At 51.7% G+C, this 65,115-nt stretch overlaps 3 pseudogenes; all 3 read right to left on the bottom strand.

The window, feature by feature from the left end:
• Positions 1 to 15,220: 15,220 nt before the first annotated feature.
• Positions 15,221 to 33,316, bottom strand: LOC125621611 (class I histocompatibility antigen, F10 alpha chain-like; annotated as a pseudogene).
• On the bottom strand, positions 32,262 to 42,993 carry LOC142069244 (uncharacterized; annotated as a pseudogene).
• Positions 42,994 to 54,114: 11,121 nt separating this feature from the next.
• LOC142069245 (uncharacterized) lies at positions 54,115 to 56,738 on the bottom strand (annotated as a pseudogene).
• Between the last annotated feature and the right edge of the window lie 8,377 nt (positions 56,739 to 65,115).

Below are 65,115 nucleotides of genomic sequence, written 5' to 3'. Positions count from 1 at the left end.
CCCCAACTTAATCGACCCAGGACCCAAGTAACAGTTCAACCCTTCAAGTCAAACTTTTTTGACTTGCCTACAGCCAAGTTGCCTGTCCAGTACAAGGGCTGGTCAGGAATGTGGACTTTTGCAGTCTATGATGATTATCCCATTCTCATGCTGCTGGGGGAAGACTTGGCCAGTCATGTGAAGCTAGCCAAGAGGGTGGGAATGGTCATCCACAGCCAGGCTAAGCAAGCTGTCACACCTAGCTCTGTTCCTCAGACTTCTACAAGGGCCCAGTCCGTGTTACCAAAGACCCAAACGGAGCCAGTCCCAGAACTGGAACCCGCAAAGCCAACCGCACCAGAACCATTGCCAGCACTGAGTCCAGCACTTGCAACCCCAACACCAGAGGGCACCACCAAGCCTGCACTGGCAGCGGAAGCAGGTAACCCTACACAAGAGGCTCAGCCAGAGCCTGAACACCAACATAGTGCACAAGCAGAGAGCGGTCCACAGTCAGTGGAAACAGCCCCATCACCTGCATCACTTCCAGAGAGACCAAGCCCAAATCCACAATCTAGTGAGGAACTGATGTCTCCAGCATCAAGGGAACAGTTCCAGGCCGAACAGGAAGCAGATGAAAGCCTCCAGGGAGCCAGGATGGCAGCACGGAGCAACCCACTGCCTCTCAGCTCTTCTAATCAATCCCGGTTTGTTGTAGAAAAAGGACTTTTATACCATAAAACTCTTTCTGGTGGACACCAGGAAAACTGGCATCCTCAAAGACAGTTGGTAGTTCCAACTAAGTACCAGGTAAAGCTCTTGAGCTTAGCCCACAATCATCCTAGTGGCCATGTTGGGGTGAACAGAACCAAAGACCGTTTGGGAAAGTCCTTCCACTGGGAGGGAATGAGCAAGAATGTTTCTGCCTATGTCTGGTCTTGTGAGGTATGCCAAAGAGTGGAAAAACCTCAAGACCAGGTCAAAGCCCCTCTCCAGCCACTCCCCATAATTAAGGTTCTTTTTCAGCAAGTAGCTGTGGATATTCTGGGTCCTTTCCCAAAAAAGACACCCAGAGGAAAGCAGTACATACTGGCTTTCATGAATTTTGCCACTCGATGGCCGGAAGCAGTAGCTCTAAGCAACACCACAGCTAAAAGTGTGTGCCAGGCACTAGCAGACATCTTTGCCAGGGTAGGTTGGCCCTCCAACATCCTTACAGATTCGGGAACTAATTTTCTGGCAGGAACCATGAAAAACCTTTGGGAAGCTCATGCGGTGAGCCACTTGGTTGCCATCCCTTACCACCATCAAACGAATGGCCTGATGGAGAAGTTTAGTGAAACTTTGGGGGCCATAATACGTACATTTGTAAATAAGCACTCCAATGATTGGGACCTAGTGTTGCAACAGTTGCTCTTTGCCTACAGAGCTGTACCACATCGCAGTTTAGGGTTTTCACCAGTTAAACTTGTATATGGCCGCAAGGTTAAGGGGCCATTACAGTTGGTAAAGCAGCAAAATGGGAGGGGTTTACGCCTTCTCCAGGACCTAACATTCTGAACTTTGTAACCAACCTACAAAACACCCTCTGAACCTCTTTAGCCCTTGCTAAAGAAAACCTAAAAGTTGCTCAAAAAGAGCAAAAAGCCTGGTATAATACACGTGCCAAAAAGCATTCCTTCAAAGTAGGGGACCAGGTCATGGTCTTAAAGGCGCTCCAGGCTCATAAAATGGAAGCGTCGTGGGAAGGGCCATTCATGGTCCAAGAGTGCCTGGGAGCTGTTAATTATCTCATAGCCTTCCCCACCTCCAACCGAAAGCCTACGGTGTACCATATTAATTCTCTAAAGCCTTTTATTCCCAGAGCATTAAAGGTTTGTCAGTCTACAGTCCAGGGAGGAGATGACGCTGAGTGGCCTGAAGGTGTCTACTGCAAAGGGAAAAGTGATGGTGGCGTGGAAGAGATGAACCTCTCCATGACCCTTGGGCATATGCAGCAACAGCAGGTCCAGGAGCTGTGCGCTAGCTATGCGCCGACGTTCTCAGCCACCCCAGGACTGACTGAACGGGCATACCACTCCATTGACTCAGGTAATGCTCACCCAATTAAAGTCCAACCTTTCCGGGTGTTTCCTCAAGCTAAAACTGCTATAGAACGGGAGATCCAGGATATGCTACAGATGGGTGTAATCCGCCCCTCTGACAGTGCATGGGCATCTCCAGTGGTTCTAGTTCCCAAACTAGATGGGGAGATATGTTTTTGCGTGGACTACCGGAAGCTAAATGCTGTAACTCGCCCCGACAACTATCCAATGCCACGGACAAGTGAACTACTTGGAGAAATTGGGATGGGCCCAGTTCATCTCTATGTTAAATTTAACCAAGGGGTACTGGCAGGTACCGCTAGATGAATCCGCCAAGGAAAGGTCAGCCTTCACCACCCGTGTCGGGCTGTATACATGCAATGTGCTCCGTTTCAGGCTGCAAAATGCACCCTCCGCCTCCCAAAGACTTGTAGAGGGTCTCCTAGTGGAATTGGGAGAATATGCAGTTGCCTATCTGGACAATGTGGCCATATTTTCTGATTTGTGGGCAGAACACCTGGAGCGTCTACAACAAGTTTTCAAGCGCATAAGGGAGGCAGAACTAACTGTTAAGGCTAAGAAGTGTCAAATAGGCTTAAACAGAGTGACTTACCTTGAACACCAGGTGGGTCAAGAAACTACCAACCCCCTACAGGCCAAGGTGGATGCTATTCCAAAAGTGGCCTGTCCCAAAGTCAAAGAAACAGGTCCAATCCTTCTTAGGCTTGGCTGGATATTACAGGCAATTTGTATCACAATACAGCCGAATCGCCGCTCCACTGACAAACCTAACCAAAAAGAAACAGCTAAATGCGGTTCAGTGGATTGATGCGTGTCAAAAGGCCTTTAACCAGCTTAAAGCAACACTTATGTCTGACCCTGTGCTAAGGGCCCCAGACTTTGACAAACTGTTCCTAGTAACCACAGATGCGTCCGAGCGTGGTGTGGCAATAGTCTTAATGCAGAAAGAACCAGATCAGAAATTCCATCCTGTCATGTTTCTCAACAAGAAGCTGTCTGAGAGGGAAAGCTACTGGTCAATCAGCAAAAAGGAATGTTACGCCATTGTCTACACTCTGGAAAACCTACGCCCATACGTTTCCGAACGGTGTTTCCACCTGCAAACTGACCATGCTCTGCTAACGTGGCTTCATACCGCCAAGGGAAATAACAAAAAACGTCTTCGGTAAAGTTTAGCTCTCCAAGATTTTAATTTTAAAATACAACACATTTCAGAAGCTTCTAACAAAGTGGCTAATGCACTCTCCCATAAAAGTTTCCCAGAAACAAGTGGTTAAAATCGTCCTTAAAATGTAAAATATATTGTTAGTCTTTATATTGTCAAGTAGTATATCTACAAATGCATGTGTCTTATTAATTCTGTTTTCTCCTAGAGCTCCAGGAAGAAATCACAGCCAGTGTTTCACACTCTCTGTGATTTGGGGGGGCGTGTCATAACCATACAGCTAAGGGTAGCCTAGAATTCCTCCTTACCTGTAAGGGGTTAAAAAGTTTAGGTAACCTGGCTGGCACCTGACCAAAAAAAAACAATAAGGGGAGAAGATACTTTCAAATCTGAGGGGAAGAAGGCTTTTTTGTCTGTCTGTCTATCTGTGTGATGCCTCTGCCGGAGACAGCTCAAGGAAGCAAGCAATCCAACTCCTATAGAGTTTGTAAGTAATCGAGCTAGAAAATGCGTTCGATTTTCTTTTGTTTTTGGCTTGTGAAATTCTCTGTGCTGGAGGGAATGTATATTCCTGTTTTTGTTTCTTTTTGTAACTTTAAGGTTTTGCCCAGAGTGGGATTCTCTATGTTTTGAAGCTAATTGCCTGTGAGATTATCTTCCATCCTAATCTTACAAGGCTAGTTCTTTTATCTTTTTTGTTCTTCTAATAAAGTTCTGTGTTTTTTTTTAAAATCGGATTGGGGATTTTAGGGTCCTAAAAACCCAAGGCTGGTCAGTGCTCATCTTGTTTATTCTCAAGTCTCCCCAGGAAAGGGGGTGTAAGGCTTGGGGGGATATTTTGGGGGAACAGGAACTCCAAGTGGTCCTTTCCCTGATCCTTTGTTAAATCACTCGGTGGTGGCAGCGTACCGAATCCCAAACACACACACAAAATTTGTGCTTGGGAAAGTTTAACCTACGCTGGTAGAAATAAGCTTATGGGGTCTTTCATGCAGGTCCCCACATCTGTACCCCAGAGTTCAGAGTGGGGAAGAAACCCTAACAAGGACACTTGGGCCAGGCCCCACCTTCACTCTACACACCTGTCCCCACCCCACATCTTCCACCAGCCTCTGGGCTGGGCTCCCCCACTTACCTGGAGCTGTCCCTGCAGGGGGAGTGTCCCTGGGGTCTGGTAACTCCTCACTTCCCCGAATCCCCCAGGGCACTGGGCTATGGGGGATCAAATGTTAAGAGACCAGGCCGATGAGTTCTGGGAAGGACACTGGGCATTGAATGGTTGGGGCTGGTGGAGCTGGGAAGCAGGGGGAGCTGGGTCCTGGGGTATCGAGTGTTTGGGGATGATGGGATAAGAGGCGAGGGAGAGCACAGGGGTAGAGAGGTGCTGCCTCTCCTCACTCACCCTCTCTGCCCCTTCTCCGTGCCCCCTCTGCATTCAGACAGCACCACTGAGAAGGGCTGATCCCACAGGACCCTTTGTGGGAGACTGAGAGATCCCACCTCTGCCTTTGAGCGTCTGTCTATGGTAGGAAATATGGTCGGGATTAGCCAGCGCATCTCTGTGACCCTCCACCAGGTTTCCTAGTGTAACCTAACCCTGAGCATCTTATGTGTAAGGCTAAGATTTTGTCATGGATATGTTTAGTAAAAGTCATGGACAAGTCACTGGCTCAATGATCAAGGGGGCAGCTCTCAGCCACCGTGGGCTGTGTGGGTACTCCACAGCTCCGAACCAAAACGGGGTGAAGTCACGGAGGTCTCTGGAACTCACAGATTCTGTGACTTCCATAACACAATTGTAGCCTTACTTATGTGTTCTGACGCCCTACCAATTAACAGAGTGATTGTTAGTCCCTAAATTCCCCCTTTGGGGCTGGATTGTCTCGTTCCCAGATAGTCTCAGATTACTCCAGGCCCCGCTAAAAAGCATTTAGTGTTTGTACATTTTCTGCCTTAGGGAGCAGAATTAACTAGATGCTAAATAAATGGGGAGCAGGGACAGTAAAATGTGGTGTTTTAGCTTCTGTGCTATTTGAGGATGATGGGGTGAGTCCGAGGGATTCCCTCCTTCCCCCATCACCATCATGCTCCACACTCAACACGGTAACGTCTGTCCCAGCAATGGACAGTTTTACCTTCTCCTCATTCTACCCCTCCACCTCTCAAGGTGTCACTTACCACCGTGACCCTGGCTCTCCATGCTTAGGAATCACAGTTTTGATGTCTATGGTCTTAGTCAGACTCGGGAGGGCTGGAGAAGGAAGTGTCACAGACCTGGGAGTGGGTGGGGAAATCCCAATGAACCTCAAAGCAGAATCTGACATTTCACATCTTATAGCCTTGTTTCCACCTATTGGTAAAATTGCTTCCCGGCTTTTTCTAGGCTTAGTCCAGATCATATGTAGATGGGAAGAGGTTTTTTTGTCTTTCTTTCTCTTGTAGTATACTGCTGCTAAAACTTTTGCAACTAATACAACCGAAAAATGAGGCGAGAAGTGAAGCCAGTTTTGCCACTAAAGGTATATTTATTTTCTAGGTTTTTAATTTTAAAGAATTATCTGAGAACATGAATGTGTTTTATAGCCCACCCTGGGCTATAGGTTTTTCCCTCTTTGTGAAGGCCGTTTGGTCACATGCATTGATATCAGTTGAGTTTGACAGCATGTAACTCAGATTTATTGAGGATTTCACGAGACAAATGATCATTTGCCAGAATCGTCTTTTTATAGATTTTATTTTATTTTAATCTTTATTTAACCTTTCGTCATGAGATTTTTGTGTGTGTGGTTTTAACAATGAGAGTGATCAGTATCTCTCAGCACAAACACTGATGGTGCAGACTAGATCCAGACGCCGAGGGGCAGAGACTGAAATGGGGAATGAAGTTATTTCCTGCTCCCTGCAGAGATGTGAGATACGTTGGGAGGGGGACAAGGTGGGGGGAACAGAGCTGGGAAACTGCTGGGCTTGCTCCTCGGAGCCAAGTGGCTGAGACTGCGAACTGTGAACTCGCTGCATCAGAGCCAGAGAGCGACTAAACGGGGCCAGTGAGTGTCATGTGAAGCTGCCCCTGAAATCTAAAGGACCAAAGAAGGATAGGGGACGTGGGCAGCATTTCCATATTGCTGAGATGCTGAGATTGGGCACAGGGAAGAAGGGATCCGGGGATGTCAACACACTTGGGCAGCCTTGAAGCCAGGCTGACCTCCATCACTGTGGTCAGAGGAGGATGAGAAACCTGACAGCCCACCTGGTCTCCGCCTCCCACTCACCACAGTGTCCTGTGTCGGGATGACAGAGATTTTCTTTGCCCCACTCACCCCACACTGCATGCCTCTTGTTACTAACCCCCTGTGCCCTATGTTCCCCACTTGCATATGGTTCTGATATATTGTGTACAATGTGTGCCTGGTGAGGGATCTTTGGAAAACTCATGGTCTGCTGAATGTTGTGCCATTGAAATGCGTGTGACACCCAGTGCATATAGAACGGTGAGATTTGCCTGTATGTTTGTTGCTAGGGTGACCATATTCCAGGTGCCCAAAAAGAGCACACTGATGGGGGAGGCAGCTGTGGTGGGGAATCTGGGGGTAAAATTAGGGGGTACTGTAGGGGGTGCAGTGGGGGTACTCATGAGGTGAGTGTGATGGGTTGGATCACAGAAAACCCCTTCGGAACTGCCAACTGATATGCCGAGACTACCTTGAAGCCCATTTTCCCTGGCAGCTTGAGACTTCAGAACCCTGCCTGGTTGTGCCAGACACGCTTGCCTGCTACAAACACAGCCCCAGGTCTGAACCACATACCTCAAAAGCTGCAGGCTTAACTGAAAAGAGCTTAAGAAGTGTTCCTGTCTCCAACGCTCAGGTACCCAGCTCCCAATGGGGTCCAAATCCCAAATAAATCCACGTTACCTTGTATAAAGCTTATAAAGGATAAACTCATAAATTGTTTGCCCTCTATAACACTGTTAGAGATCTGCACAGATGTTCCCCCCCCCCAGATATTAATACATGCTCTAGGTTAATTAATAAGTAAAAAGTGATTTTATTAAATACAAAAAGTAGGATTTAAGTGGATCTAAGTAATAACAGACAGAACAAAGTAAATTACCAAACAAAATAAAATAAAACAGGCAAGTCTAAGCCTAATACAGTAAGAAAGTGATTACAGATGAAATCTCACCATCAGAGATGTTTCAACAAGTTTCTTTTACAGACTAGCCTCCTTCTAGTCTGGGTCCAGCAATCACTCACACCCCCTGTAGTTACTGTCCTTTGTTCCAGTTTCTTTCATGTATCTTTTGGGGGTGGCGAGGTGATCTCTTGAGCCAGCTGAAGACAAAATGGAGGGGGTCTCCCAGGGGCTTAAATAGACTTTCTCTTGTGGGTGGAGCCCCCCCTCCTCTCTTCTATGCAGAAGCCAGCTGCAAGCTGGAGTTTTGGAGTCACATGGGCAAGTCACATTTCCATGCATGACTCAGAACTTTATAGGTGGCAGCCATTGCTCACATGCTACCTTGAAAGTCCCCAGGTAAACTTCTTATGTGGATTGGAGTCTTCCAAGGTTCCATTGTCTGTTAAGTTTCAGAGTAGCAGCCGTGTTAGTCTGTATCCGTAAAAAGAAAAGGAGGACTTGTGGCGTCTTAGAGACTAACAAATTTATTAGAGCGTAAGCTTTCATGAGCTACAGCTCACTTCATCAGATGCAACATCTGATGAAGTGAGCTGTAGCTCACGAAAGCTTACGCTCTAATAAATTTGTTAGTCTCTAAGGTGCCACAAGTCCTCCTTTTCTTTTTATTGTCTGTTAAGTGTTTCTTGAGTTGGCACTTACCTTACAAATTCCTTTCTTAAGAAGCTGACCAAATGCCTTACTAAGGCTACTTAAAATCAAACAAATACGCAGCCAATATTCATCGCTTCAAATACAAAAATGATACATGCATACAAATAGGATGAATATATTCAGTAGATCATAACCTTTACAGAGGCATGTTACATGGCATACATAGCATAAAATATATTCTAGTTATGTCATATATACATTCATAAGCATATGTCCGTAAAGCGTTATGGGGGTGCAACGTCACAGTGAGGGCAGTGTTAGTTGCTGTCATAGTGACAGGGCACTGGCAGAAGCCCAGAATGCAGCAACAGCCGTCAGTCAGCACCTAGGTGCGTGGGTGGGCAGGGCCTGGGTGGGCAGGGAGCTGGCAGCAATCGGCTGCAGATGCAAGGGAATGGACCAATCAGCTGCGGGTGCAGGGGAATGGACCAATTGGAAAGCTGACCAATCAGAGCTGTTTCTGAGCTGCAGCCCCTCTGCTCGGCAAAACCCCTGGATATTTGCTGTGATAGGAAAACCCCACTCGGCAGGCTCAAAAGTGAGGCTCTGTCCAGGAAAATCCAGATATATGGTAACCCTATTTGTTACTGAAATATGTCATAGTTCTGGGGAACACCCACGGACTAGTTCCTCAGAGACAACAAAGGACTGACTGTTGGTGTTAAAACTATTATCTGGCCGTCCACCAATAGGAAGAAGGGGGGAAAATGAAATGTTCAGTTCATCTGTAGGACAGTTGGGAGCTCATGTATGCCACACCTGACAGAGTCTGGTCAGATCTACTGACTGGACACCCAAAGTCTAGTTACTGCGGGCGGGGAGGCATTGGGTCATCACCCTCACCAGCCCCTACTCAGCCGGGGCAGCCTCCTACCTGCATTGGGTGGCAGCAGCTCCCAGCCCCAGCTCCATAGGCAAGTCCCCCTTGACAGGGCGTGGACGGGAGCAGAGCCTCGGGGGAAGAGGCAAGGCAGGGATGGGGCCTCAGGGGAAGAGGTGGGGCAGGCGTGGGACCTTGGGGGAAAAGGCAGGGCAGGGGAGATTCTGGCACTCCTGCTGGACTACCTAGTTCTTAAAAATTACCAAGTTGGCAACCCAAGTCACTGGCTGAAAGGCTGTGAAAAATATTATCACTTTTCACAGCAGCAGACCTACTAGATAAAAATCAATAAATCACCACGATTTTGATGTGTCTATGGGTCAGGGGACTGTTGGCCCCTTACTGAACCTTAGTGGGGTGTTGGGAGGGGCTTTGGTTGGCCAATGAGAAATAAAGACCCTGAGACTCGTCCCCAGGGCCAATGGGGAGAGGCTAACACTGTAAGTCAGCCTCATTGACAGCACAGGCTGGCCAATGAGGGAGTCAGGAGTCCGTCCTCTGTGTGAGCTGGAGCTGCCTACCAGAGAAGGGCAGAGCTAAGGGGAGAGTAGCAGCCTGAGCTGGGTTTTCACTGGGTGAAAGCAGCAGGTTTTCACTGGGTCCTCCAAACACACGTGTGCAATTTAGGGGGCTAAGGGCCAGTTGTATTTCCAGCCCCCCTCGGTGCCTAACCCCGGTGATTTCACAGGGAGTCAGGCGCCTCCCTTTGGAAATCCCAGCAGGCCCCTCTCTGCATCCTCGGGCACTTCAATCCCGCTGCCACACTGCCCCGAGTCCCTGGCCCTTTCCACGCCTCTGCCCTCGACTGAGGAGGTGCTAGCACTGGGCAAAAGAAGCTCAAGGCAAGTGTTTTTTCTTTGTCGAATGACAAAATGCATCCCCCCGCCCCATTCCCAGTCTGCTGCCTTCACACGCACAGACGGCTGGGCCTTTTCCGGCTCAAACTTGCCAAAATTAATCAACTCACAACCCAGGGCTGAAACGGTTCAGCCCAAAAAGGAGACGTTGGAGGGAGCTGGAAGCCAACAGGAAAGGGCTTGCAGAATGGAGGTGCCCAGGCAGCCAGAACTGCTAGCACCAGCTAATAATCTGTCTGCACCCGCAGCTCTCGTCTAGCGCTTGTCATTGCTCAGGGGACAAGAGGGTCACCCAGTGGGGACCAGGAGACTTCCCATGCCCAGCCACGTCCCCCTGCCCTCAACCCCATCCTGGGCGAGGGAGAAGCTGGGATCCATCAGTAACTCACACGGCACTGTGCCGAGGGGGAATCAGGAAGGATGATCTCTCAGCCTGCGCCTCTGAAAGTCATTGGCTTGATTAGGGGAATCAATTGGCGGGGGGGCTAACTGCCCCCTGTAGAGCTCCCCACATGGGCAAATGCCCTGAGGATGGGAGGGGCGGATGGGCAAACTGCTTACAGCGGAACCTGGGGTGTCTGTGGCCCGTGTGCATGGCTGTGGTGTGCATGTAGGGCGTTATTTGGTTTTTACCGATTTTCACCCAATTTTGGCTCACTCAGGTACACAGAAGTACTGATTAGGGCAAGAAAATCCTGCCATGACAGTAGGTCGATGTGTTTCTGTTAATAATAAATTAGTGTAAGTGTAAATGCGAGGCTGTCTGTTAACGTCCGGCAATGGACAGGCAGATACAAACACACGCGCACAGAAACCTGGGCCAGCCTTAGGGGTGGGCCACCTGGGTGACTGTCCAGGGGCGCTGGTGGTCCAGAGGATGCTGTGCAGCAGGCTGCTGGTGTAGTCAGAAACTTCTCCCAGCTGGCAGGGGAGCGCTGAGGGGGGCGCCCAGATTTTTCCCTGCTCCCTCCCCTCGGAGAACATGGGGCGGGGGGGCATGAGTGGTGATGCACAGATACTGCTCCCCCCCAAAAAAATGTTCCTCCATGCCCCTAGAGGGCTGTGAGCGGGGGAGGAAGGAGCAATACCAAGTGCTCCATGCATCCAGGTCACTTTCCCCCAAGCCTGTGCTGTGATGCATCAACTGATGGTTTCTCTTCACCTAGAGCAGTGGTTCTCAAACCATGGGTCGCGACCCAGAACTCAGTCGTGGAATGCAAAGGACTGGGTCACGATGGCTCTGGTCAGAATCGCCAACCGGGCTGTTAAAAGTCCCATCGGCGGTGCTGCCCGGCTAAGGCAGGCTAGTTCCTACCTGTTCCGACACCGTCCTGGTAGCGGCCAGCAGCAGGTCCGGCTCCTATGCGGGGGGCGGGGGCTCTGTGCGCTGCCCTGCCCTGAGGACCAGCTCCGCACTCCCGGCCAATGGGAGCTGGGGGGCAGGCGGTGCCTGTGGGCAAGAGCAACACGAAGCCGCGTGCATGCTTCCTCCTAGGAGCTGGACCTGCTGCTGGCTGCTTCTGGGGGGCAGCATGGTTCACGGTCCCAGGACAGGCGGGAAGCCTGCCTCTGCACCCCAGCTGCGCTGCTGACCACAAGCCGCCGGAGGTAAACCTGAGGCGCGCCCCAACCCCCTGCCCCAGCCCTAAGCCTCCCCTAACCCGGAGCCCCCTCCTGCACCCCAAACCCCTCAGCCCCGGCCCCACCCCAGAGCCTGAACCCTCAGCCCAGAGCCCTGACCCCCCACACACACTCCAATGCACTGCCCCAGCCCAGACCCCCTCCCAGACCCTGAACCCCTCACCCCTGTACCCCAACCCTCTGCCCCAGCCCTGAGCCCCTCCGACACCTCAAACCCCTCATCCCCAGCTCCGTTGGGTCATGGGCATCAACAATTTTCTTCAACTGGGTCGCCAGAAAAAATGTTTGAAAACCACCGACCTAGAGTAGCGTGTACAATACTGGTCACACCATTTGAAAAAGGCTATTGCAATATTAGAGAGGGTTCAGAGAAGGGCAATGAGAATGATGAAGGGCTTGGAAAGACTCTTTTGGTAAGAAAGATTCAAAAGAATGGGATAGTTTACCTTAGAAAGTAGATGAATAGGAGGGAATAGGATAAAATAATGAATGGGACAGAGAAGACTGGAAACGTCTTTTCTGCCTGTCTCAGAACACAAGAACAATAGGACAGTCAATGAAATGGAAAGGGATCAAATTCAAAATCAATAAGAAATACTTTCACACAACATGTAATTAAACTGTGGAACTCATTGCTACATGGAGTTTTTGAGGCCAGTAATTTAGCAAGATTCAAAAAAGGGATTGGATATTGAGGATATGAATAACTAGAAACCCCAGAGTTATAATAGTTAAGTTAATGCAAATAAAATTTTTTGGAAGGAATAAATTGGTCAAGGCTTAAAATGATCTCTAACTATTAGGGATTAGTAACACTCTTATATAGTGTCAGGTTTCAGAGGAACAGCCGTGTTAGTCTGTATTCGCAAAAAGAAAAGGAGGACTTGTGGTTAGTCTCTAAGGTGCCACAAGTACTCCTTTTCTTATATAGTGTTTTCCCTCAAAGCGCTTTACAAAGGAGGTACAGGAAGGGTCTTGACCTTAAACCTGAATCTGAGCCTGGTTTTATTATGTGGTGTAGAAGGAAAGCTGCCAAGCCTGCTCCCAGCAAGTCTCTATTGGCTTCTTTGTGTATGTAATTGCTTCATTTCTTTAAGTAGCATGTTGCTTGTTTGGGGGCTTTTCTGGGGGGTGGGAGTATGTGGCTTCTGGTGTGTTGTGTGTTTGTTGATGGGTTTGTTTGTTTGTTTTAATTTCCCGCCAGAGAGTGTGGCTGGCTCCCAGTTGGGCAATCTGCTTTACAAGGCTGCTTGCTGGGTCTGGCAGGAAATGAAACTTACACTGTCTGCAAAGAGCCATGGCTGCAGCCGTGAATCCTTTGAAGAGCCTCCGAGATGAAGCTACTTGCTCCATCTGTCTGAGTTTTTTTAAGAATCCAGTGTCTTTAGATTGCGGGCACAATTTCTGCCAAGCCTGCATCGCCCAGTGCTGGAAGGGACCAAATACAGACATCTCCTGCCCTCAGTGCAGAGAGACCTTTCTCCAGAAGACCCTAAGGCCGAACAGACAACTGGGGAACTTTGTAGATATAGCCAAGCAGCTGAATGTCCCAGCAGCGGCAGGAGGAGAAGGAGGAGATTTGTGCAACGTGCACCAGGAGCCTTTCAAATTCTTCTGTAACCAGGACCAAATGCTCACCTGTGTGATCTGCAGGGAGTCCCAGGCTCACTGCGCTCACAGGGTGGTCCCTCTAGAGGAGGCTGCCCGGGAGTATAAGGTAGGCCACAGCTAGGCACATGCCGGGAGCGGGGCCCAGGCCACAGCAGATGTGGATGCAGTGGTGCTGGAAAACTTTTTGGAGTGGTTTCAGTGGTAGCCGTGTTAGTCTGTATCAGCAAAAAAAAAAAAACACGAGGAGTCCTTGTGGCACCTTAGAGACTAAGGGTATGTCTACACTATGAAATTAGGTCGAATTTATAGAAGTCGGTTTTGCAGAAATCGTTTTTAAATAGTCGATTGTGTGTGTCCCCACACAAAATGCTCTAAGTGCATTAAGTGCATTAACGCGGTGGAGTGCTTCCACAGTACCGAGGCAAGCATCGACTTCCGGAGTGTTGCACTGTGGGTAGCTATCCCACAGTTCCCACAGTCTCCACTGCCCATTGGAATTCTGGGTTGAGATCCCAATGCCTGATGGAGCAGAAAACATTGTTGCGGGTGGTTCTGGGTATATGTCATCAGGCCCTCCTTCCCTCCTTCCCTCTGTGAAAGCAACGGCAGACAATCATTTTGCACCTTTTTTCCTGAGTTACCTGTGCAGACGCCATACCACGGCAAGCATGGAGCCCACTCAGCTCACTTTGGCAATTAGGAGCACATTAAACACCACACGCATTATCCAGCAGTATATGCTGCACCAGAACCTGGCAAAGCAATACCGAGCGAGTAGGCGAAGTCAGCGCGGTGACGAGAGTGATGAGGACATGGACACAGACTTCTCTCAAAGCACCGGCCCTGGCAATGCGGGCATCATGGTGCTAATGGGGCAGGTTCATGCAGTGGAACGCCGATTCTGGGCCCGCAAAACAAGCACAGACTGGTGGGACCGCATAGTGTTGCAGTTCTGGGACGATTCCCAGTGGCTGCGAAACTTTTGCATGCGTAAGGGCACTTTCATGGAACTTTATGACTTGCTTTCCCCTGCCCTGAAGCGCATGAATACCAAGATGAGAGCAGCCCTCACAGTTGAGAAGCGAGTGGCAATAGCACTGTGGAAGCTTGCAACGCCAGACAGCTACCGGTCAGTTGGGAACCAATTTGGAGTGGGCAAATCTACTGTGGGGGCTGCTGTGATGCAAGTAGCCAACACAATCAAAGATCTGCTGATATCAAGGGTAATGATCCTGGGAAATGTGCAGGTCATAGTGGATGGCTTTGCTGCAATGGGATTCCCTAACTGTGGTGGGGCCATAGACAGAACCCATATCCCTATCTTGGCACTGAAGCACCAAGCCGGCGAGTACATAAACCACAAGGGGTACTTTTCAGTAGTGCTGCAAGCACTGGTGGATCACAAGGGACATTTCACCAACATCAATGTGGGATGGCCGGGAAAGGTACATGACGCTCGCATCTTCAGGAACTCTGGCTATTTCAAAAGCTGCAGGAAGGGACTTTATTCCCAGACCAGAAAATAACCATTGGGGATGTTGAAATGCCTATAGTTATCCTTGGGGACCCAGCCTATCCCTTAATGCCGTGGCTCATGAAGCCGTACACAGGCAGCCTGGACAGTAGTCAGGAGCTGTTCAACTACAGGCTGAGCAAGTGCAGAATGGTGGTAGAATGTGCACTTGGACGTTTAAAAGTGCGCTGGCGCAGTTTACTGACTCGCTTAGACCTCAGCGAAACCAATATTCCCACTGTTATTACTGCTTGCTGTGCACTCCACAATATCTGTAAGAGTAAGGGGGAGACGTTTATGGCGGGGTGGGAGGTTGAGGCAAATCGCCTGGCCGCTGGTTACATGCAGCCCAACACCAGGGCAGTTAGAAGAGCACAGGAGGGCGTGGTGCGCATCAGAGAAGCTTTGAAGACCAGTTTCATGACTGGCCAGGCCACGGTGTGAAAGTTCTGTTTGTTTCTCCTTGACAAAACCCCCGCCCCTTGGTTCACTCTACTTCCCTGTAAGCTAAGCACCCTCTCCTCCTCCCTTTGATCACCGCTTGCAGAGGCAATGAAGTCATTGTTGCTTCACATTCATGCATTCTTTATTAATTCATCACACAAATAGGGGGATAACTGCCAAGGTAGCCTGGGAGGGGTGGTGGAGGAGGGAAGGACAAGGACAGACAGAACTTTAAAAGTTTAAAAGTTTAAAACTTATTGAATGCCAGCCTTTTGTTGCTTGGGCAATCCTCTGGGGTGGAGTTGCTGGGTGTCCGGAGGCCCCCCCACCGCGTTCTTGGGCGTCTGGGTGAGGAGGCTATGGAACTTGGGGAGGAGGGCGATTGGTTACACAGGGGCTGTAGCGGCAATCTGTGCTCCTGCTGCCTTTCCTGCAGCTCAACCATACACTGGAGCGCATTAGTTTGATCCTCCAGCAGCCTCAGCATTGAATCCTGCCTCTTCTCATCACGCTGCCACCACCTTTCAGCTTCAGCCCTCTCTTCGGCCTGCCACTTACTCTCCTCAGCCCGCCACCTCTCCTCCCGGTCATTTTGTGCCTTCCTGCACTCTGACATTGTCTGCCTCTATGCATTCGTCTGTGCTCTGTCAGTGTGGGAGGACAGCATGAGCTCAGAGAACATTTCATCATGAGTGTGTTTTTTTCGCCTTCTAATCTTCACTAGTCTCTGGGAAGGAGGAGATCCTGTGATCCTTGAAACGCATGCAGCTGGTGGAGAAAATAAAAGGGACAGTGGTATTTAAAAAGACACATTTTATAGAATGTGTGGGTCCAAATCGAGCTACAAACAGTGATTTGAGGGAAGATTTTTTCAAAGGCACATATGGTGATTAGGTGTCTAATTCACATTGACAGTCAATAGCTCACGAAAGCTCATGCTCAAATAAATTGGTTAGTCTCTAAGGTGCCACAAGTACTCCTTTTCTTTTTGCAAAGACAGACTAACATGGCTGTTACTCTGAAAACAGCCACTGGGTACCTATCTCTGAAATCCTCCCCCTGAATCTCCATCTATAACCATTAGACACGACTGGTTTCATCTGGGACAATGTAATTAACAAAATGCCAGATGAACCATGTTAGAGCTAGAGAAAAAGCATTTTTGACAGTATATATTGTAACTGGCATTTTGTGTGGATAACCAGCAGAACTTTCATAGATTCATAGATATTAAGGTCAGAAGAGACCATTATGATCATCTAGTCCAACCTCCTGCACAACGCAGGCCACAGAATCTCACCCACCCACTCCTGCGAAAAACCTCTCACCTATGTCTGAGCTATTGAAGTCCTCAAATCGTGGTTTAAAGACTTCAAGGAGCAGAGAATCCTCCAGCAAGTGACCCGTGCCCCATGCTACAGAGGAAGGCAAAAAACCTCCCGGGCCTCTTCCAATCTGCCCTGGAGGAAAATTCCTTCCCAACCCCAAATATGGCGATCAGCTGAACCCTGAGCATATGGGCAAGATTCACCAGCCAGATACTACAGAAAATTCTTCCCTGGGTAACTCAGATCCCACCCCATCTAACATCCCATCACAGGCTATTAGGCCTATTTACCATGAATATTTAATTACCAAAATCATGTTATCCCATCATACCATCTCCTCCATAAACTTATCGAGTTTAATCTTAAAGCCAGATAGATCTTTTGCCCCCACTGCTTCCCTTGGAAGGCTATTCCAAAACGTCACTCCTCTGATGGTTAGAAACCTTCGTCTAATTTCAAATCTAAACTTCCTGGTGGCCAGTTTATATCCATTTGTTCTTGTGTCCACATTGGTACTGAGCTTAAATAATTCCTCTCCCTCTCCGGTATTTATCCCTCTGATATATTTATAGAGAGCAATCATATCTCCCCTCACCCTTCTTTTAGTTAGGCTAAACAAGCCAAGCTCCTTGAGTCTCCTTTTATAAGACAAGTTTTCCATTCCTCAGATCATCCTAGTAGCCCTTCTCTGTACCTGTTCCAGTTTGAATTCATCCTTCTTGAACATGGGAGACCAGAACTGCACACAGTATTCCAGGTGAGGTCTCACCAGTGCCTTGTATAATGGTTCTAAAACCTCCTTATCCCTACTGGAAATACCTTTCCTGATGCATCCCAAGACCGCATTAGCTTTTTTCACAGCCATATCACATTGGCGGCTCATAGTCATCCTATGATCAACCAATGCTCCAAGGTCCTTCTCCTCCTCCGTTACTTCTAATTGATGCGTCCCCAGCTTATAACTAAAATTTTTGTTATTAATCCCTAAATGCATGACCTTGCACTTCTCACTATTAAATTTCATCCTATTACTATTACTCCAGTTTACAAGGTCATCCAGATCCTCCTGTATGATATCCATGTCCTTCTCTAAATTGGCAAAACCTCCCAGCTTTGTATCATCCGCAAACTTAATTAGCACACTCCCACTTTTTGTGCCGAGGTCAGTAATAAAAAGATTAAATAAGATTGGTCCCAAACAGATCCTTGAGGAACTCCACTGGTAACCTCCCTCCAGCCTGACAGTTCACCTTTCAGTAGGACCCATTGTAGTCTCCCCTTTAACCAATTCCTTATCCACCTTTCAATTTTCATCTTGATCCCCATCTTTTCCAATTTAACTAATAATTCCACATGTGGCACCGTATAAAACGCCTTACTGAAATCTAGGTAAATTAGATCCACTGCGTTTCCTTTGTCTAAAAAATCTGTTACTTTCTCAAAGAAGGAGATCAGGTTGGTTTGGCACGATCTACCTTTTGTAAAACCATGTTGTATTTTGTCCCATTTACCATTGACTTCAATGTCCTTAACTACCTCTCCTTCAAAATTTTTTCCAAGACCTTGCAGATGTCAAACTAACAGGCCTGTAGTTACCCGGATCACTTTTTTTCCCTTTCTTAAAAATAGGAACTATGTTAGCAATTCTCCAATCATACGGTACAACCCCTGAGTTTACAGATTCATTAAAAATTCTTGCTAATGGGCTTGCAATTTCATGTGCCAGTTCCTTTAATATTCTTGGATAATGATTATCTGGGCCCCCTGATTTAGTAGCATTAAGCTATTTGAGTTTCGCTTCTACCTCAGATATGGTAATATTTACCTCCATATCCTCATTCCCATTTTCATGCTACCATTATCCCTAAGATCCTCTTTAGCCTTATTAAAGACTGAGGCAAAATATTTGTTTAGATATTGGGCCATGCCTAGATTATCCTTGACCTCCACTCCATCCTCAGTGTTTAGCGGTCCCACTTCTTCTTTCTTTGTTTTCTTCTTATTTATATGGCTATAGAACCTTTTACTATTGGTTTTAATTTCCTTTGCAAGGTCCAACTCTACTTGACGTTTAGCCTGTCTCACTTTATCCCTACATGTTCTGACCTCAATAAGGTAGCTTTCCTTGCTGATCCCTCCCATCTTCCACTCCGTGTATGCTTTCTGCTTTTTCTTAATCACCTCTCTGAGATGCTTGCTCATCCAGCTTGGTCTACAATTCCTGCCTATGAATTTTTCCCCTTTCTTGGGATGCAGGCTTCTGATAGCTTCTGCAGCTTTGATTTAAAATAATCCCTGGCCTCCTCTACCTTTAGATTCATAAATTCTTCAGTGCAATCCACTTCCCTAACTAATTTCCTTAATTTTTGAAAGTCAGCCCTTTTGAAATCAAAAACCCTAGTCACAGATTTATTTTTGTTAATCCTTCCGTTCAGTTTGAACTGAATTAGCTCATGATCACTTGAACCAAGATTGTCCCCTACAACCATTTCTTCTATGAGGTCCTCACTACTCACCAAAACCAAATCTAAAATGGCATCCCCTCTTGTTGGTTCAGCAACTACTTGATGAAGGAATTCATCAGTTATCGCATCTAGGAAAATTGTTTGTTTAAAACTTATAGAGTGTGTGTGTGTAGTCTTTTGTCTGGTGAAAAAAAATTCCCTGGAACCTCACCCCCCCCCCATTTACATTCATTCTTATGGGGAAACTGGAGTCACTTAACATCATTTCGCTTAAAGTCGCATTTTTCAGGAACATAACTACAACGTTAAGCAAGGAGTTACTACACTCGCCCCGAGGTTCAATGCTGTAGAACACATTTCCCAATCACAAAGGTACTTTATTTGTGTCCAAATTTAAAATAGAAATGTCACACTCGTAGCAAATGGTGACAGGAATGCCCCCGTCTGTCATAACGCGCTGCCCCTGGACCAGAGCATGAGGAAAGGGAGAGGTAGCACTACTGTGATAGGGGAACCCCCATCATCACACTTTGTTACCCAAAAATCCACACAGTCCGCAGGTCTGTAGGTATCTGAGACATTGGAGGTCGTGTGTCAGCCCCCAGAAATCATTTCTTAAAAATGAAAAGCCAGCAAAAAGTTGGAACTGGAAAAGAAATAGGGAAAAAACCTGTTCCACATCCCCTCAGCCGCAGCCAGAGAAGGACAGATCCTCATCTTTCCGCAAGTCCTGCTCCACACAGAGGCTCCAAACACAAGGCTCCCCGTGACCCTGACTGCACCTCGCCGAGGCCAGCCCTACCCCAGTGACCCCCCCACAATAAGATGCCCAGTCAAAGACAGAGCCCACTCTGCCCCCAGCAGGACCAGGCTACTGTGATTAGCGCTGCCCCACCTCTCCTTGGGGGTGGGAGGACCCATTCACCCTTGGGCTGGCTGGGCTGCCCCATTCCCGAGCCCTCCCCCCGCATACATCCCAGCTCCACAGGGACCAGCTGTTACCTGCTGATTTTCTCCTCCACAGGGTAACGCTGGCTCCTACAGCTCCAGCCAGAACCAGCGCAGCCAGGGCAATGGAGGCCAGGACCCAGAGGGGCAGGGAGCCCTTCTTCCCAGGGGCTGTGGGACGGAGAAGGACTCAGGTCAGCGAGGGGAGCACCCACTGAACCATCCTCCTGGGTCAGCCACAGGCCTTTGCCTTGAACCTCTCCCCAAGGGCCTATCCCTGGCCAGAGGAGAGGAAAGTCCGAGGCAGGAGGTGGACAGGGATGGGGCACAAGACCGGGCACTCTGCTGGGCACTGCCAGCCATACACGCCACACAGTAGCTGGGCCTTTCACTTGTAATAACATCAGCCTGTGGAACTCACCGTCACTGGATGCCACCATGGCCAGAAAATCAGATTCTCTGAGGGATCGGCCATTTCTGTGGGTCACACAAATCCCCAGACTAGAAGAGTTCACACTGATGATGGGCAGGGATATTGACCCTTCTGCTACAGGGGCTCACCCCATCTCTGAAACTCCAAGAGGGCTGTGCCCCCTCCCCCCGCCATTCGCCCCACCCTTACCCCAGACAAGCGCAGGCTCTGCCAGGCTGCTGTGCTCTACCCGGCAGGCATAGCAGTGCCTGTCCTCCTCCTGCAGGGAGATCTCAAGAGACGATTGCATGTAGTAGGTGCCGTCAGCGTTGGGCAGGATCCCGCTGGACTCTTTCTCCACCAGGATGTCTTTTCCATCCCGCATCCAGGAGATGTGGATGGGACGTGGGTAAGAACCCCTGGTGTAGCAGGAGAGGGTGATGGAGCCATCGGGGGCATCTCTGCGGGAAACTGAGACCTTGGGGGGCACTGGGAGGAGACACAGGGCGTTACCCAGATGCCGGGGGCTGGGACCATGTAACAGAACAGGTAAAGGCCCTGCAGCATGTCTGATAGACTAAGGTCAGAAGAGACCATTGTGGTCATCTAGTCTGACCTCCTGCACATTGCAGGCCACAGAACCTCACCCACCTGCTCCTGCAACAGACCCTAACCTCTGCCTGAGCGACTGGAGTCCTCAAATCATGATTTAAAGATTTCAAGTTACAGAGAATTCACCATTGACACTAGTTTAAAGCAGCAGTGACTCGTGCCCCATGCTGCAGAGGAAGGCAACAACCCCACCCCCCAAGGTCTCTGCCAGTCTCTCCTGGCGGAAAATTCCTTCCTGACCCCAAATCTGGTGATCAATTAGACACTGAGTATGTGGGTGAGACCCACCAGCCAGATACCTGGGAAAGAATTCTCTGTAGCAACTCATAGCCCTCCCCATCTAATGTCCTGTCTCTGGTCATTGGGGATTTTTGCTACTGGCAGTCACCAATGGGCCTCACACCATTGTAGGTGGACCCATCATATGCTCCTTGTTTAGGCTAAATAAGCCAACCTCTTTGAGTCTCCTCTCCATTCCTCAGATCATCCTAGTAGCCCTTCTCTGCACCTGTTCCAGTTTGAATTTGAGTAGTACTCACATGTGAGAGAGACCTGGTCTGCACCCATTTACACTGCTTCGTAAATGGAGTTAGTTAATCTGGTGTCAATCCCCTCTGTTCTAATCCTTTCTCATATTGGTGTAGCTGAACTGGGTAGGTACCAGCAGAAGCCTGGGCCCAGGTCTCCTTCACTGCGCATGCTCCTGCACCGTAACCCAGCTACATCCAGGCAGGTTTTCACTGGACCCTCCAAACACGCATGTGTGATTTAGGGGGCTAAGGGCCAGTTGGATTTCCAGCCCCCCTCAGTGCCTAACCCCGGTGATTTCACAGGGAGTCAGGCGCCTCCCTTTGGAAATCCCAGCAGGCCCCTCTCTGCATCCTCGGGCACTTCAATCCCGCTGCCACACTGCCCCGAGTCCCTGGCCCTTTCCACGCCTCTGCCCTCGACTGAGGAGGTGCTAGCACTGGGCAAAAGAAGCTCAAGGCAAGTGTTTTTTCTCTGTCGAATGACAAAATGCATCCCCCGGCCCATTCCCAGTCTGCTGCCTTCACACGCACAGACGGCTGGGCCTTTTCCGGCTCAAACTTGCCAAAATTAATCAACTCACAACCCAGGGCTGAAACGGTTCAGCCCAAAAAGGAGACGTTGGAGGGAGCTGGAAGCCAACAGGAAAGGGCTTGCAGAATGGAGGCGCCCAGGCAGCCAGAACTGCTAGCACCAGCTAATAATCTGTCTGCACTGGTAACAACTGAGAACAACCCGCAGTTCTCGACAAGCTCGCCATTGCTCCATCTCCATGCACTTTACAAAAAAAGGTCAGCTTCATTATCCCCATTGTACAGATGAGGAAACTGAGGCACAGAGAGGGGTTGTGACTGGCCCAGGGTGACCCAGCAGGCCAGGGACAGAGCTGGAATAGAACTCAGGCGCGCTTCATCACAGTCCATCTGCCCAGCCACACCACCCTTTCCGGAGATACCCAAGCATAGGCGTCGGCTCCGTGGGTGCTCCGGGGCTGGAGCACCGACAGGAAAAAACATGGTGGGTGCTCAGCAGCCCTCCCGATCAGCGCCTCCCCTCCCCCGCAACGCCGTCTGCCCGTCACAGTCAGCTGTTCTGTGTCATGCAGGAGGCTCACAGGGGGAGGGGGAGGGGGCGGCACACGAGGGGGAAGGGGGCAGATCAGGGTGGGGAGAGGCAGAGGGGTTGGAGTGGGGGGCAGAGCAGGTGGGGGAAGAGGTGGGGCAGGAAGGGGTGGAGTGGAGGCAGGGCCTGGGTCAGAGTGGGGGTTGAGCATCCCCTGGAGCATTGGGAAGTCGGCACCTCTGTACCTAAGTCCCATTGGTGTGACTGTGCCCCTCCCGCACCCCATGCTAGCTCCTTGCAGGCTCACTCACCCTGCTGCCGCAGGACCCCACTGCCCTGCTGCACTGGGCTCTGCAGGGTGTCCAGACACTCATTTCAAGTACCACCGGACGTACTGAGTCCACGTCTTGCCCGTCTCCCAGCTCTGCTTCTGAGGGAAGGCCAGCTGCTCAGCCGCACCCCACGTCCCCGTCTGGTCGTCAAAGCTGATGAAGTCCCTCCCATCGTAGGCATACTGGAACCTCGGGTCCATGAGGGCCTGGCCGCTCAGAGCGCAGCCCACGGGAACCTGCTCGGTGTGAAACCCTGGAGGCGGGGGAGGGAGAGAGCTCAGACCGGGCATTGAGATCTGGGAAACGTGTCCATAGGGTGGGGTGGGGTCAGAGGGGCGCTCGGCTGGAGCAGTGACACCAGTGCTTTGCCATCTCTGACCGGTGCTGACCGAGCGACCAGTTCCAGAGGACGCTGAGAAGCAGGAGGGTTCAGAGCAGAACCATGACCAGGGCCCTCCTCATTCCCCATTGATTTCCAGGCTCAGCAGCTCACAGGGTCTGGCCCAGCTCAGAGACTCTCAGCCTGGGGAACAGTGTCCCACAAGGGAAGGGCTGGGAGCCCCATTGCTGGAACCTTTCCAAACACACTGGAGACGGCTCTGGAGAAGCCCCTGCCCGGTCGGAGAGTGAGGGGCTCTTGGGGACTGTTTGCAAATGAAATCCCTCTTTGGAGATAGTCTCTCCCTGATTCTGCCTCTCCCCAGACAGAGAGGGGAAGCCACTGAGGAACCCGAATGCCACTCACTTGCTCTCAGTGATGGGATAATGGATGGCGGATGTTCAGGGTCAGCAGACGTCCCTTGCCCTCCTCCTCACTCTCCAAGCCCAAGGCAGGCTGGAGAGGATGGTGACCTCAGGAGACCTCAGGATGGTGACCAGCCAGCAGGCAGGGTGATGACACGAGGGCGATCGACTGGCTGTGAAAACAAGAGTCTGTCTGATTGCCAAGGGACGGAGAAACTCAGCCAGCAGCAGGGGGGTGCAGAACACGGCCCTAGGGCGGAGGTGATAGCGCCGCCGGGATCCTGACATCCCAGCACTTTACACACCTTCCTGGAGCCTCCCAACCCCGCTGGGCTGTAGCGATGGGACCCCAACCCTACTGATGGCAAACGGGCCTCAGCTACCATCTCAGGGTCACACTGAGTGTCAGAGCCATGGATGGACCCCTTCACTAACCACTGCTGCACACTCCCTCCCACAGCTGGCAATTGCAACCAGGCCCTAATGTCTGGTCCCCCTGACTTTGAGAGGGAGGGTCACTCCTGCTTCCTTTGCTGCCTCTTGATCTGTGGGACTTTGGGCAAGTTGCTCCCCCTCTCTATGGCTCTCTGGGACTCACATCCCTGAATCAGCTTTAAAAAAGACAATGGTTAAAGTTTGGCCCCAACTAGTTCTTGTTTCTCCAGACTAGCCATTTTAGCAAAGTTTAGAATTATTGACGTTCAACACCTGGAAACATCCCTTTCTCCTTCGCAGACGGCCTTAACATCCCTTATCTCACCCAGGCTCCCTGCTGCCTGGACTTAGAGAATTGACCCTATTCCCACTGGACCTACCCAAGGTGTCACACAGCAAAGCGGTGAAAGAGCCAGAAAGAGAAGACAACAGTCCTGACTCCTGTTCTAACTAACAGACAACAACCCCCCCACCCGGAGGCAGGGATAGAACCCAGGAAATCAGTTGTGAACATTTTCATGGAAACCATTTTCTGTCTGAAAATCCATTCAGATGTAACCACTTTATTTCTTGAAATCATAGCAAGTAGGATGAAAATTCTTTGCAAAAATATTTGTTCAAAAACAAGAGCATCTCCTGTTCATCACAGTGCACTAAACTGTCTCATCGTACACAAAGGGGAGACACTATGATCTAGTAAATTAGATGAGATGCTTCAGTCTGAGCTAAGTCATTGCTGCTCTTAACAATTTCAAAAGAATAAAATACAAATCCATTACTCCTTGTTCTGTCATCAGCTACCACTGAGAACAGTCTAGATCCATCCTCTTTGGAACCCCCTTTCAGGTATCAAATCCCCCCTCATTCTTCTCTTCCATAGACTAAACAATCCCAGTTCCCTCAGCCTCTCCTCATAAGTCATGTGTTCCAGTCCCCTAATCATTTTTGTTGCCCTCCGCTGGACGTTTTCCAATTTTTCCACATCCTTCTTGTAGTGTGGGGCCCAAAACTGGACACAGTACTCCAGATGAGGCCTCACCAATGTCGAATAGAGGGGAATGATCACATCCCTCGATCTGCTGGCAATGCCCCTACTTATACATCCCAAAATGCAATTGGCCTTCATGGCAACAAGGGCAGACTGTTGACTCATATCCAGATTCTCGTCCACTGTCACCCCTAGGTCCTTTTCTGCAGAACTGCTGCCGAGCCATTCAGTCCCTAGTCTGTAGCGGTGCATGGGGTTCTTCCGTCCTAAGTGCAGGACTCTGCACTTGTCCTTGTTGAACCTCATCAGATTTCTTTTGTCCCAATCCTCTAATTTTTCTAGGCCCCTCTGTATCCTATCCCTACCCTCCAGCGTATCTACCTCTCCTCCCAGTTTAGTGTCATCTGCAAACTTGCTGAGGGTGCAATCCACACCATCCTCCAGATCATTTATGAAGATATTGAACAAAACTGGACCCAGGACCGACCCTTGGGGCACTCCACTTGATACCGGCTGACAACTAGACATGGAGCCATTGATCACTACCCACTGAGCCCGACAATCTAGCCAACTTTCTATCCACCTTATAGTGCATTCATCCAGCCCATACTTCTTTAACTTGCTGGCAAGAATACTGTGGGAGACCGTGTCAAAAACTTTGCTAAAGTCAAGGAACAACACGTCCACCGCTTTCCCCTCATCCACAGAGCCAGTTATCTCGTCATAGAAGGCAATTAGATTAGTCAGGCATGACTTGCCCTTGGTGAATCCATGCTGACTGTTCCTGATCACTTTCCTCTCCTCTAAGTGCTTCAAAATTGATTCCTTGAGGACCTGCTCCATGATTTTTCCAGGGACTGAGGTGAGGCTGACTGGCCTGTAGTTCCCAGGATCCTCCTTCTTCCCTTTATTAAAGATGGGCACTACATTAGCCTTTTTCCAGTCATCCGGGACTTCCCCCGATCGCCACGAGTTTTCAAAGATAATGGCCAATCGCTCTGCAATCACATCCGCCAACTCCTTTAGCACTCTCGGATGCAGCGCATCCGGACCCATGGACTTGTACTCATCCAGCTTTTCTAAATAGTCCCGAACCACTTCTTTCTCCACAGAGGGCTGGTCACCTCCTCCCCATGCTGTGCTGCCCAGTGCAGTAGTCTGGGAGCTGACCTTGTTCGTGAAGACAGAGGCAAAAAAAGCATTGAGTACATTAGCTTTTTCCACATCCTCTGTCACTAGATTGCCTCCCTCGTTCAGTAAGGGGCCCACACTTTCCTTGACTTTCTTCTTGTTGCTAACATACCTGAAGAAACCCTTCTTGTTACTCTTAACGTCTCTTGCTAGCTGCAACTCCAGGTGTGATTTGGCCTTCCTGATTTCACTCCTGCATCCCCGAGCAATATTTTTATACTCTTCCCTGGTCATTTGTCCAATCTTCCACTTCTTGTAAGCTTCTTTTTTGTGTTCAAGATCAGCAAGGATTTCACTGTTAAGCCAAGCTGGTCACCTGTCATATTTACTATTCTTTTTACACATCGGGATGGTTTGTCCCTGTGACCTCAATAAAGATTCTTTAAAATACAGCCAGCTCTCCTGGACTCCTTTCCCCCTCATGTTATTCTCCCAGGGGATCCTGCCCATCAGTTCCCTGAGGGAGTCAAACTCTGCTTTTCTGAAGTCCAGGGTCTGTATTCTGCTGCTCTCCTTTCTTCCCTGTGTCACAATCCTGAACTCAACCATCTCATGGTCACTGCCTCCCAGATTCCCATCCACTTTTGCTTCCCCTACTAATTCTTCCTGGTTTGTGAGCAGCAGGTCAAGAAGAGCTCTGCCCCTAGTTGGTTCCTCCAGCACTTGCACCAGGAAATTGTCCCCTACACTTTCCAAAAACTTCCTGGATTGTCTGTGCACCTCTGTATTGCTCTCCCAGCAGATATCAGGGTGATTGAAGTCTCCCATGAGAACCAGGGCCTGCGATCTAGTAACTTCCGTGAGTTGCCAGAAGAAAGCCTCATCCACTTCATCCCCCTGGTCCGGTGGTCTATAGCAGACTCCCACCACGACATCACCCTTGTTGCTCACACTTCTAAACTTAATCCAGAGACACTTAGGTTTTTCTGCAGTTTCATACTTGAGCTCTGAGCAGTCATACTGCTCCCTTACATTCAGTGCTACTCCCCCACCTTTTCTGCCCTGCCTGTCCTTCCTGAACAGTTTATATCCATCCATGACAGTACTCCAGTCATGTGAGTTATCCCACCAAGTCTCTGTTATTCCAATCACATCATAATTTGTATGTATTCCAATCACATATAATTTGACCATGCCAGGACTTCCAGTTCTCCCTGCTTGTTTCCCAGGCTTCTTGCATTTGTGTATAGGCCCTTGAGATAACTCAATGATCATCCCTCTTTCTCAGTATGAGGCAGGAGCCCTGCCTCTCGCGCACTCCTGCTTCCTCCCAGTATCCCACTTCCCCACTTACCTCAGGGCTTTGGTCTCCTTCCCCTGGTGAACCTAGTTTAAAGCCTTCCTCACTAGGTTAGCCAGCCTGCTTGCGAAGATGCTCTTCCCTCTCTTCATTAGGTGGACCCCGTCTCTGCCTAGCACTCCTCCTTCTTGGAACACCATCCCATGGTCAAAGAATCCAAAGCCTTCTCTCCGACACCACCTGCGTAGCCATTCGTTGACTTCCACGATTCGACAGTCTCTACCGAGGCCTTTTCCTTCCACGGGGAGGATGGACAAGAAGACCACTTGCGCCTCAAATGCCTTTATCCTTCTTCCCAGAGCCACGTAGTCCGCAGTGATCCGCTCAAGGTCATTCTTGGCAGTATCATTGGTGCCCACGTGGACAAAGTGATTCAAAAATAAAGGAAATTGCTCTTGATGTTCTATTTTGGGGGGGGAGGTATAGCTCAGTGGTTTGAGCATTGACCTGCTATACCCAGGGTTATGAGTTCAATCCTTGAGGGGGCCATTTGGGATCTGGGGCAAAAATTGGGGATTGGTCCTGCTTTGAGCAGGGGGTTGGACTAGATGACCTCCTGAGGTCTTTTCCAACCCTGATATTCTATGACACCATCCGAGCCCATCCTGGCTAATAGCCATTGATAGACTTTTCTCCCTATACTTATCTAGTTCTTTTCTGAACCCAATTATAGCCTTGACCTTTACAGCATCCTCTGGCAAAGAGTTGCACAGGTTGACTGTGCGTTGTGTGAAGAAACACTTCCTTTTGATTGTTTTAAACCTGCTGCCTAGTAATTTCATTGGGTGACCCCTAGTTCTTTGTGTTACCAGAAGGAATAAATAACACTTCCTTATTTACTTTCTCCATGCCAGTCATGATTTTATAGACCTTTATCATATCCCCCCTTAGCTGTCTCTTTTCCAAGCTGAAAGGTCCCAGTCTTATTAATCGCTCCGCATATGGAAGACATTCCATACCCCTAATCACTTTTTTTGCCCAATTTTTGTTGCTTTTTTCTGTACGTTTTCCAATTCAAATAAATATTTTTTGCTAAGGGGTGACCAGATCTGCACGCAGTGTAGTTACTGGAAAGGATTCCATGGCTGTCTCACTGAAGGAGGTGCACAGGAGTAGCTAGAGATGTGGGCACAGAACTTCAGCCACAGGTCTTTAGATGTTGCTGTCTATGTGGCTCGTGTGCTGGATATGTCTAGTAACATGGAGAAGGAATTGGTGCTTTGCACTGGAGCGGGTCAGGAACCAGAATGTCCTTTTTGTGAGAAATTCCATTTTTATTTTTTCTACTGAATCAGAATGAAAGAAAAACCATCCTGCAATGGTAAACAAAAATTAATAATTTGGGGTGAATTGAAACGTTTCATTTCAGTAAAATTGTAGAGTTCTATTCTGATTTTGACTTTTTCATTGTACGTTAGAATCAATAATGTAATGTAAAATACACTTTGAGACAAAGTTGTTTCAAACTGAAAAACCAAAGGGAACTATCACGAAGTCACCGGGCGATGCTCTGGAACTGCTCCCTACGAAGCCAGTCCGGACTCTGAGGGAGCCTCCTCTCTGGGAGCAGACTGTCTCCAGGGCAAGCAGCTCACACAGCTTCCACCTTCCTGGGTCTGACCGTGGAGCATTCAGCATCCCATACCACACCGTGCGCTTCCCACAGCAAGTCCACACAGGCAGGGCTCCTGCACCCCAATTCCACAGTCACACGTGACTCTCAGCCAGCCAGTAAAACAGAAGGTTTATTAGACAACAGGAATATGGTCTAAAACAGAGCTTGTAGTTACAGAGACGAGGACCCCTCAGCCAGGTCCCTCTTTGGGGAACAGAGAGGCCAGCGCCCCATCTGGCCCTCCCTCCATTTCCCCATGGGGGCAGGGAGGCCAGAGCCCCAACTGGCCCTCCCTCCATTTCCCCAGCCAGCTCTAAACTGAAACTCTCTCCAGCAGTCTCCCCCAGCCTCTCCCGCCCCCTCCCCCCATGGCTCCTCCTCCAGCCTTTGTCTCTTTCCCAGGCCAGGAGGTCACCTGATCTCTTTGTTCTCTAACACCTTCAGTTGGCACCTTTGCAGAGGAGGGTCCCAGGCCATCAGTTGCCAGGAGACAGGGTGTCGGCCATTTTCTGTGCAGACCCCTGCACACACCTGCCCTCTAGGGCTCTGGAACAATCATACACCTTTTCCCCACCACCTAGATACTTAAGAACTTCATAGGGGAAACTGAGGCACCCACACAGTATTCAGAGAAAACATTAAGAACATTCCCACTTTGTCACAGGAACATTTTAACTTTGTGACCCAAGGTGCCTGGGGCAGCCCACGGTGAAAATGGCACGGTCAGGGCAGGTTGCAAAAGGAGAGCAGATTCTTCCATAACTGGTGGTTAACACTGAAATTAGACTCACCAACCAGTCACAAACTGTGCTCCTGATCCCCCATACTGGTTAGCAAGAAGCTGAAAAAAAAGAAATCACACAGCCCCCTTTGTTGCATTCCAGTTCTCTATCTCCCAATCAGCACCTAGGTCCACTACAGTGTGAAGTTATTTGAAACTCTGCTCACATATACAAAACGTTCTTCTGATCCCCACCAGCCACATTAACAAGTCAGTATTAATTTGGATCTTCCCCATAAGACCACACTGCCAGCCAATCCTTTAGTGTCTAAAACTAAAGGTTTATTATAAAAGAAAAGGCAAGCACAAGGAGAGACTTGTTAAATGGTAAAGCAATCACCAATCAGATACACACATAAGACTTCAAAGTCCATATAGCAGGTTCTTAGCAGTATTGAGTTTGCTGGCTTGAGAATCCCTGTGGAACATGTCCAAAGCTTGGATGGGTCATTCAGTCCTTTGTTCAATGCTTCAGTTTGTAGAGAAGTTGCTCCAGAGGTAGGAAGCAGGATTATTAAAGACAAAATTGAGATGATGCAGCTGTTTTTTATATTCTTTTTGTCATGTGTCTTGTACTTCCTTTGTCCCAAACACAAGCTTCACAGCACATGGCATGAAAAAGCCTTAGGTCTTGTCTACACTTGCACGTTAGAGTGCATTAAATCAGCCCTAGGCACCCTAACTCCTCAGGGGTCCACACTGGCAAGGCACGTAGAGCGCCCGGACTCCGTGGCTGGAGCGCTCCTGGTAATCCACTGCCACGAGAAGCATAGAGCTTGCTGCACCCGGGCTGGAGCGCCGTGGTACCAGTGGGGATGTCCTGCTCTATTAATGCGCTCTGATCGGCCTCCAGGATGCATCCCACAATGCCTCTTCTAGACACTCTGGTCATCAGCTTGAATTCTACTGCCCTGCCCTCAGGTGACCAACCGTCAGACCCACCCTTTAAATTCTCTGGGAATTTTGAAAGTCCCCTTCCTGTTTGCTCAGCGACACGTGGAGTGCTCTCAGCACATCTTTCCAGGTGACCATGTCTCCATGCGCCAGGCGATCACCAGCATGGAGTAACGCCGAGGTGCTGAATCTCATCAGCGTTTGGGGAGAGGAGGCTGTCCAGTCTCAGCTGTGCTCCAGCCATAGGAATTACGATACCTTCAGGCAGATATCAAGGGTCATGGCCCCTTTCCATCATGGTAGTCGATGCTAGCCATGGTACTGAGGACTACTCCACCAACATAATATGCTTAGTGGGGACACACATAATCGACAGTATAAAATCTCTTCTGAAAAATCGACTTCTATAAAATCAACCTAATTTTGTAGTATAGACATACCCTCACTCTCTGACTCTCGGAATGCCTATCCAGCTCTTGCCCTCATAGTTTTTGCTGACAGATACTGGTCATTTTCCTTGTTCAAAGAAGAAGCAAATCGGATGTGAAAGGAAAATCAGTAAGGACTATTTTGGCAAATTATCATTTGTCTTTTGAAGTCCCCAAGAAATCTGAACTACATCCTGTCAAACTAATTTAATATCAAAATACGTGACAGAGCAGCCTTCACCAAAAAGAGAAAAACCCCATAGTCCAGGGTGGGATAAAAAATCACCTACCCGTTCATGAAATGAAATCCTAAAAAATCCTAAAACTGAAAATCTTGGGAACAAATGCTCAGCAGGCTAAAGCTGCTTTACTCCGCACCGCAGTGTTATTTGGCTGGGTTATTGACAAAAGTTTTAGCATCATCCTCATAAAAGAAAGAGGGGAAAAAAGACAACCAAAAACTTCCTATATACAAATGATCTGGATTTGGCTGGAAAAACTCCAGATGCCACTTTACCAATAGATGGAGGCTGAGATTGAAGCTCAAACTGTGCTTTGGGGTTCACTTGAATTCCCCCTTCAGGAATTTGACATTTTCTTCTCCAGCCCTCAGAGGCATGCTTGAGGATCAAAGAAATCAAAGCCTGATTCCTAAGCATGGTGGGAAAAGGACACTGTGGTAAATGACACACACGAAGGTGGAGGGGTAGAAAGGGAAAAGGATAAACTCTCCACGGCTTGGGCAGAGGCTGCTCTGTGAGAGAAGACATGTGAGGTCAATGGGGGCAGGAGGGAATCCCCCAGACTCACCCCGTCCCCATCATATAACACAGAAATTAAAACACCACATTATTTTACTAGCCGTGCTCCAGCTTTTTTAGAATCTATTGAATTCTGATGTATAAGGGAGAAACAGCAAAAAAAGAAAACTTAAATACTTTTCAGCATAACCTGGAGCAATGTGAGGATGTCTGGGAATGAGACAATCTCACTGCAAAGGGGGTACTTTTAGTGACTCAAACAATCACTTTGCTAATGGGGGATTGGAATAAACTGCTCAGGGTCAGTCTACACTAGAAAAAGGGGTGGAGGAACAAAGGAGACACACTAGCTAATCCCAACCACTTTTCCTGCCCTAGACAGACACTCGGAGGCTGATATCATCACTCCCCATTTATTCCCTCTCTGGAAGGCACAGATTTGTCTCAGGTCACCCCACAAGCTGCTGGCAGAGCTGGGAACAGAGCTTAGGTCTCCTGAGTCCCAGGACAGTGCTCTATCCACTAGGCAACGCTGCTTCCCTCTCAGAGGCTGATGCTGCTGTAGCAGAGGTGGGAAACCCAGGTTTCCAACAAAAGGCCCTGTGGGAATCAGTCTCTGCTAATGGTGCTGTCTGAATGCAGTGGGGGCAGGGAGAAGGGGCAGAGGGGGAGAGTGAGGAGAGGCAGCACCTCTCTACCCCTGTGCTCTCCCTCGCCTCTTATCCCATCATCCCCAAACACTCGACAGCCCAGCACCCAGCTCCCCCTGCTTCCCAGTTCCACCAGCCCCAACCATTCAATCCCCAGTTTCCTCCCCACAACCCATCAGCCTGGTCCCTTAATAGATGATCCCCCAGAACCCAGCACCCTGCGAAATTTGGGGAGAGGAGGAGTTACCAGCCCCTAGAGACATTCACCCTGCGGGGAACAACTCCAGGTAAGTGGGGGAGCCCAGCCCAGGGGCTGGTGGAAGATGAGGGGTGGGGACAGGTTTCTAGAGTGAATATGGGGCCTCGCCCAAGTGTCCTTTCCCGCATCTCCATGGCAGGGGGATCCCGGCTGGGAGGGGAAGGGAGAGGGGGGAACTTCAGCCGCAGAGGAGCGGCTGGAGGAGTTTCTCTCTCTCTCTTCCCCCACCTGTGGCCCATTAGCTCAGCAGTCAGGGCTGCAGCAGGGAGGAGGGGCTGATTGGGGCTTCTCCTCCTCTGCCTGGGGTTTGCTTAGACCAGGCAGAGCCAGAAGGTCACTGACCAGCTTGATGCTTGGCTACTGCTGGATCCTCACCCCAGTTATGGGCAGCTGGATCCTTGGGAGCCAAATGCCCCAGATGCGTGTGGGAACGAGGAAATGGGTTTCTCACCATGGCCAGCCCCAGTCAGGGCCCTGAGAGAATTTTCCGGCTGTGTGGAGGAGTCTCTGACGTCCAGCATGGTGTTAGCTCCACTTGGAGCATTTTCCACGCTGACAACATCTCAGAGGTTTCTTCCCTGTGCGGATTTGTGGATGCTTGATACTCCGGGAGCACCAAATGAACCTTCCCCCACATTCCATGTCTCTCTGTTGTGTGGCTCACTGAAGTGTGAAGTCAAATTGAATCTTTTCCTGCAGTCAAGTAATTCCTAGGGTCTCTCGGCCTTGTGGATTCTCTCATGTTTGGTAAATGCTGAGTTCTTATTGAAGCTTTTCCCACAGTCAAGGCATTTATAACGCATCTCCCTGATGTGGATTCTCCCATGTTTAGAAAGGTTTGAGCAGTGCCTGAAAGTTTTTCCACACTCGAGGCATTTATAGGGTCTTTCTCCCGTGTGGATTCTCCTATGTTTAGTAAGGGATGAACTTTCCTTAAAACTTTTCCCACACTCAAGACATCCATAAGGTCTCTCTCCTGTGTGGGTTCGCTGATGTGTAATAAGTGCTGAGTTCTTACTAAAACTTTTCCCACACTCACGGCATTTAAAAGGTCTCTCTCCTGTGTGCATTCGCTGGTGTACCATAAGTCTTGACTTGTGCATGAAGCTTTTCCCACAGTCAAAGCATTTATGGGGTCTCTCTCCTGTGTGGATTGCCTGATGTCTAGTGACTTTTATTCTGTCAATGACACTTTTCCCACAGTCAAGGCATTTATATGTTCTATGTTCTCTCTGGTGTATACTAAGTTTTGACTTCTGAATGAAGCTTCTCCCACAGTCCAAGCATTTATGGGGTTTCTCTCTTGTGTGAGTTTTCTGATGTGTGTTAAAGGTTGATTGCACACTGAAACATTTCCCACACTGAGGGCATTTATAGGGTCTTTCTCCTGTGTGGATTCTCCTATGTTTAGCAAGGGATGAACTTTCCTTAAAACTTTTCCCACACTCAAGGCATATAAAGGGTCTCTCTCCTGTGTGGGTTCGCTGCTGTGTAATAAGGGCTGAGTTCTGATTAAAACTTTTCTCACACACACTGCACATAAAGGGTCTCTCTCCTGTGTGCAGTCTCTGGTGTACAATAAGCCTTGACTTATGTATGAAGCTTTTCCCGCAGTCAAACATTTATGGGGTCTCTCTCCTGTGTGGATTCTCTGATGACTAGTAAGTTTTATTCTGTCAATGAAACTTTTCCCTTAGTCGAAGCATTTATAGGGCTTGTCTATAGTGTGGATTCTCTGATGCTTAGTAAGATTTGAGCGGTGACTGAAAGTTTTCCCACACTCCCGGCATTTAAAGGGTCTCTCGCCTGTGTGTACTCTCTGGTGTTTAATAAGGTGTGACTTATGAATGAAACTTTTCCAACAGTCTAAGCATTTATGGGGCTTCTCTCCTGTGTGGGTTCTGTGATGTGACATAAAATATGACCTCTGATTAAAACTTTTCTTACACTCAAGGCATTTAAAGGGTTTCTCTCCTGTGTGCAGTCTCTGGTGTACAGTAAGACATCGCTTCCTACTGAAGCTTTTCCCACAGTCAACACATTTGTAGGGTTTCTCTTCATTGTGACTTGTCTGCTGGACTGTGGTTTCCTTCGGCTCCTGACATCCTCCTCCATGTTCAGTGGATTTATTCATTTTCTTCCCAGGATGGTTTCCCAGCTGCATCTCTGATCCGTCTCGATCGCCCCAGGCATTTCCCTGCTCCAAGCACTGGGAAAAATTCCCTTCAGCTCTTCTCAAAAACGTCTCCTGCGGTTCCGCTTTCCCAGGACCTTCCTGCTGCTGATTCTCCCCCTTGTTCTCACTCACTGTCCTATCACCTGCTGGGAGAGAGAGAATCCAGACAGGAGTCACTGAGTGTGCTGGGGAGAAGGGACCGAAAGGGGAATAGCAAAGAGGGAAAACACCACACAGTGACTGTTGGGGAGATGGAGACATTGGATTCTGCCTCCACATCCCACCCAAACACTCCCAGGGAAGTAAAGTCAGGGAGGAAATTCCCAACAGCTAACAGGATGGATGGGAAACCATGACTGATATTTGCCTTGACACCTGCTGACTGCAGCCCTGACCTGGGTGAGATGGGGCAGAACTGGGGGCTCTCGCTCACGGCACGTTTTGGGAGTCCCAGCTTTTTCCTTCACTCGCCAGAGGGTTCTGTCTCAGTTTCCCTGACTCCTCACCTGTGCGGGTGCCTCTCGGGCTCCCACTTTCCCCAGAGGCCTGGAGATCTGGGACCCACGTCTCTTCCCCTCGTTCCAGCCAAGCGATCAGGTCAGGTTTGGGAATGGGTAATCCTGCATAGGGAGTAAAATCAGGGAAGCTCAGGGCACATGGAGTCTTGGTAAAATATCTGTCACAAGGAACATTCCCTGAGTTTAACCTGACCCTACATGGGACTGTGGTAACTCAGACCCCTTGGGAGCAGAAGAGATCTGGGTGTCTGGGGGGATCTTTTTACCCTCTCACTAGGAGGTCTCAGGGTAGATGCGCTCTGGGGGACTTGCTGACACACACACAGCTCAGGTGTTAAACTCCTGCCTATTTCCAAGCCTGCAGAACCTAGAGCCCTCCCCACAGATGGAGAAAGGTGAATGGTGTGTGAAGAAGAAATAATACAGACAGGGCAATACCCTGCTTCTGGCCCCTGGACAGCTGGAGAGATGGGGATGAGTTAGTCTGTCCATTTCTGACTCCCGTGTTCCCTTGAATGGGGTATGGAGATGCAAGTCTCTCTCACACTGGCATAGGCGCCGACTTCCCCTCTTTTTCATGGGTGCTTGATCCCCCTCTGTCCCCGGCCCTGCCCCCACTCCACCCATTCATGAGGCCCTGCCCCTTCCCCATCTCTTCCCACCCCTTCCTCACCCCCATTTCAACCCCTTTCCCAAAGTCCCCACCCCAATTCCTCCCCCTTCCTGCCCATATTCTAATTCCTTCCCCAAATCCCTGCCCCAGCCCTGCATCTTCCCCTGAGTGTGCCACATTCCTACTCCTCTCCCCCTCCCTGAGCATGCAAATAGCTGTTTGGCAGCGGCCGAGTGGGAAACGCTGGGAGATAGGCGCAGGAGTGTGGACGCATGTGCTCAGGGGGAAGAAGAAAAGGTAGGGCAGGGGAGCACCCACGGAGCCGGCACTGATGCACACTGGAGCTGTGGACTATGCGACCCTCATCCTCCAATCTAACTGACCAGGGAAGAACCTGACCAGATTCAGACACACAGACCCCACGGCTTCCATTAGTGAGGCCACAGGAATCCCTTACCCAGCGAGGTCACCATCACATAGTTCTCCTGCATGACGTCCCAGTAGAGGGCTCTCTGAGCGGGGTCCAGCAGAGGCCCCTTCCCCCAGGTGAAATACACAGCCACCTCCTCGAAGGTCACCGGCATCTGAAACATCAGTTCCCGCATTCAGCACCTGCTGCCCCAGCCGCAAATCCACTAGTGACGGGGGAGGAGGCCCAGAGGAGCAGAATCCCACCCCCACTTAGAGCAGCCAGGAGGCTTCAGGGGATGGGAGAAGGTGAGAGCTCCTTGTCCCCCCCAGCACACGGAGCAGGGCAGGGTCTTCTCATTTCCCACACACCTGCCAACCACAGGCTGAGACGGGAAGCAGAGCTCTGAGGCAGGGACAGGGACAGGAATCCCGACAGCTTCCCTTCATATTTCACAGCAGCCTCTGGCCAGTGGGGTCAGGCTCCAGCACTGGGAGTCTGGTCACTTTTTCCAGCCCATTTCAGAAATGGGGGGAATGTTCCCCTTTCCCCACACCTGCCAATGGGCCTGTTCAGAAAATCAGGATCCAAGTTGAACGTGCCCCAGCAGGTTTGTCAAACTTGTCCCCTCCCTGCCTCCCCCTGCGTGTTTCCTGCCCCTCCCCCTCTACAGCAAATCCCCCCTGCAGCTCCCTGAAAATCCCCTACCTGAGCTGGCTCCATCACAGCCATTTCCCTTCCCTGTTCCCTGGAAGACGGGAGGATCTGGAGCGAAACGTGGATGTGATTCCTCAGCCTGTCAAGGTGAGAGGGGCAACGGGGGAGGTTTCAGAAGGGGCTTGAATCCATTTCACACCCCAGTTCCCCCCAGGCTCCATCCCTGCAGACAGACGCTCTGGGCTCTGCTACACTAGGAAAACCCTCAGTCACTTTATTACAACACAGACCCGGCCCCTCCCACCAGCACTGAACCTCCCGAGACACTTAACGCCCCCCCACCCACCCCCAGGACAGAGTCTCTGAGACAAATGCTAGAGAAGAGCAGAATAAAATGAGCCACTTTGGGGGATTTCCCCTGCTATCAGCCCTGAGGGCAGCGCGTCCCCCCAGCAGCACAGGGATTCGGCCGGGGCAGGATCTGGATTTTCCTCTGTCAGCTCCTCCCCTTGTTCCCAGGAGAGTCAGGCTGCCCAGGGGGATGCAGGGAATGGATCCAGGCGGGTCTGGGAACCTCCCTCCCCACTCCTGCTGCTGCTTTCACTTTCATTCCCCTTCCTGTCTCCTTCCCTCTCCCCTCTGCCTGGGAGAACTGGGGACTGTCCCGTTCCCATGGGCATTCACTTTCCAGTGTGAGCCTGGCTGTGTCACTGAGGGCAGCAGCTCTGGGATCCGCAGGCACAGGGGGAGCCCCCTCCCCATCTGGTACAAACTCACCAGCAGGTCCCTGAAAGGGGCCCGTTGTGCAGAGTCACCTTCCTGCCCGGCCCCAGCCCTTTCCCCCAGGGTCTCTCCCAGTCACCTGCATGCTCTGGCTCAGGGGCTGGTGCCAGCAGAGCCCGGGGCTACCCTAGGAGCTGGTTCCAACCACCGGAGAAAGTTGTCAGTCCGTCCCATCCCCCGTCTTGGTCACAGAGGGGGGTTAATGAAGGTCTCTCCTTGGCAAAGACCCCGCTGGGGAAGCAGCTGCTGCTCAGTCTGGGCCCCAGATCACACTGCAGGAGGCAGCATCAACCCAATATCAAGGGTAAGGCTCCCTTAGAGTCATGGATATTTTTAGTAAAACTCAGGGACAGGTCACATGCTGTAAACAAAACTTCACGGCTCGTGACCTGTCCATGACTTGTACTGTACTGCTCACTAACTCTTGGGGGTGCCACAGGTGCTCGTGGGCGGGAGTGGCCCGGGGGGCACCGCGGGTGCTGGGAGTTAGTGGCAGGGGGGCTCCGCGGGTGCTCAGGGAGATGGTCTAGGGGGTGCTGTGGGTGCTCGGGTGGGAGCAGCCCAGGATCCCCGCTGGTGCTGGAGGGCGGGGTTGACAGGGCTCGCAGGCTTCCTACCCGGCTTCTCAGAAGCGGCGACATCTCCCTCCCTAAGCTTCTAGCTTCCATGACCTCCATGACAAACTCGCAGCCTTAATCATGAGCAGAAGGAAATAGACACCAGCCTTCTCTGCCTTAGCAGTAACCAGTCCCCCAACCCCCCTTCTGAGGACAATTCAGCAGCTGCGGATTTCATTGGCCCACCTGGACTCACACCAGAACAGAACCAGGTTGAACCGATATGCTCAACTGACCTGGAACCAGACTCAAACCAGTATTTCCCCTCTTCTACAGTGAATTTGAATTGAACTTGGAAAAAAAATGGTTACCTGTTGAAATGAAGTTTCAGCAGTTTTTCAGCTCAATATTTGACAAAATAAAATAAAACCTACTCTGATCTCACTCATGATAAAACAAGACAACAAAACAACACCCAGGCATGTGATCGCTACCTGAACGGCCTGTCCCAGTAGGAGAAGAGAAGGGGGCAGCCCACAGGAGCAGGGAGGGAGGGGGGAGAGAAGTGGGGCTCCCTGTCCCAGAAGTTAACATTAACTCTTCAAGTGCAAGGGAAAAGGCTGCTCAATTCTTCTTCCCCTTGGACAGGCCTCCTCTCACCCATCCCCACCCCTTGGGACAGCTCCTCCCTCCAACTGCCCCACCTGAGGCAGGCCCCAGGCCCCAAATTCAGTTCCCCACTGAAGCAAGCCACAGGGCTCACTCCCAACCCCCTCCCCCTTCTGCCACTGAACCCGAACCAAACCCCAATTCCACTCCTTGTGGCTTGCAGTGACTCTGGTTGGACACCGAATCCTGAGCAGAAATCAGACCAGCCCCTGTTCAGTGCTGTCAACCCAGGAGACAGACCCCTCAAATAAGAAGATTGTTTTTAAACACAAACATGAAATTGGGAGCAGGGTGTGTGTGGTGATTCTGGGTGGATATTTGCCTGGTAAATTCTCAGCCCTCCTAGGTAAATCTTCTGCCCGCCCCCTATCTCTGGGTGATCAGCTTTTCTAAAGGCAAAAGTGGGACACATGCAGGAGCCCCGCCCCTCCTCTCCCTGAGGCCACGCCCCCTGCTCCACCTCTTTCCTCTGAGGCCCTGTCTCCTGGCCAGGCCAGAAGTCCAGCTGTAATAACACCTGCACAGGGAGCCTGGGCTACTGCAGGGAGCCCCAGACCCTCCACCTGCCCTTGGCAGGGGGCTGGAGTGCCGATTAGGGTGACCAGGTGTCTGATTTTGGACTGGAACACCCACTTGAAAAGGGATCTTGGAGGCTCTAGTCAGCACCGCTAACCGGGCCGTAGACTGGTACTGTGCAGCAGGGCTGGCTGGCTCCCTGCTAGCCTCCGCGACATGCGGCTCAGGGGAAGCATCTGGTATGTCTGGCTCCTAGGCTTAGGGGCGGCCAGGGGGTTCTGCGTGCTGCCCTCACCTCCCGCCCGCAGACGCAGGCAAGGGACGAACTAGCCCCACTCACAAGCACTCAGCAGGCGGCTGTTGAGGGGTCACGACACACACTTCTGCCTCCGCTGCCGGGCATCTTCTCCTCATGTGGCTGGACTCCAGTTGCGGCACGTACCCTGCAGCGACCCCGCAGTCTGTCGTCCCATCGCCGGCACCAGGAGTTCGAGGTATAGATCTTCGTCTCTGAGTGCTGGGAATGGGGCTGCTGGAGGGAAGGGCAGGAGAATGAGACCCGGGCTGGCCTGGGCGGGGCGGGAGGGAAGAGACCTGAGCTGTAAGGGGCAGTTGGACGGCCAGCCGAGCCAGGTGACTTCTCAGGAGCAGGGGTTCCCTCCTCCCCCTGCTCCACTGCCGTATGCAGCCACCATTGCTCCTGTCCCCCAGAGCCCCCGGCTGCTCGGACTGGGAGCATCCTCCTGTCTGCTCTGTGGGGTCGGGGGAGGCTGATAGGGTGTTCCCCTCCCATGTACCCGATTTCCACTAAGTTGAGTTGACGGGACGGGGGAATCTGTGTGTGCTGCTGCCATGGGTGGCGAGTTCTATGGGCCCGGCTCCGGCACTGTGTGAGGCCGGGTCTCTCCCTTGGCCCCACCTTCTGCCTCCGGGAGTCCCACCCGCACTTCCCCCAGGCCATTTAAAACAGCCCGGACGGCCACTCACCACCGGCAGTGCAGGGGAGCCGAGTGGCTTCCTGCCTGGTCCCTCCACATGGCTGTCGGCCCCTCCCTGCAGCCCCTGGGTGGGGTGGGTCGGGTCAAGCGCCCCTGTGGCTAATGGGAAGCTGCAGGGGCAGTGCCTAGAGGTAGCAGCGCATGGAGACCCGCGGCCCGCCCTGCCTAGGAGCCCCAGGTAAGCGCTGCACCCCCCACCCCATCCCAGAGCCTGCACCCTGACTCCTTTCCCACACAACCCCTCCTGCCCCCAAAACTCCCTCCCAGAGCCTGCACCGCTCATCCCCTCCTACACTCCCGCCTCCTGCCACAGTCTGCACAAAGCACCAAAACTCCATCCCAGAGCCTGCACCCCAGACTCCCTCCCCCACCCAACTCCCTCCCAGGGCTCAACCTCTTACCCATCCTGCACCCCAATCCTCTGCCCCAGCCCAGAGCCTGCACCCAGACCTCCTCCCCCCACCCAAACTCCCTCCCAGAGTCTTAGGCAGGTGGGAAGGTGGGCAGGCTCTGGGCACCGTCAAAATTTCTACAAACCTGCCGCCCCCGGCTGCTGCCTTTCTGGGTCCAGCTGCTTGTGTCTGAACAAGCCTTCAGGTGCCTGACCGACCCTGGGTGCTTTCTTAAAGAGAGTGCGATGAGACCGGCATCAGGAGCTGCTGCTCTCCTGCCCTCTCCTTACACAGCCCAGGCAGGGAACGTGACCTGCATGCAGGGAGCCCCAACCTCGCTCCCCCTGCTCACAGCCCCCTAGGGGGGTGCGGGGCAAAGGAGCATCAGTGCAGTGGGAGAGCGAGCAGCAATGCCAGCTGCTCCATCCCTGCATCCAGGTCAGTTTCCCCATGTGGGTGCAGGAAGGGGATGCAGAGCTTGGGGGTAGGAGTGGGGGTGAAGGGGGCACAACGTAGGGGTTAGCATGCAGGAGGGGGCAGGGTTAGGGACAAAGGGGGCTCAGTGCAGGGGGTGGGGTGAAGGGAGGCCTCTGGAAGTGGTGGGACGGGGCGGGGCCTCAACGAAAATTGCGGGGGCAGGGGCGGGACAAAGGTGTTCAGTTCTCTGGACTTAGCAAGCTGGCAACCCCAGTGCCCCTAGCATCCCCCGGCCCATCTGCCGGCCCCCCAGGGCAGGCGGAGAGTCTGGGACTCCCCACTGCAGACGGGGCAGCTCTTGTTATGGCCTGGATCTAGCTTCTGGCTGGCCAGGGGGCAGGGAAGAGGAGGAGCAGGGGGCGGGGGCTCGAGGCCAAGGGGGGGTCCCACCTCAATCCCACCCACGGGGAACAGGCTGGCGCTGTCCCGGAGCCTCGGGCAGGCGCAGAGCCCTGGCGCAGGGAATCCGGGACAAATGGTGTCCGGGAGTCCTTCAGCCCAGGACCGGGACTTGAACTCTGCACTTCAGGACTGTCCTGCCCAGTTCGGGAGGGACGGTCACCCTGCCCATCCCCCACTGCTGGTTTGACCATTTGTAGGGGAACAAATCCCCACTGGCCGCTGGGCAGGGCAGCCCCCTCACCCTCCCTTACCCCACGGGGCAGGGGAGCTGCCTTGCATCTCCCCACCCCTCCGCCGTCTCCCTGCCCCCAGGCCCTCCCTTCACCGGGCAGCTCTTTACACAGCCTCCCCTCCCCACATCCCCCCCTGTCCCTCCCAGAGCCCCCCCCCACACACACACACGTCTTCCCTCCATTCCAGCCTCGCTCCCGTCAGCCCCATAATCCCCGCTCCGTCCCCCGATCACCCTGCATCGCCCCAACCCCCCTTCAGTGCAGCCACCGCCCCTGCCCCCGTCGCATCCTGCTCCCGCATCGCCCTCCTGCCCCCAGCCTCCTGCCCCCCCGTTATCCGCACCCCCCGCCATTTTCAGCCCCTTCTCGGCTCCCCCCCCCCCCTCCTCTGAACCCAGGTGTCACTGTCCCAGCCCCAGCCCGGCCCGGCTGTCCCGCCCCGCGCACACCGGGGGCTGGCGGCAGCTTTCCCGGGCCCGGGGCAGGGAATCGCAGCCCGCTCCGCGGGGAGCAGCCCGGGGCCAAACCCGCCCCCTGCAGCCCGGGAGGGGGGCGGGTCTCTCTTACCTTCCCTCCGAGCGGGGCCCCCCGGGGCAGGGGCCGGGCCGGGAAGGGGCCCTGGCCGGGCTGGGGGCTCTGCCCTGGGGGAGGCTCCCGGGGAGCAGCGGGCAGGGCCCGGCTGGCGATTCCCCTCTCCCGGCTGCAGCCCGGGCTCCGGGCTCCCAGCACCAGCTCAGGGCTTTTGGACGCACGATCACCGCAGCGGCTGCGATTCACTTCTTGCTACCTGGACTGACCCCAGCGATCCTCCCACCTAGGTGCTCCTGGGTCCTAGCGATAAACCCACCGTGCTGCAGCCCCCCTGCCCCAGACCCTGCCCCCTGGGGCCCCACCTCCCTTGGGCACAGGCAGCTTCTCTCAGCCCTATGTAGGTGTCCTGCCAAGAAGCCGCAGGGTCACTGGGGGCACAGAAAAGAGACCTGCAGATCCCGGGGAGGGGGAAGAAGGGGGGTTTCTAGAGAGATGGGGTTGTTCCAGAGAATCCAGGGGTGGTGGGGAGTCAGGGATGCACAGGTAACAGACTGGCACAGGGAGCAGTTGGTCAGAGCTGGTCTCTTGTCTCCACACCACACTCACTGGCTACCAGCCCTGGGCTGGAGCTACCAGCTCTGCTCCCCTAGCTCTGGTCATGGAGCTGTCTGTGTTTTGTCTCTGGGTTCTTCCTGGGGATCCCCTCTACCCCTCTCCCAGCTGGCTCCCCCATGTGGGCATAGACTCCAGCTCCCCGTCAGACACCTGAATGTCAACAGTAAAGCTCCTGTAACTCTGGGTCAGGGACTAGTGCTTTGCCCATTCAGGATTGTCCCCTATTTCCCCCTCATCGTTTTGAATTGTCACCAAAATCATCCGCCTTCTCCTGATGGCGGCCCAGACAGTCCCCTGAAATGCTGGAATTGACCAGATGCAGCCATTGAAACAGACCAGTGCCACGGAGTTAAGTGCAGGGCCTCACTTTGCAAGGCCAAAAACAGATCAAGATATTAGATAGCACTCTTAGGTTATAGAGTAGCAGCCATGTTAGTCTGTATTCTCAAAAAGAAAAGGAGGACTTGTGACACCTTAGAGACTAACCAATTTATTTGAGCATGAGCTTTCGTGAGCTACAGCTCACTTCATCACTCTTAGGTTATGGCTACTGATGCAGCTGTACCACTGTAAGCTCTCTGGTGTAGAGGTTCGCACTACAATTTTTTGGTAGCCTCAGAGCACTTTGAGTAACAGTTAATGTGATAGATGCCAAAATGTGCCAGCAATGCCCCTCTGCCATGTACATTGGCCAGATCGGACAGTCTCTACGCAAAAGAATAAATGGACACAAATCTGACATCAGGAATCATAACATTCAAAAACCAGTAGGAGAACACTTCAGTATCTCTGGTCACTCAATAACAGACCTAAAAGTGGCAATTCTTCAACAAAAAAAACTCCAAAATCAGACTCCAACGTGAAGCTGCAGAACTGGAATGAATTTGCAAACTGGATACCATCAGGTTAGGCCTGAATAGAGACGGGGAGTGGTTGGGTCATTACAAAACCTAAACTTAACTTCACCAATACTAACTTCTCCTGACTGTTACTCGCACCTTCTTGTCAACTGTCTGTAATGGCCCACTTTCTTACCACTCCAAAAGTTATTTTTCCTCTCTTGGTATCCTGCTGTTAACTGATTTATGTCATTAGCCTGACCTCACACTTGTAAAGCAACCCCCCATCCTTTCATATATTTATACCTGCTCCTGTATTTTCACTTCATGCATCCGATTAAGTGGGTTCTAGCCCACGAAAGCTTATGCCGAAATAAATTTGTTAGTTTCTAAGGTGCCACAAGGACCCCTCATTGTTTTTGCTGATACAGACTAACACGGCTACCACTCTGAAACCTGTCACAAATAAGGTGCTTTGCGTGTTCTTGTCTTTTGTTAATCGCTGTTTCTTTTGCTTTTTTAGTTGCTTTTTATTTAAAAGATTTGCTAGTTAGTAAGTCTGCTTCTGTGAAAAGTGAGGTTCGTACTTTTGTTAATATCACGTTTCATAGCAGCAGACTTGCTAGCGAGTTGGGAGGCAGCGAAAAGTGATTCACAAACATACAAATACCACTTTGCACAGCAGACTTACACAGACCCAGCAAACCGGGGACAAATTAAGCCCTGGATGGGAAGTGGGTAGGGCAGCAGCAGGGGCCAGCGGCGATGGGGGTAGTGGTGAAACCAGGGTCCAAAGCCCTGCAGCAGAGGGCGAGAGCCTGCTGCCGTACGGCTGGAGCCTGGGGCTGGAGGTGGCAGCGGGGGCCAGGAGCAATGGGTGGGCAGGGGAGGATTGAGCCAGGGGCTGGAGCCCAAAGCCCCATGGCTGGAGCCTGTCACCTGCCATCCCAGGGCTGAAGCCAGAAACCCGAACCCCACCGCCCCCAACAAGATGGGAACTCACACTGGCTGCCTGCTCCTCCAGCATTTGAGGCTCTAGAAAGAGGCAGGGGCTGAAACCCTGCTGGCGGCCCTGCAGGAGAAGGCAGCTGCTTTGTGCCCCCCTAGTCATGGCCCAGGAGGCTGTGGCAGCAAGGAAAGCCCCTGGTGGCCAAATCTGAGAAATGCTGCTCTAGTGTATCTGCTCGGCAGCATCTATGTCAGTGGGAGAAGCTAAAAAAAAAAAAAAAAAAAAGCCTCCCCCAGCCCCCTGCAAGCTCTGGTCTTAGCCTAGGCAGAAGGTATAATAGGCCAGGGGAGGCCTGAGCTGTGGTGGTCCTACCTGTGCTCTGCCTCTTCTCCTCCCCTGAGACCCCCACCAGGCATGCAGCCTGGTGAGTCCCTCCTCCACTCCACCTCCCCTTGCCGGAGGTTCCCACCACTCACTGCGTTCCTCCTCGGGACGGCCTGGGCAGGCAGCTCGGGATGGCTTGGGCTGGTCTTAAAAATTGGAAATTCCAGGAGATGACACACTCTATATGATTTTATAAAAATATGCTAATGAGTGTGAATATAATGTAACTGGAATATGCTTCATGTAAAAGGTCTCTTGTGAGGTATCATGACAAAGCTTATAATCTACTGAGTGTGGTCATCCTATTTGTATAAATGTATCACTCTTGTATCTGAAAATATAAATATAAAATATGACTCTGAGGGCCTATTGTAATTATGCAAAGTGTGGGCCATTAATGGTGGTTTGGAATCTTGTTGGCTCCCATTAACAGGACAATGGTCTGTAGATGGCTCTGTTTTACTTGTAAGTCTTCCTCTATACCTGTGTGTTGGCAAGTGGGTAGTGAAGTCTTACAGTGACATGTGATCATGTCACCGGAACTGGAATCCATCTTTAACCTGGTGCTTTTCCTTTGAGAAGGAGGGGTGGGAACCCAGAGAGGTACAAAGGATTCCCACCTTATGCAAAAGATATATAAGTGGGTGGAACAGAACAAAGGGAGGCAGCCATCATGAGAAATCCCCTAGCTACCACCTGAGCTGAAACAAGGGCTGTACCAGGGGAAAGGATTGTGCCCAGACTAGAAAAATGTCCAGTCTGTGAAAGAAACTTATTAAAACATCTCTGAGGGTGAGATTTTGTCTGTATTCAGTTTTTATTACTGTACTAGACTTAGACATGCGTGTTTTGTTTTATTTTGCTTGGTAATTCTCTTTGTTCTGTCTGTTACTACTTGGAACCACTTAAACCCTACTTTCTGTATTTAATAAAATCACTTTTTACTTATTAATTAACCCAGAGGATGTATAGATACCGGGTGGGGAGGGAGGGCAAACAGCTGTGCATATCTCTCTATCAGAAGAGAAGGTGGACAATTTATGAATTTATGCTGTATAAGCTTCATACAGGGTAAAACAGATTTATTTGGGGATTGGACCCCATTGGGAGTTGGGCATCCGAGTGTTCAAGACAGGAACACTTCTGTAAGTTGCAGCTTTTGGGCACGTGGTTCAGATTTTGGGTCTGTGTTGGAGCAGACTGGCCTGTCTGGCTCAACAAGAGAGGGTGCTGGAGTCCTAAGTTGCCAGGGCAGGAAAACAGGAGCAGAAGTAGTCTTGACACATCAGGTGGCAGCTCCCAGGGGGTTTCTGTGATCTAACCCATCACAGTGGGCGGGTGCCTCCCCCAGCCTTGTGGGAGGAACCATTGGACCCCTGGAACCCATCTGAATTCGGGGGACAACTAAGGGATAACAGGGATGGGAGTGGGGATCATAGCTTCAGAACTAGGGATCCAGAGGGGGACACAGAGGAGAGAACCCTGGACAGCATCCACTGCTCCTCAAAGCTGTCTAGCGAGCCAGCAGGCGATGCCCAGAGGAACTCTGCCCGGATGCTTGAGACAAGGGAGGAACTGAAATAGGCCCCACAGTCGCAGAGCGCCCCCTCGTCCAGCATCTTCCTCCTGGTATTGTAAATGGACACTTTGGCCAATGCCAGGAGAATGTTGACGAGGTCTCGCGACTTTGTGGGGACACGGACAGGGTGTGAATATATGAAGAGGTGTGGGGAAAAGTGCAGCCAGAACCTCAAGTGGAGGTTCTGGAGGAGTCGGAATAGGGGCTGCAACCTGACACATTCTAGATAGGCATGCACCAGTTTCTCCCTCATGCCCCAAAATAGGCAGGCGTCAGGAATGGGGGTGAACCATGTCAGGTACACACCTATGCTCACGGCTTCATAAAGGAGCCTCCAACCGATATTCATGGCGGGCCGTGGGAGCAGGCAGGAATATAGGCTGGCCCACCGGGGTTCCTCACCCTCTACAGGTGGTAGAAAGCCCTCCACCTGGTAGCAGGGCAGGACATGAGGGTGAGGAAGTGAAACTTGCGGAGCACAAGCTTGTAAAGTTGTTTCCTTGGTGTTGTTCGGAATTGAGCCAGCTGCAGGACATGCAGACGGATAGGGTTAGGGAGGGGAGGGGGCTCACAGGACAGGGACCCCATGAAAAGGTCCAGAGGCCCTCGGGTGAGTGGGAAGCACCCTCTCCCAGGACCCGCTCAAGGAATACCCAAGAGGTGGGTGATAAGACTGCCCCCACCTCCATGAGTACGCGCAGGGGGGTCTGAAGTGTGGAGAGCTACATGCGATGACCGAGCGCTCTGGTATCCACATATCTCCCTGTTAGTTACAGATAACACAGAAGAGTCACATTCATACTTGCTTTGAGACTGGGTTATGACATGACCCTGAGTAAACATATCTGTCCTGATCAAACAGCATACCAACACTGTTATAAACTGGACTTCCAACATGATACGGTTTCTGCTGTTCATCCATTGCTTTCCTGATTTGGAGCTCACGTCTGGCTGTTTCTTCTTGCATCTGGTGAACCCTCTGCTCAGCAGCCAGCCATTCCATATGCCTCCTGTCAGTTTCTCTGGCTCTTTCTTCAACTTGCTTGGCTCTCGCTTTGGCTTCTTTTTCAAGCTGGGCCAAGGCTTGCTTCTCTTGCAGTCTATCGACACCTTCCTTGATACACTTTGTACAAGATATGTTGCAATTATATAACAGTAGTAGCAACAATGATCTACATAGTCATATTTTATCTGATAAAGTCACACGGTTAAATCTTAGTCTTTGTTGATAAACTCCTGTTTGTTTTCACTAAAAATATATCTCAGTGCTGTGATGTTATATTGACGCTGATCCTCAATTGAATCAAACAAGCTAGCATTGTCCCCTTGGGGATGGCTTACCTGGGAATTTCCGAGTGTCCAGTGGAGAGGGGCTGCACAGTACGGAAGGACAATAATGGTTTCCACTCAGAGTCTTGTTAGGAAGCGTGGACTAGTGGTCACAGCCACAGCCCTGCCAAGGGGGTCAAGGGAAGGGGAGCCCGGGCCTTCCCACTTGACTGGGCTCTGACCCAGGGCCCTTTTAGCTACCAGTAACCTGGCAACCAAGACTACTTAAGACTGTCCTCCCTGGTGCATCTTCCTCTCCTCTCCCACCCAGGGGTCACCACAGTCCAAGGCCTTCACCTGATGGGAAAATCCAAATACCAAAGAAGCAAAAGGGAGTCGCCACCATCCAGGGCCACAGAATACTTCCCTCTCTGTTTGTCTATGCGGAGAGTCCTCCCTTTTATCAAGGAGGGCTCTTTTCGGCAGCTGTATCAGAGCCTTTAGGTTTCACTGTGCTCTGCTCTACTGGAGCTGTGGACTGCAGGTCTGCTCACCTGCTCCCAACTGAGCTAATTTGCTGCCTTTCAATTCCTCCAGCAGATGGAGGTTTTGCTGCAGGTGTGGCAGGGCGGGGTTGGCTGAGCCCCAAACAAGCCCTTAAACCCTTGTTGCTCAGTGTGGGGTTTGTGCACCCCATCCCAAGGACACTTCAGAGGAGCTCAAGGAAAAGGTTGTGCCCAGTGTTAACCTGCCAGGCAAAGTAAGGACTGGCAGAGCCCTGGGGAGTTTGTGTGGGGAGCTAAAGGCTGGAGGTGACAGGGAACAGACACCCAGTTCAGCAGCAGCACGTCCCCCTCGTGCCGAGGCAGTGGGTTAACAAGGAGATTCACAGTCCTGGGCACCCTGAGAAAACGTCACAGCCGGAACCTGCAGCCTGTGGAGCTCAGGGATGGTGAAATAACACCGCCAAGGGGCTTAAAAAGAAAAAACAAACAAGAAAACCCAAGTCCAATGCTGGGGATTCCACAAGCTCCCTTGGAAGCTATTCCAGAGCTTAAATACCTGCATGGTTAGAAAGTTTTCCTCATCTCTAATCTAAATCTTCCTCCCCGCATATTAACACTTTTACCTCTCATCCTTCCTTCAATGGCCATGGGGCACAACTGATTCCCAGTCTCTGTATAACAGCCCTTAACATGTCTGCAGACCATCACCAGTTTGCTTTTCTCAAGACTAACAGACCCACTTTTTTTAACCATTTCCCACAGCTCTGGTTTTCTAAACCTTTGATCATTTTCTGTTCCTCTCCTCTGGACTCAATCCAATTTGTCTTCATCTTTTGTAAAGTGTGGCGCCCAGAACTGGACACAGGACTCCAGCTGAGGCCTTCCCAGTGCTGAGCAGAGCGGGACAATGACCTCCCGCAACTTACCTACAACTGTCACGTTAATACACCCCAGAATGATACCAGCCTTATTCTCAGCTGCGTCAATGGGTGAAAGGCAGACAGCGTCTGAGTGAGTCCATTAAAGACCATTCTTTCTCTCCCCCCCCCCCCCCCCATTATTCAAGACAAGGGACACTGGGAGTTTGAGAAACTAAATTCTACTTTATTCTTTTCAAACCAAGAAATAAAAGCTAATTCCCCCCCCCCCCCATAATCGAATGCCCAGCTCAGCATGGTGCTTTTCAGCCCCAGCTCAGTACATTGCTGCTCCTGCCACACACGCGCCCCAGGGAAAGAGGAACAAGTTAAAGCTGGTAGAAAAGTGCTAACAATCCATGAGAGAGGCATTTTCCCAGCCTCCTCCTCGCAGCAATGGGGAAGAGGATGACCCCTCTTCACATCAGTCCTCTTGGGGCTTCATTGGTAGCCCTTTAGAGTTCAAGGACGACTTTACCCAGCACTCATAGAACATTTCCTCTCTCTCTGGGACTTCTGCAGTGAGTTCACAGTTCTCAGACTCAGCTCTCTGGCTCGCAAGAGCAAACAGTGTCCTTTCAAGGCCCTGGCCACCCACCAAACCACCCTCTCCCCCTCATGGCTGTATCTCACATCACTGCAGTGATCTAGGGTGAGCAGACATCCCGATATTATTGGGACAGTCCCAATTTTAGGGGACTTGTCCCGTGTCCCGACCTTATATCGGTCGGGACGCCCTTTGTCCCGATATCGGGGACTGTCCGGACCACAGCCGCCGGCGCTGCTCACCGCTTCTTCCTGGGGCACTCCCGGCGCCCGCCCGCTGGCAGGAGCCGGAAGTGCGGCCCAAGGCACAGAGGCAACGAGGAGAGCTTTCCTACGTGCTGCAGGGGCAGGGCTTGCAGGCGCCGGCAGAGGGCAGAGAACCCTCTGCTCCCGCCTACCCGACCCGCAACCCTAGGAGCCAGAGGGATCTGCCTGCCGGATGCTTCCCAGGATGGGATCCACCCCAGGTAAGCTATGCTGGGACTCCCCACCTCACCCCCTGGCAGGTCCCTCTGACTCTTAGGGTGGGGGGCTCTGCGTGCTGCCGGTGCCTACAAGCCCTGCTCCGCGGCTGCAGCAGCTCCCATTGGCACTTTCCCCGGCCAGTGGGAACCACGGAGCTCGCACTTTTGGCTGGTGCAGCACATGGAGAGTCTGGAGACCCCCCTCGCCGCTCTCACCCTAGGAGCCAGAGACCTCCCAGCAGGGCTGGTGAGTGAGGCCAGGGAAGGGGGCAGGGTGTGATGGTGAGTGTCTGGGAGGTGCGTGAGGGGCACTGGGCTGTGAGGGTGTGGAGGGTGCTGGGCAGTGGGGGAGGTTTGTGTGTTTTGGGGTGCTAGGCAGTGGGGCCCTGTTGAGGGGTCCTGGGAAGTGGGGGTCTGTGCGGGGCATTGTGTAGTTGTGGTGGGGGGGCTGTGGGGAAGGGCACGGGGAAATCTGTGTGTATTGGGAAACTAGCAAGTGGGGGTTCTGTGTGGGGTGCTGGGCAGCTGTGGTGGGGCTGTGGGAAAGGGGGCGCTGGGTAGGGGTGATGGCGTGCACAACACTGTGCATTTGCTCAGGGGGTGCAAGGCCTAGCGGATCCAGGGGGCACTGGGCAGGGGAGCTGTGTGGCGCAGCATGGGCCCACCCCCAACAGGAAGGGGCACGCTGGTAGCACAGGGCCAGGCGGACCAGTGTGCCTCTGGCCATGCCATGCATGTCCTATTGCCCCCTGGCCCCGTGACTTCTATTGGGGGCTGGAGCTGGGGCCATGAGTCCTTGCCCTGTGGCTTGTGGAGAGGGCTGCAGCAGGGGCCGTACACCCCTCTTGCAGCTTCCTAGAGCTGTGTGCCCTCTCTCATGGATCCAGTCGGGGCTGTGCACCTGTGTCTGTCATCTGTTCGCCCCGCCTAATGTGTCCTGATATTTCACTCTTGCGATCTGGTCACCGTACAGTGATCAGACAGTCACTTCGTTCCCTATTTCAGTTTCTGATTCTTGGAGTCCGTATCCAGAACTCGCCATCATAGTTTTTGCTGACAGATACTGATTATTTTCCTTGTTCAAAGAAGAAGCAAATCGGATGTGAAAGGAAAATCAGTAAGGACTATTTTGGCAAATTATCATTCGTCTTTTGCAGTCCCCAAGAAATCTGAACTACATCCTGTCAAACTAGTTTAATATCAAAATACATGACAAAACAACCTTCATCAAAAAGAGAAAAAAACATAGTCCAGGGTGGGCTACAAACCACTTTCCCGTTCATGAAGTGAAAGCCCAGAGAATCCTAAAACTCAAAATCTTCGGAACAAATTTGCCCATTTCCTGCTGAGCAGGCTAAAACTGCTTTACTCAGCACAGCTGCATTATTTGGCTGGGTTATTGACAAAAGTTTTAGCATTGTTGTCATAAAAGAAAGAAGGGGAAAAAGACAAACAACCAAAAACTTCCCATCTACAAATGATCTGTATTTGGCTGGAAAAACTCCAGATGCCACTTTACCAATAGATGGAGGCTGAGATTGAAGCTCAAACCGTGCTTTGGGGTTCATCTGAATTCCCCCTTCAGGAATGTGACATTTTCTTCTCCAGCCCTCAGGGGCCTAACTGAGGTTCAAAGAAATCAAAGCCTGATTCCTAAGCATGGTGGGAAAAGGAGACTGTGGTAAATGACACACATGAAGGTGGAGGGGTTGAAAGGGAAAAGGATAAACTCTCCATGGTTCAAACTGAGGCTGCTCTGTGAGAGAAGATGTGTGAGGTTGATGGGGAAGGAGGAAATTCCCCAGATTCACCCTATCCCTCTCAAATAACACAGAAGTTAAAACACCACATTATTTTACTATCCCTGCTCCAGCTCCTTTTGAATTCTGGTGTATAAGGGAGAAACAGCACAAAAAAGTAAATGCTTTTCAGCATAACCTGGAGCAGTGTGAGGATGTCTGGGAATGAGACAATCTCACTTCAAAGGGGGCACTTAGTGACTCTGACAATCACTTTGCTAATGGGGGATTGGAATAAACTGCTCAGGGTCAGTCTAGACTAGAAAAAGGGGAGGAGGAACAAAGGAGACGCACTAGCTAATCCCAACCACTTTTCCTGCCCTAGACAGACACTCGGAGACTGATATTATCACTCCCCATTTATTCCCTCTCTGGAAGGCACAGATTTGTCTCAGGTCACCCTGCAAGCTGCTGGCAGAGTTGGGAACAGAGCTAGGTCTCCTGAGTCCCAGGCCAGTGCTCTATCCACTAGGCAACGCTGCTTCCCTCTCAGAGGCTGATGCTGCTGTAGCAGAGGTGGGAAATCCAGGCCTGCAACAAAAGGCCCTGTGGGAATCAGTCTCTGCTAATGGTGCTGTCTTAATGCAGTGGGGACAGGGAGAAGGGTAGAGCGGGTGAGTGAGGAGAGGCAGCACCTCTCTACCCCATGCTCTCCCTCGCCTCTTATCCCATGATCCCCAAACACTCAACAGCCCAGCACCCAGCTCCCCCTGCTTCCCAGTTCCACCAGCCCCAACCATTCAATCCTCAGTGTCCTCCCCACAAGCCATCGGCCAGGTCCCTTAATAATTGATACCCTAAAGCCCAGCGCCCTGGGGGATTTGGGAAGGGAGGAGTTACCAGCCCCCAGGGACACTCCACCTGCAGGGAACAGCTCCAGGTAAGTGGGGGAGCCCAGCCCAGGGACTGATGGAAGGTGGGCGGTGGAGACGGGGTCTAGAGTGAAGGTGCAGCCTGGCCCAAGTGTCCTTCTCTTCATCTCCATGGCAGGGGGTCCTGGCTGGGAGGGGAAGGGAGAGGGGGGAACTTCAGCCAGGCAGAGGGAGCAGCTGGAGGAGATTCTCTCTCTCCCTTCCCTGCCCTGAGGCCCATCAGCTCAGCAGCCAGTGCTGGAGCAGGGGCGGATGGGGGCTTCCCCTCCTCTGCCTGGGGCTTGCTTACACCAGGCAGAGCCAGAGGGTCACTGACCAGCTGCTGCTCCTGGATCCTCACCCCAGCAATGGGCAGTTGGGTCCTTGGGAGCAAAATCTCCCTGATGTGTGCGGGAACGAGGAAATGGGCTTGTCACCATGGCTGGCTCCAGTCAGGGCACTCAGAGAATTTCCCTGCTGTGTGGAGGAGTCTCCGATGTCCAGCATGGTGTTAGCTTCACTTGGAGCATTTTCCACGCTGACAACTTCTCAGAGGTTTCTTCCCTGTGCGGATTTGCTGATACTCGGGAGCATCAAATGAACCTTCCCGCACATTCCAGGTCTCTCTGTTGTGTGGCTCACTGAAGTGTGAAGTCAAATTGTATCTTTTTCCCACAGTCAAGCTATTTCTAGGGTCTCTCAGCCTTGTGGATTCTCTCATGTTTGGTAAGTGCTGAGTTCTTATTGAAGCTTTTCCCACAGTCAAGGCATTTATAATGTGTCTCTACAATGGGGATTCTCCCATGTTTCATAAGGTATGAGTGCCGTCTGAATGTTTTCCCACATTTAAGGCATTTATAGGATCTCTTTCTGTGTGCACTCTCTGATGTACAGTAAATTTTGATTTGTGTATGAAGCTTTTCTCACAGTCCAAGCATTTAAGGGGTCTGCCTCCTGTGTGGATTGCCTGATGATTAGTAAGTTTTATTCTGTCAATGAAACTTTTCCTGCAGTTGAGGCATTTATAGGGTTTGTTGCTTGTGTGAATTCTCTGACGCTTAATAAGGTGTGAGCACTTTATGAAAGTTTTCCCACAGTCAAGGCATTAATACGGTCTCTCTCCTGTGTGCACTCTCTGGTGTATACTAAGTTTTGATTTCTGAATGAAGCTTTTCCCACACTCCAAGCATTTATGTGGTTTCTCTCCTGTGTGGGTTTTCTGATGTGTATTAAGGGTTGATTTCACACTGAAACTTTTCCCACACTCAAGGCATTTATAGGGTCTTTCTCCTGTGTGAATTCTTCCATGTTTAGTAAGGGATGAACTTTTGCTGAAACTTTTCCCACACTCAAGACATTTAAAGGGTCTCTCTCCTGTGTGTACTCTCTGGTGTATAATAAGGAGTGACTTCCAACTGAAGCTTTTCCCACAGTCTATGCATTTATAGGACTTCTCTCCTGTGTGGGTTCTGTGATGTGAAATAAGATGTGAGCTCTGACTAAAACTTTTCTCACACTCAAGGCATTTATGGGGTTTCTCTCCTGTGTGCAGTCTCTGGTGTACAATAAGAGATTGCTTCCTACTGAATCTTTTCCCACAGTCGAAGCATTTATAGGGCCTCTCTCCTGTGTGGGTTATGTGATGTGCCATAAGCTGTGACCTCTGACTAAAGCTTTTCTCACACTCAAGGCATTCATAGGGTTTCTCTCTTGTGTGCAGTCTCTGGTGTGTAATAAAGTTTGACTTCTCACGGAAGCTTTTCCCACAGTCCAAGCATTCATAGGACTTCTCTCCTGTGTGGGTTCTCCAATGTTTAACAAGGTTTGCACTGAATTGGAATCTTTTCCCACAGTCAAGGCATTTGTAGGGTTTCTCTTCATTCTGACTTGTCTGCTGGACTGTGGTTTCCTTGTGATCCTTACATCTTCTGCCACATTCAGTGGATTCATCCAGTTTCTTCCCAGGATAGTTTCCCAGCTGCATCTCTGATCTGTGTCGATCTCCCCAGGCATTTCCCTGCTCCAAGCACTGGGAAAAATTCCCTTCAGCTCTTCTCAAAAACATCTCCTGCGGTTCCACTTTCCCAGGACCTTCCTGCTGCTGAGTCTCCTCCTTGTTCTCACTCACTGTCCTATCACCTGCTGGGAGAGAGAGAATCCAGACAGGAGTCACTGAATGTGCTGGGGAGAAAGGACCAAAAGGGGAATAGCAAAGAGGGAAAACACCACACAGTGACTGTTGGGGAGCTGGAGACATTGGATTCTGCCTCCACATCCCAACCAAACACTCCCAGGGAAGTAAAGTCAGGGAGGAAATTCCCAACAGCTAACAGGATGGGTGGGAAGCCATGACTGATATTTGCCTTGATGCTACAACACCTGCTGACTGCAGCCCTGACCTGGGTGAGATGGGGCAGTACTGGGGGCTCTCGCTCACAGCACATTTCAGGAGTCTCAGCTTTTTCCTTCACTCGCCAGACGGTTCTGTCTCAGTTTCCCTGACTCCTCACCTGTGCAGGTGCCTCTTGGGCTCCCTCTTTCCTCGTCGGCCTGGAGATCTGGGACCCACGGCTCTTCCCCGCGTTCCAGCCGGGCGATGAGGTCAGGTTTGGGAGCGAGGAATCCTGGACAGGGGGTGAAATCAGGCAAGGTCAGGGCGCATGGAACATTGGTAGAGTATTTGTCACAAGGAACATTCCCTGAGATTAACCTGACCCTACATGGGACCGTGGTAACTCAGACCCCGTGGGAGCAGCAGAGATCTGAGGGTGCAGAGGTGTTGCTACCCCCGCACTAGGAGGTCTCAAGGTAGATGCGCTCTGGGGGACTTGCTGACACACACACAGCTCTGGTGTTAAACTCCTGCCTATTTCCAAGCCTGCAGAACCTAGAGCCCTCCCCACAGATGGAGCAAGGTGAATGGTGAGTGAAGGAGAATAATACGGACAGGGCACCACCCTGCTTCTGACCCTGGACAGTTGGAGAGATGGGGATGAATTAGCCTGCCCATTAGTTGTCTGGCTCTCCTGTTCCCTTGAATGGGGTATAGAGATGCAAGTCTCTCTCACACTGGACATGTGGACTATGCGACCCTCCTCCTCCAATCCACCTGACCAGGAAGAACCTGACCAGATTCAGACACGCAAGCCCCATGGCTTCCATTAGCTGAGGCCACAGGAATCCCTTACCCAGCGAGGTCACCATCACATAGTTCTCCTGCATGATGTCCCTGTAGAGGGCTCTCTGAGCGGGGTCCAGCAGAGCCCCCTGCCCCTCGGTGAAATACACAGCCACCTCCTCGAAGGTCACCGGCATCTGAAACAACAAGTCTCCCCCATTCAGTGCCTGCTGCCCCAGCCACAATCCCACTAGTCACAGGGGAGAAGGCCCAAAGAAGCAGAATCCCACCCCCACTTAGAGCAGCCAGGAGGCTTCAGGGGGTGGGGAGAAGGTGAGAGCTGCTTGTCCCCCCCAGCATGCAGAGCAGGGCAAGGTCTTCTCATTTCCCACATGCCTGCCAGCCACAGGCTGATACGGGAAGCAGAGCTCTGAGCCAGGGACAGGGACAGGAATCCCAACAGCTTCCCTTCGTATTTCACAGCAGCCTCTGGCCAGTGGGGTCAGGCTGCAGCACTGGGAGTCTGGTCAGTTTTCCCAGCCCTGCCCAGGGGGGTGTTTTCTATATCAGAAATTGGGGAATATTCCCCCCTCCCGCCAATGGGACTGTTCAAAAAATCAGGCTCCATATTGAATGTGCCCCAGCAGATTTATCACACCCTGTCCCCTCTCTGCCTCATCCTGTGTGTTTCCTGCCCCTCCCCATCTACACCAACCTCCCGTAGCTCCCTGAAAATCCCCTGCCTGAGCTGGCTCCATCACAGCCATTTCCCTTCCCTGTCCCCTGGAAGACGGGAGGATCTGCAGTGAAACGTGGACGTGATTCCTCAGCCTGTCAGGGCGAGAGGGGCGACGGGGGAGGTTTCAGAAGGGGCTTGAGTCCATTTCACACCCCCACTCCCCCCAGGCTCCCTCCCTGCAGATAGACGCTCTGGGCTCTGCTACGCTAGGAAAACTCACAGTCACTTTATCACAACACAGACCCGGCCCCTCCCTCCAGCACTGAACCCCCAGGACACTTTTAAACCCCACCAGGGACAGAGTCTCTGAGACAAATGCTAGAAAAGAGCAGAATCAAAGGAACCACTTTGGGGGATTTCCCCTGATATTGGCCCCGAGGGCAGCGCGTCCCCACAGCAGCGGGGACTAGGCAGAAGCAGAGCCTAGTTTTTCCTCTGTCAGCTTCTGCCCTTGTTCCTAGGAGAGTCAGGCTGCCCAGGGGGATGCAGGGAATGGATCCGGGCGGGTCTGGGAGCTGGGATCCTCCCTCCCCACTTCTTGCTCCTGCTGCCCCTTTCAGTCTCACCATTCCCCTTCCTGTCTCCTTCCCTCTCCCCTCTGCCTGGGAGAACTGGGGACTGTCCCGTTCCCAGGTGCGCTCGCTCTCCAGTGTGAGCCTGGCTGTGTCACTGAGGGCAGCAGCTCTGGGACCTGCAGACCCACGGGGAGCCCCCTCCCTCTTCGGTACAAACTCACCAGCAGGTCCCTGAAAGGGGCCCTTTGTGCAGAGTCACTTTCCTGCCCGACCCCAGCCCTTTCCCCCGGATCTCTCCCCTCACCTGTAGGCTCCGGCTCAGGGGCTGGTGTCGGCAGAACCCGGAGTTGCCCAGGGGTTGTTTCCACCCACCGGAGAAAGCCCTCCCCCTCTCCCAGTTGGACACAGAGGGGGGTTATTGAAGGTCTCTCCTTGGCACAGATCCCGCTGTGGGAGCAATAGCTGCTCAATCTGGGCCCCAGATCACAATGCAGGAGGGAGCATCAACTGACCCAGGAAGATCAATTAACTCCCAGGCGCTAATATCATGGGTAAGACTCTCTTAGAGTCACAGGTATTTTTAGTAAAACTCAGGGACAGGTCACGGGCTGTAAACAAAAGTTCATGGCTCGTGACCTGTCCATGATTTGTACTGTATCCTGGACTAACACTTGGGAGTGCCACGGGTGGGTTGTGCCACGGGGAGGCCATGGATGGGGGGCGGGGGGATGCGGGTGGTTGTGGTATGGCTAGGGGGGCACCGTGGGTGCTGGGAGTTAGTGGCCCAGGGGGCTCCACAGGGGCTCGGGGAGTGGGCCTGCGGGGCACTGTGGGTGCTCGGGTGGGAGCAGCCCAGGATCCCCGCTGGTGCTGGGGGGCAGGGTTGACAGGGCTCGCAGCCTCCCTGCCTGGCTTCTCAGAAGTGGCGACATCTCCCTCCCTAAGCTTCTAGCTTCCATGACCTCCATGACAAACTCGCAGCCTTAATCATGAGCAGAGACAAACACCAGCCTCCTCTGCCTTAGCAGTAACCAGCCCCCCAGCCTTCCTTATGAGGTCAGTTCAGCTGCATTTGCCCAACTGGTCTCATACCAGAACAGAATCAGAGAACCAGGTTGAATCGATATACTTAACTGAACTGGAACCAGACTTAAACCAGCATTTTTCCTCTTACTCAGTGAACCTGAATCTGAATCGAACTCAGGGAAAAATGGTTTCCAGTTAAAATAAAGTTTCAGCAATTTTTCAGCTCAATATTTGACAAAATAAAATAAAACCTACTCTGATCTCACTCATGATAAAACAAGACAACAAAACAACACCCAGGCATGTGATCGCTACCGGAACGGCCTGTCCCAGTAGGAGAAGAGAAGGGGGCAGCCCACAGGAGCAGGGAGGGAGGGGGGAGAGAAGTGGGGCTCCCTGTCCCAGAAGTTAACATTAACTCTTCAAGCGCAAGGGAAAAGGCTGCTCAATTCTTCTTCCCCTTGGACAGGCCTCCTCTCACCTGTTCCCATCCCTTAGGGCAGCTCCTCCCTCCAATTGCCCCACCTGAGGCAGGCCCCAGGCCCCAATTTCAGTTCTCCACTGAAGCAAGCCACAGGGCTCACTCCCACCCCGCTCACCCCTTCTGGGGCACTGCCTGGTAACTGAACCATTTTGGAGTGTTATTACTGAACTACAACCGAACACACCGATTGCCACTGAACCCAAACCAAACCCCAATTCCACTCCTTGCATCTAGCAGTGACTCTGGTTGGACTCCGAATCCTGTGCAGAAATCAGACCAGCCCCTGTTCAGTCCTGTCAGCCCAGGAGTCAGACCCCCTGAAATAAGGAGATAGTCTGTAAACACAAATATGAAATTGGAAGCAGGGTGTGAGTGTGGGGGGATTCTGGGTGAACATTTGCCTAGTAAATTCTCAGCCCTTTGGGGTAAATCTCCTGCCTGCCCCTATCTCTGGGTGACCCACCTTTTCTAAAGGCAAAAGTGGGACACATGCAGGAGCCCCGCCCTTCCTCTCCCTGAGGCCACGCCCCAGCTCCTCCTCTTCCCCCGAGGCCCTGCCCAGTGGCCAGACTGGAAGCCAGGCTGCGATACCACCTGCACAGGGAGCCGCAGTGCTGATTAGGGTGACCAGGTGTCTGATTTTGGACTGGAACACCAGGTCGAAAGGGATCCTGGAGGCTCCAGTCCGCACCGCTAACCGGGCCATTGACTGTTCAATTGGCAGGCTCCCAGCGGGGGAGGGAGCAGCAATGCCAGCTGCTCCATCACTGCATCCAGGTCAGTTTCCCCGTGTGGGTGCGGGAAGGGGATGCAGAGATATGGGGCACTTGAGTGGGGGTAGGAGTTGGGGCGAAGGGAGCACAATGTAGGGGTGAATGTGCAGGAGGGGGCAAGGGTTAGGGACAAAGGGGGTTCAGTGCATGTGTTGGGGTGAACGGAAGGTGCGGGGGCAACTGGGGTGAAGGTAGCTGCCTTGTATCTCTCCCCACCCCTCTGCCTTCTGCTTGCCCCCCGGCTCTCCTTTCCCCAGCCAGTCTCCTCACAGCCTCCCCTCCCCACATCCCCCCCCTTTCCATCCCTGAGCCCCCCCCCCATAGGAGCAGCAGTGATCTGTATGCTCTGTATGACTATGCTATGCATAACCTGTATGTTCAAACGGTCTGTGACACTTCCCACCTCCCCCCTTTTGTCTCCTCTCCCTCTTTGAACACCTGTGAAGTCGCCTTCCCCCTCCTCCTCCCTCCTGGAATGCTTGTGGGATGAATGGTTGAGCAGCTGGAAGATCAGAAGAGCTCCCAGGTAGACAAGGTGTCTGGGACTCCGATTAGGCAGCGATCACACCCCCCACCACTGCATGGACAGGTTTCAGAGTAACAGCCGGGTTAGTCTGTATTCGCGAAAAGAAGAGGAGGACTTGTGGCACCTTAGAGACTAACCAATTTATTTGAGCATGAGCTTTCCTGAGCTACAGCCCACTTCATCGGATGCATGGACACTGGCCGAGGTGGAGTGTGACCAACCTCAGGCAGCCACGTCATCTCTAGTCGCAGGCCACGAGGAGCAGGTCCTTAAAAGGGGAAGCGGCCACCTGCTCAGGAGTGGACTCACAAGCTTGTACCTCCCTGTGAAGGCCCTTCCCCGGGACTGCCCGGCCAGTGGTTCCCCGCGTTGCAGGCCACGGGGCCTTGGGAAGACTGACCGTCATACGCTCACCCTGAAGAATCCTGACCTCTCCAGGGCTGGGCCTGCCTGGGAGCGTGTGAGTGTGACCCCCTCCCCTTTCTTTCGAGCTCAGCTATCAGTATAATAAACGTGCTGCTTTCTGCCAAACTCTGGTGGGTCATTAGTCCTCCCTAAGCTTACTAGCTGGCCCAATTTTGGGTCACACACACACACACGGAATCGCAGCCAGCTCCGCGGGGAGCAGCCCGGGGCCAAACCGCCCCTTGCAGCCCGGGGGTGACGGGGGAGCGGGCGGGTCTCTCTTGCCTTCCCTCCGAGCGGGGCTCCCTGGGGCAGGGGCGGGGCCGGGCCGGGAAGGGGCCCTGGCCGGGCTGGGGGCTCTGCCCTGGGGGAGGCTCCCGGGGAGCAGCGGGCAGGGCCCGGCTGGAGGTTCCCCGCTCCCGGCTGCAGCCCGGGCTCCCAGCACCAGCCGCCGGGGCTCGGGGATCTCGCCTGGAGCCAGAGTCCCCGCAGCGGCTGCGAGTCACTTCCTGCGGCCGGGCCCGAGCCCCGCGATCCTCCCCCCAGAGCCGCCCCCCAGCCGCTCCTGGATCCTAGCGATCAACCCATGGCGAGGCAACCCCCTACCCCAGACCCTGCCCCCCCCGGGGCTCCAGCAGCTTCTCCCAGCCCTATGCAGGCATCCTGCCTAGAAACCACAGGATCAATGGGGGGCAAAAAGGAGACCAGCAGACCCCGGGCAGAAGGGGGTTATACCAGAGAATTCAGGGGTGATGGGGAGTCAGGGACGCTCTGGTAACAGACGGGTCAGAGCTGGTCTCTTGTTTCCTCACCAGGCTCACTGGCTACCAGCCCTAAGCTGGAGGTACCAGCTCTGCTCCCCTCACTCAGGTCATTGTGTTGTCTGTGTTTTGTCCCTGGGTTCTTCCCAGGGATACCCTCTCCCAGCTGGCTTCCCCATGTGGGCACTGACTGCAGCTCCCCCTTGGGCACGTGGATGTCAGCAGCAAAGCTCCTGTTGCTCTGGGTCAGGGACTGGTGCTCTGCCCACTCAGGATACTCCCCTATTTCCCCCCTCATTGTTTTCTAATTGTCATGAAGATCATCTACCTTCTCCAGATGGCCGCTCAGACAATCCCCTGAAATGTTGGAAATGAACAGATGCAGCCATCAAAACAGACCGGTGCCACCGAGTTAAGTGCAGGGCCTCATTTTGCAAGGCCAAAAACAGATCGAGAGATTAGACAGCACTCTTAGGTAATGGCTTCTGATGCAACTGCAAACTGTGAGCTCTCTAGGGCAGGGGCTCTCACTATAATATTTTGGTAGCCTCAGAGCATGGCCACCAACTCTTGCTGGTTGCCACTCTGAGAATTTTTCCTAAAATACTTTAGGAAAAACAAATAAATAGGCACATATCCAGGCCCATATCCTGGTAATTTATTAACTTGGGTTTTTTTGCAGACTCCATAATAAAAGTAATGTACAGTTGCCTCTATTCTTTACTGGACCTACACCGAATAGAAACACAAGTAAGGTGCTTTGCATGTTCTTGTCTTTTTTTAATTGTTATTTCTTTTGCTTTTTTGGCTGCATTTAAAAAAAAAAGATTTGCTAGCTAGCAAGTCTGCTTCTGTGAAAAGTGAGGTTCGTACTTTTAATATCACATTTCACAGCAGCAGACTTGCTAGCGAGTTGGGAGGCGGCGAAAAAAGTGATTAACAAACATACAAATATCACTTTGCACAGCATACTTACACAGACCCAGCAAACCGGGGGACAAATTAAGCCCGGGATGGGAAGTGGGTAGAGCGGCAGCAGGGGCCAGCGGCGATGGGGGTAGTGGTGAAACCAGGGCCCAAAGCCCTGCAGCAGAGGTCCAGAGCCTGCTGCCGTACGGCTGGAGCCTGGGGCTGGAGGTGGCCGCGGGAGCCAGGAGCAATGGGTGGGCAGGGGAGGATTGAGCCCGGGGCTGGAGCCCAAAACCCCATGGCTGGAGCCTGCCACCCCAGGGCTGAAGCCGGAAACCCGAACCCCACCGCCCCCGACAAGATTTGAACTCACACTGGCTGCCTGCTCCTCCAGCATTAGTTGCTCCAGAAAGAGGCAGGGGCTGAACCTCTGCTGGCGGCCCCGGGGAAGGGGGCAGCTGCTTTGTGCCCTCCCCAATCACAGCCCAGGTTTCTGTGGCAGCAAGGAAAGCCCCTGGTGGCCAAATCTGAGAAATGCTGCTCTAGTGTATCCGCTTGGCAGCATCTATGTCAGTGGGAGAAGCTCAAAAAAAAAAAAAGCCTCCCCCAGGCCCCTGAAAGCTCTGGCAGCTCTGGTCTGAGCCTGGGCAGAAGGTATAATAGGCCAGGGGAAGCCTGGGATGTGGTGGTCCTGCCAGCACTCCACCTCTTCCCCTCCCTGCTTCGGGATCCTTCCCTGAGATCCCCACTGCCTGCACGCTGCCTGGTGAGTCCCTCCTCCACTCCACCTCCATCTGCTGGAGGTTCCCACTGCACACTGTCTTCCTCCTCTAGATCATAGAATCATAGAATATCAGGGTTGGAAGGGACCCCAGAAGGTCATCTAGTCCAACCCCCTGCTCGAAGCAGGACCAATTCCCAGTTAAATCATCCCAGCCAGGGCTTTGTCAAGCTGGACTCTCTCCAATTTATCCACATCCTTCTTGAAGTGTGGGGCCCAAAACTGGACACAGTACTCCAGATGAGGCCTCACCAATGTCGAATAGATGGGCAGGCGGCTCGAGCTGGCCTTATTGGAAATTCCAGGAGGGGACACACACTATATGATTTTATAAAAATATGCTAATGAGTCTGAATATAATGTAACTAGAATATGCTTCATGCAAAAGGTCTCTTGTGAGGTATCATGACAAAGCTTATAATCTACTGAGTGTGGTCATCCTTTTTGTATAAATGTATCACTCTTGTATCTGAAACTAAAAATATAAAATATAACTCTGAGCCTATTGTAATTATGCAAAGTGTGGGCCATTAATGCTGGTTTCAAATCTTGATGGCTCCCATGAACCAGGACAAATTGTCTGTACATGGATCTGTTTACTTGTAAGGCTTCCTCTATACCTGTGTGCTGACAAGGGGTAATGAAGTCTTACAGTGACATGTGATCATGTCACCGGAACTGGAATCCATCTTTAACCTGGTGCTTTTCCTTTGAGAAGGAGGGGTGGGAACCCAGAGAGGTACAAAGGATTCCCACCTTATGCAAAAGATATATAAGTGGGTGGAACAGAACAAAGGGAAGCAGCCATCATGAGAAATCCCCTAGCTACCACCTGAGCTGAAACAAGGGCTGTATCAGGGGAAAGGATTGTGCCCAGACTAGAAAGATGTCCAGTCTGTGAAAGAAACTTATTAAAACATCTCTGAGGGTGAGATTTTATCTATATTCAGTTTTTATTACTGTACTAGACTTAGACTTGCATGTTTTATTTTGTTTTGCTTGGTAATTCTCTTTGTTCTGTCTGTTACTACTTGGAACCACTTAAACCCTACTTTCTGTATTTAATAAAATCACTTTTTACTTATTAATTAACCCAGTGGATGTATTGATAGCAGGGGGAGGGGTGGGAGGGCAAACAGCTGTGCATATCTATCAGTGTTAGAGAGGGTGGACAATTTATGAATTTATGCTGTATAAGCTTTATACAGGGTAAAACAGATTTATTTGGGGATTGGACCCCATTGGGAGTTGGGCATCTGAGTGTTAAAAGTCAGGAACACTTCTGTAAGTTGCTTTCAGTTAAGTCTGCAGCTTTTGGGCACGTGGTTCAGACTTTGGGTCTGTGTTGGAGCAGACTGGCCTGTCTGGCTCAACAAGACAGGGTGCTGGAGTCCTAAGTTGCCAGGGCAGGAAAGCAGGAGCAGAAGTAGTCTTGACACATCAGGTGGCAGCTCCCAGGGGGTTTCTGTGATCTAACCCGTCACAGTGCGTGGGTGCCTCCCCCAGCCTTGTGGGAGGAACCATTGGACCCCTGGAACCCATCTGAATTCGGGGGACAACTAAGGGATAACAGGGATGGGAGTGGGGATCATAGCTTCAGAACTAGGGATCCAGAGGGGGACACAGAGGAGAGAACCCTGGACAGCATCCACT

The sequence above is a fragment of the Caretta caretta genome, chromosome 14, assembly GCF_965140235.1.
Source record: "Caretta caretta isolate rCarCar2 chromosome 14, rCarCar1.hap1, whole genome shotgun sequence".
Classification (NCBI taxonomy): Eukaryota; Metazoa; Chordata; order Testudines; family Cheloniidae; genus Caretta; species Caretta caretta.
Note: the sequence above shows the minus strand (reverse complement) of the source record. Positions and strands in the feature narration are given on the sequence as shown.